Source organism: Aegilops tauschii, chromosome 3 (genome assembly GCF_002575655.3).
Source record: "Aegilops tauschii subsp. strangulata cultivar AL8/78 chromosome 3, Aet v6.0, whole genome shotgun sequence".
In the NCBI taxonomy this organism is placed as follows: Eukaryota; Viridiplantae; Streptophyta; class Magnoliopsida; order Poales; family Poaceae; genus Aegilops; species Aegilops tauschii.
In genome coordinates, this window is record NC_053037.3 from 45,869,025 (window position 1) to 45,940,097 (window position 71,073).

General features: G+C 43.2%; 5 protein-coding genes across 5 annotated transcripts; 1 reads left to right on the plus strand and 4 right to left on the minus strand.

Annotated features, from left to right (window-relative positions):
- Positions 1-14,671: 14,671 nt before the first annotated feature.
- LOC109773312 (glyoxysomal fatty acid beta-oxidation multifunctional protein MFP-a) lies at positions 14,672-21,681 on the plus strand. The gene is made up of 18 exons (XM_020332006.4): positions 14,672-15,033; positions 15,893-15,964; positions 16,139-16,204; positions 16,303-16,359; positions 16,453-16,520; positions 16,601-16,682; positions 18,127-18,182; positions 18,278-18,580; positions 18,684-18,770; positions 18,851-19,025; positions 19,136-19,257; positions 19,341-19,504; positions 19,580-19,834; positions 19,999-20,120; positions 20,217-20,338; positions 20,806-20,954; positions 21,071-21,209; positions 21,409-21,681. The coding sequence occupies exons 1-18, from the start codon at positions 14,937-14,939 to the stop codon at positions 21,445-21,447; spliced, it is 2,175 nt and encodes a 724-aa protein (XP_020187595.1). The 5' UTR covers positions 14,672-14,936; the 3' UTR covers positions 21,448-21,681.
- A 1,142-nt stretch (positions 21,682-22,823) lies between these two features.
- Positions 22,824-26,902, minus strand: LOC109773311 (uncharacterized). The gene is made up of 14 exons (XM_020332003.4): positions 26,713-26,902; positions 25,717-25,909; positions 25,467-25,627; positions 25,290-25,362; positions 25,087-25,161; positions 24,873-24,983; positions 24,725-24,764; positions 24,588-24,651; positions 24,138-24,240; positions 23,939-24,034; positions 23,820-23,849; positions 23,455-23,554; positions 23,282-23,366; positions 22,824-23,208 (listed from the first exon to the last, which is right to left on the minus strand). Exons 2-14 carry the CDS (start codon positions 25,888-25,890, stop codon positions 23,082-23,084), a joined length of 1,239 nt encoding a protein of 412 aa, XP_020187592.1. The 5' UTR covers positions 25,891-25,909; positions 26,713-26,902; the 3' UTR covers positions 22,824-23,081.
- Positions 26,903-32,633: 5,731 nt separating this feature from the next.
- Positions 32,634-35,873, minus strand: LOC109773310 (DNA-damage-repair/toleration protein 111). Its single transcript, XM_020332002.4, has 2 exons — positions 34,699-35,873; positions 32,634-33,089 (listed from the first exon to the last, which is right to left on the minus strand). Exons 1-2 carry the CDS (start codon positions 35,569-35,571, stop codon positions 32,793-32,795), a joined length of 1,170 nt encoding a protein of 389 aa, XP_020187591.1. The 5' UTR covers positions 35,572-35,873; the 3' UTR covers positions 32,634-32,792.
- Positions 35,874-37,878: 2,005 nt separating this feature from the next.
- On the minus strand, positions 37,879-44,656 carry LOC109773309 (rab GTPase-activating protein 22). The gene is made up of 11 exons (XM_020332001.4): positions 44,023-44,656; positions 43,599-43,697; positions 42,891-42,994; positions 40,402-41,201; positions 40,186-40,308; positions 40,021-40,109; positions 39,729-39,929; positions 39,016-39,423; positions 38,573-38,656; positions 38,307-38,471; positions 37,879-38,229 (listed from the first exon to the last, which is right to left on the minus strand). The coding sequence occupies exons 1-10, from the start codon at positions 44,188-44,190 to the stop codon at positions 38,448-38,450; spliced, it is 2,100 nt and encodes a 699-aa protein (XP_020187590.1). The 5' UTR covers positions 44,191-44,656; the 3' UTR covers positions 37,879-38,229; positions 38,307-38,447.
- Positions 44,657-45,001: 345 nt separating this feature from the next.
- On the minus strand, positions 45,002-48,768 carry LOC109773307 (cysteine synthase). Its single transcript, XM_073509977.1, has 10 exons — positions 48,293-48,768; positions 47,879-47,988; positions 47,716-47,773; positions 47,313-47,576; positions 47,073-47,210; positions 46,933-46,984; positions 46,737-46,816; positions 46,285-46,344; positions 45,490-45,570; positions 45,002-45,368 (listed from the first exon to the last, which is right to left on the minus strand). The coding sequence occupies exons 1-10, from the start codon at positions 48,533-48,535 to the stop codon at positions 45,276-45,278; spliced, it is 1,179 nt and encodes a 392-aa protein (XP_073366078.1). The 5' UTR covers positions 48,536-48,768; the 3' UTR covers positions 45,002-45,275.
- Positions 48,769-71,073: the final 22,305 nt, after the last annotated feature.

A 71,073-nucleotide genomic window follows, 5' to 3' on the forward strand; every position in this document is an offset into this window, starting at 1 on the left:
GATTCGCCCCCTGACTGCTGGGACCCACCAGCTACATCTTCGCAGGCAAGGAAGTGCCTGACAGTCGGGACCCACCTGGTCGAAGCGTACGTAGCGTTGTCATTCTGGTCGCGAACGTGTACGTACATACTGGTCGATGTAGAGGCGCGCACGTGTCGTAGTAGAGGCGCGCACGTAGCATGTACACGTACGTACAGCGGCCAGGGTGCAAGAAAGAAAATACGGCCACGTATGTGTACATACGGGCGGGGTCTCGAACGCCTACTCGCGCATACGTACGGCCAGGGCTCGTGTACATAGCTGGGTCGGAACGGAGTAATAGCGTCGTCGTCGTGTTAATGGTGAGGCAACGGAATGCGTCGTGTTCATGGGGAGGCAACGGAATGTGTCGTGTTCATGGGGAGGCAACGGAATGCGTCGTGTTCATCGGGAGGTAACGGAACACGTGGGAGCCAACCGGCTGGGTCGGAACAGAATGTGTGGTCGTGTTCATCGGGAGGGCTTGGACGGAATAGGCGATGGAAACGAGGCCTGGCGTACCACAAAACGGAGGAAACGGACCTCCTACGTTCGGAACGGGGTCCTGTTGATCGGGTTGTGGTGTACCGCAAAACGAAGGAAACGAACCTCCTACGGTCGAAACGGGGGTCCTGTTGATTGGGAGGGGTGTGGCGTACCGCAAAATGGACGAAACGGACCTCCTACGGTCGAAACGGGGGTCCTGTTGATCGGGAGGGGTGTGGCGTACCGCAAAACGGACGAAACGGACCTCCTACGGTCGAAACGGGGGTCCTGTTGATCGGGAGGGGTGTGGCGTACCGCAAAACAGACGAAACGGACCTCCTACGGTCGAAACAGGGGTCCTATTCATCGGGAGGGGTGTGGCGTACCGCAAAACGGGACTCCACGGGATACTGTTCATCTCCACCGTCGACCTCCTCCAGCCTCCACGGGCTACCATCGACCTCCTCCAGCCTCCACGGGCTCCTGTTCCTCCAGCCTCCACCGGCTACTGTTCAACCACCCATCCACGGGCACCCCTCCACCGTCTACTATTCATCCAGCCCTCCACACCACGGGGTCCTGTTCAACCACCCCTCCACGGGCACCCCTCCACCGTCTACTGTTCATCCAGCCCTCCACCACACCACGGGATCATGTTCATCCAGAGGCAACGCCACCGCTCACTGTTCATCCAACCCCCCCCCCCACAACGCTCACTGTTCATCCCAGATGCAGCATCGATCGGCTTCAGTTAGCAGCAGTAGCGAAGGAATCTCTTGATCGGGTTCAGTTAACAGCCATCGATCGATCGCTCGGGTTCAGTAACGCGTAGCCTGCAGTGCAATCGCTCGGGTTCAGTTAGAGCCCAACGCCTCGCTCGGGTTCAGTTAGAGCCAACGCCTCGCACACACGCGCGTACGTGTACGAGAGAAACGCGCATCGCTCGGCCCCCGACCTCCCACCGTAACCGGGAACTCCCCGAAATTTTCCTCCCCCTCGCTTCTACCACGGTTTTTTCCGTCATGGACGGCCCAAAGAATGTCATGCAGCTGCGTCTCCGGCCCGCCCAGGACGAAAAGCCCATTTTTTGTCATGATTTTTTGTCATAGAAGTAGGAGCCAACCACATCTATGATGATACCGGGTTTTGTCACAATTATCGTCATAGAAGTGTCATATGTATGACAGAAAAAAATTCGTTCGGCCCAAAATGCCACGGATGTGTCTTTTTTTTACTAGTGCTAGTGACACTCTGTTTGTCTATGTATTCACACATGTACTAAGTTTCCGGTTAATACAATTCTAGCATGAATAATAAACATTTATCATGATATAAGGAAATATAAATAACAACTTTATTATTGCCTCTAGGGCATATTTCCTTCAGTCTCCCACTTGCACTAGAGTCAATAATCTAGATTACACAGTAATGATTCTAACACCCATGGAGTCTTGGTGTTGATCATGTTTTGCTCGTGAGAGAGGCTTAGTCAACGGGTCTGCAACATTCAGATCCGTATGTATCTTGCAAATCTCTATGTCTCCCTCCTTGACTTGATCGCGGATGGAATTGAAGCGTCTCTTGATGTGCTTGGTTCTCTTGTGAAATCTTGATTCCTTTGCCAAGGCAATTGCACCAGTATTGTCACAAAAGATTTTCATTGGACCCGATGCGCTAGGTATGACACCTAGATTGGATATGAACTCCTTCATCCAGACTCCTTCATTTGCTGCTTCCGAAGCAGCTATGTACTCCGCTTCACACGTAGATCCCGCCACGACGCTTTGCTTAGAACTGCACCAACTGACAGCTCCACCGTTCAATATAAATACATATCCGGTTTGTGACTTAGAGTCATCCGGATCAGTGTCAAAACTTGCAACAACGTAACCATTTAGAACGAGCTCTTTGTCACCTCCATAAACGAGAAACATATCCTTAGTCCTTTTCAGGTATTTCAGGATGTTCTTGACCGCTGTCCAGTGATCCACTCCTGGATTACTTTGGTACCTCCCTGCTAAACTAATAGCAAGGCACACATCAGGTCTGGTACACAACATTGCATACATGATAGAGCCTATGGCTGAAGCATAGGGAACAACTTTCATTTTCTCTCTATCTTCTGCAGTGGTCGGGCATTGAGTCTGACTCAACTTCACACCTTGTAACACAGGCAAGAACCCTTTCTTTGCTTGATCCATTTTGAACTTCTTCAAAACTTTATCAAGGTATGTGCTTTGTGAAAGTCCAATTAAGCGTCTCGATCTATCTCTATAGATCTTGATGCCCAATATATAAGCAGCTTCACAGAGGTCTTTCATTGAAAAACTCTTGTTCAAGTATCCTTTTATGCTATCCAGAAATTCTATATCATTTCCAATCAACAATATGTCATCCACATATAATATTAGAAATGCTACAGAGCTCCCACTCACTTTCTTGTAAATACAGGCTTCTCCAAACGTCTGTATAAAACCATATGCTTTGATCACACTATCAAAACGTTTATTCCAACTCCGAGATGCTTGCACTAGTCCATAAATGGATCGCTGGAGCTTGCACACTTTGTTAGCATCCTTTGGATCGATAAAATCTTCGGGTTGCATCATATACAACTCTTCTTCCAGAAATCCATTCAGGAAAGCAGTCTTTACATCCATTTGCCAAATTTCATAATCATAAAATGCAGCAATTGCTAACATGATTCGGACGGACTTAAGCATCGCTACGGGTGAGAAGGTCTCATCATAGTCAACTCCTTGAACTTGTCGAAAACCTTTCGCAACAAGTCGAGCTTTGTAGACAGTAACATTACCATCAGCGTCATTCTTCTTCTTGAAGATCCATTTATTCTCGATGGCTTGCCGATCATCGGGCAAGTCAACCAAAGTCCACACTTTGTTCTCATACATGGATCCCATCTAATATTTCATGGCCTCAAGCCATTTCACGGAATCTGGGCTCATCATCGCTTCCTCATAGTTCGTAGGTTCGTCATGGTCAAGTAACATGACTTCCAGAATAGGATTACCGTACCACTCTGGTGTGGATCTTACTCTGGTTGACCTACAAGGTTCGGTAGTAACTTGATCTGAAGTTACATGATCATCATTATCTTCCTCACTAATTGGTGTAGGAGTCACAGGAACCGATTTCTGTGATGAACTACTTTCGAATAAGGGAGCAGGTATAGTTACCTCATCAAGTTCTACTTTCCTCCCACTCACTTCTTTCGAGAGAAACTCCTTCTCTAGAAAGGATCCATTCTTAGCAACGAATGTCTTGCCTTCGGATCTGTGATAGAAGGTGTACCCAACAGTCTCCTTTGGGTATCCTATGAAGACACATTTCTCCGATTTGGGTTCGAGCTTATCAGGTTGAAGCTTTTTCACATAAGCATCGCAGCCCCAAACTTTAAGAAACGACAACTTGGGTTTCTTGCCAAACCACAGTTCATAAGGTGTCATCTCAACGGATTTAGATGGTTCCCTATTTAACGTGAATGTAGCCGTCTCTAAAGCATAACCCCAAAACGATAGCGGTAAATCAGTAAGAGACATCATAGATCGCACCATATCCAGTAGAGTACGATTACGACGTTCGGACACACCATTACGTTGTGGTGTTCCGGGTGGCGTGAGTTGCAAAACTATTCCGCATTGTTTCAAATGAAGACCAAACTCGTAACTCAAATATTCTCCTCCACGATCAGATCGTAGAAACTTTATTTTTTTTGTTACGATGATTTTCCACTTCACTCTAAAATTCTTTGAACTTTTCAAATGTTTCAGACTTATGCTTCATCAAGTAGATATACCCATATCTTCTCAAATCATCTGTGAAGGTGAGAAAATAACGATACCCGCCACGAGCCTCAACATTCATCGAACCACATACATCAGTATGTATGATTTCCAACAAATCTGTTGCTCGCTCCATTGTTCCGGAGAACGGCGTTTTAGTCATTTTGCCCATGAGGCATGGTTCGCAAGTACCAAGTGATTCATAATCAAGTGATTCCAAAAGTCCATCAGAATGGAGTTTCTTCATGCGCTTTACACCAATATGACGTAAATGGCAGTGGCACAAATATGTTGCACTATCATTATCAACTCTGCATCTTTTGGCTTCAATATTATGAATATGTGTGTCACTACTATCGAGATTCAACAAAAATAGACCACTCTTCAAGGGTGCATGACCATAAAAGATATTACTCATATAAATAGAACAACCATTATTCTCTGATTTAAATGAATAATCGTCTCGCATCAAACAAGATCCAGATATAATGTTCATGCTTAATGCTGGCACCAAATAACAATTATTCAGGTCTAAAACTAATCCCGAAGGTAGATGTAGAGGTAGCGTGCCGACTGCGATCACATCAACTTTGGAACCATTTCCCACGCGCATCGTCACCTCGTCCTTAGCCAATCTTCGCTTAATCTGTAGTCCCTGTTTCGAGTTGCAAATATTAGCAACAGAACCAGTATCAAATACCCAGGCACTACTGCGAGCATTAGAAAGGTACACATCAATAACATGTATATCACATATACCTTTGTTCACCTTGCCATCCTTCTTATCCGCCAAATACTTGGGGCAGTTCCGCTTCCAGTGACCAGTCCCTTTGCAGTAGAAGCACTCAGTCTCAGGCTTAGGTCCAGACTTGGGCTTCTTCACTTGAGCAACAACTTGCTCGGCGTTCTTCTTGAAGTTCCCCTTCTTCCCTTTACCCTTTTTCTTGAAACTGGTGGTCTTGTTAACCATCAACACTTGATGCTCTTTCTTCATTTCTACCTCCACAGCCTTTAGCATTGCGAAGAGCTCGGGAATTGTCTTATCCATCCCTTGCATGTTATTCATCACGAAGCTCTTGTAGCTTGGTGGCAGTGATTGAAGAATTCTGTCAATGACACTATCATCAGGAAGATTAACTCCCAGTTGAATCAAGTGATTGTTATACCCAGACATTTTGAGTATATGTTCACTGATAGAACTATTCTCCTCCATTTTGCAGCTGTAGAACTTATTGGAGACTTCATATCTCTCAATCCGGGCAGTTGCTTGAAATATTAACTTCAACTCCTGTAACATCTCATATGCTCCATGACGTTCAAAACGTCGTTGAAGTCCCGGTTCTAAGCCGTAAAGCATGGCACACTGAACTATCGAGTAGTCATCAGCTTTGCTCTAACAGATGTTCATAACATCTGGCGTTGCTCCTGCAGCGGGTTTGGCACCTAGCGGTGCTTCCAGGATGTAATTCTTCTGTGCAGCAATGAGGATAATCCTCAAGTTACGGTCCCAGTCCGTCTAGTTGCTACCATCATCTTTCAACTTAGCTTTCTCTAGGAACGCATTAAAATTCAACGGAACAACAGCACGGGTCATCTATCTACAACAACATAGACATGCAAAATACTATCAGGTACTAAGTTCATGATAAATTAAAGTTCAATTAATCAAATTACTTAAGAACTCCCACTTAGATAGACATCCCTCTAATCATCTAAGTGATCACGTGATCCATATCAACTAAACCATGTCCGATCATCACGTGAGATGTAGTAGTTTTCAATGGTGAACATCACTATGTTGATCATATCTACTATATGATTCACGCTCGACCTTTCGGTCTCAGTGTTCCGAGGCTATATCTGCATATGCTAGGCTCGTCAAGTTTAACCCGAGTATTCTGCGTGTGCAAAACTGGCTTGCACCCGTTGTATGTGAACATAGAGCTTATCACACCCGATCATCACGTGGTGTCTCGGCACGACGAACTTTCGAAACAGTGCATACTCAGGGAGAACAATTGTACCTTGAAATTTAGTGAGAGATCATCTTATAATGCTACCGCCGAACTAAGCAAAATAAGATGCATAAAGGATAAACATCACATGCAATCAATATAAGTGATATGATATGGCCATCATCATCTTGTGCCTTTGATCTCCATCTCGAAAGCACCGTCATGATCACCATCGTCACCAGCGCGACACCTTGATCTCCATCATAGCATCGTTGTCGTCTCGCCAACTATTGCTTCTACAACTATCGCTACCACTTAGTGATAAAGTAAAGAAATTACATGGCGATTGCATTTCATACAATAAAGCGACAACCATATGGCTCCTGCCAGTTGCCGATAACTTTGTTACAAAACATGATCATCTCATACAATAAAATTTAGCATCATGTCTTGACCATATCACATCACAACATGCCCTGCAAAAACAAGTTAGACGTCCTCTACTTTGTTGTTGCAAGTTTTACGTGGCTGCTACGGGCTGAGCAAGAACCGTTCTTACCTATGCATCAAAACCACAACGATTTTTCGTCAAGCATGTGTTGTTTTAACCTTCAACAAGGACCAGGCATAGCCACACTTGATTCAACTAAAGTTGGAGAAACTGACACCCACCAGCCACCTGTGTGCGAAGCACGTCGGTAGAACCAGTCTCGCGTAAGCGTACATGTAATGTCGGTCCGGACCGCTTCATCCAACAATACTGCCAAATCAAAGTATGACATGCTGGTAAGCAGTATGACTATTATCGCCCACAACTCACTTGTGTTCTACTCGTGCATATAACATCTATGCATAAACCTGGCTCTGATGCCACTGTTGGGGAACGCAGTAATTTCAAAAAAAATCCTACGCACACGCAAGATCATGGTGATGCATAGCAACGAGAGGGGAGAGTATAGTCCACATACACTCGTAGACCGTAAGCGGAAGCGTTATGACAACGCGGTTGATGTAGTCGTACGTCTTCACGATCCGACCGATCCTAGTACCGAAAGTATGGCACCTCCGCGATCTGCACACGTTCGCCTCGGTGACGTCCCACGAACTCTCGATACAACTGAGTGTCGAGGGAGAGCTTCGTCAACACAACGACGTGATGACGATGATGATGAAGCTACCGGCGCAGGGCTTCGCCTAAGCACTGCAACGATATGACCGAGGTAGATTATGGTGGAGGGGGCACCGCACACGGCTAAGAGATCAATGTCTGTTGTCTGTTCTAGGGTGCCCCCTGCCCCCGTATATAAAGGAGCAAGGGGGAGGCCGGCCGGCCTAGGGCACGCCAAGGAGAGGGGGGAGTCCTCCTCCTAGTAGGAGTAGGACTCCCCCTTTCCTAGTCCAACTAGGAAGGGGAAGGGGGAGGAAGGAGAGGGAGAGAGGGAGGGAAAGAGGGGGCGCCGCCCCCTTCCTTGTCCAATTCGGACTCCCCAAGGGGGGGCGTGGCCAGCCCTAAGGCCCCCTCCTCTCTCTCTCACAAGGCCCATGTTGGCCCATTAGTTCCCCCGGGGGTTCCGATAACCCCCCGGCACTCCGATAATTATCCGGTGACCCACGGAACTCATTCGGTGCCCGAATATAGTCATCCAATATATCAATCTTTATGTCTCAACCATTTCGAGACTCTTCGTCATGTCCGTGATCTCATCCGGGACTCTGAACTATCTTCGGTACATCAAAACACATAAACTCATAATACCGATCGTCACCGAACGTTAAGTGTGCGGACCCTACGGGTTCGAGAACTATGTAGACATGACCGAGACTCATCTCCGGTCAATAACCAATAGCCTAACCTGGATGCTCATATTGGTTCCTACATATTCTACGAAGATCTTTATCGGTCAAACCGCATAACAACATACTTGTTCCCTTTGTCATCGGTATGTTACTTACCCGAGATTCAACCGTCGGTATCTCAATACCTAGTTCAATCTCGTTTACCGGCGAGTCTCTTTACTCGTTCCGTAATGCATCATCCCACAACTAACTCATTAGTCACATTGATTGCAAGGCTTATAGTGATGTGCATTACCGAGAGGGCCCAGAGATACCTCTCCGACAATCGGAGTGACAACTCCTAATCTCGATCTATGCCAACTCAACAAGTACCATCGGAGACACCTGTAGAGCACCTTTATAATCACCCAGTTACGTTGTGACATTTGGTAGCACACCAAGTGTTCCTCCGGTATTCGGGAGTTGCATAATCTCATAATCATTGGAACATGTATAAGTCATGAAGAAAGCAATAGCAACATACTAAACGATCAAGTGCTAGGCTAATGGAATGGGTCAAGTCAATCACATCATTCTCTAATGATGTGATCCCGTTAATCAAATGACAACTCATGTCTATGGCTAGGAAACTTAACCATCTTTGATTCAACGAGCTAGTCAAGTAGAGGCATACTAGTGACACTCTGTTTATCTATGTATTCACACATGTACTAAGTTTCCGGTTAATACAATTCTAGCATGAATAATAAACATTTATCATGATATAAGGAAATATAAATAACAACTTTATTATTGCCTCTAGGGCATATTTCCTTCAGCTTGCTTATGAGATTATTCGTTTCTTGGTTGGTCGCTTCTCAATTTTTTGCTAGCCTTCATTTTGCACTAAGTATGATCTCTACTTGTGCATCCAAAATCCTTTAAACCAGTTTTGCCACATGAATCCACTATATCTACCTATATGCGGTATTCTTTTGCCGTTCTAAGCAAATTTGCATGTGCCATCTCTAATTTTCAAAATAAACTTCTCTTTTGTGTGTTCGTTTCGCTCGCGGAGCGGTGAGGGGTGGCTAATATTTTCCATGCTGGATGTGTTATTCTCACAATGAGTGTTTATTCACTTGTCATTGCACGAGAGTAAGGCAAATGTTTTAGGGATGCCCATTCCCGAAATGAAAAAAATGAATTTACTTTATGTTGTTAAATAATAAATTCCTTGGAAAGTGTTGGTATGGAGGGCAACCATGGATACGACTAGCCATGGAAAGTGAAAGTATGGTGGAAAAAGGAATAAACTTTATTTTTTGTTTGGGAACCGCCTATGATATATCTAGCATGGAAAGTGTTGGGAACTCTAAGTCGTTTTCGTTGGTGGGATGGATGCACCTCCCAAAATGTTTTTATCTCTAAGTTTTTTCTTTGAGCTCTGGCACCTCTACAAATCCCTACTTTCCTCTGTGAAGGGCCTTTCTTTTACTTTATGCAATTTTTATTTTAAATTTGAGTCTCCATCTTCTCTTATAAAAGCACCAACTAGGAGGCAATATGATCGTACTTGAGTATTGGGTGTAGCTAATATGCGAGTGTGTTTCATGAATGGATCAATGGTTGAGCATGATGGGCTAGGGATAACTTATTTTAGCGTTGATATTTTGAAAGATACGGTTGCTTGTTGATATGCTTGAGTATCTAAATTATCATGTCAGAATTAGACTATTGCTTTGAATCACATAAAAGTCCAAATGTCCAAGCTATAAAGAAAAGAATATGATATGACAAGTTAGGCAGCATTCCACATCAAAAATTCTGTTTTTTATCACTTACCTACTCGAGGACGAGTAGGAGTTAAGCTTGAGGATGCTGATACGTCTCCAACGTATCTATAATTTTTGATTGTTCCATGCTGTTATATTATCAATCTTGGATGTTTTATAATCATTTTATATCATTTTTTGGTACTAACCTATTGACATAGTGCCAAGTGCTAGTTGTTGTTTTCTGCATGTTTTTTACATCGCAGGAAATCAATATCAGACGGAGTCCAAATGCAACGAAACTTCACTGAGATTTTTTTTGGACTAGAAGACACATAATGGGCCCTGGCTGCGCCTGGGGGGGTACTCCGAGGAGAGCACAACCCACCAGGGTGCGCCAGGAGGCCCAGGCGCGCCCTGGTGGGTTGTGCCCACCTCGGGTGCCCCCCGGACCGCCTCTTTGCTCTATAAATACCCCCAATATTCCCAAAACCCTAGGGGAGTCGACGAAATATTCATCCAGCCGCCGTAGAGTCCAGAACCACCAGATCCAATCTAGACACCATCTCGGATGGGGTTCACCACCTCCATTGGTGCCTCTCCGATGATGCATGCGTAGTTCTTTGTAGACCTTCTGATCCGTAGTTAGTAGCTAGATGGCTTCCTCTCTCTTGCTGAATTCTCAATACAATGGTCTCTTGCAGATCCATATGATGTAACTCTTTTGCGGTGTGTTTGTTGGGATCGATGAACTTTGAGTTTATGATCAGATCTATCTTTTTATATCCATGAAAGTTATTTGAGTTTCTTTGATCTCTTATATGCATGATTGCTTATAGCCTCGTATTTCTTCTCTGATATTTGGGTTTTGTTTGGCCAACTTGATCTATTTATCTTGCAATGGGAAGAGGTGCTTTGTAGTGGGTTCGATCTTACGGTGCTTGATCCCAGTGACAGAAGGGGAACCGGCACGTATGTATCATTGCTACTAAGGATAAAACGATGGGGTCTATCTCTACATAGATAGGTATTGTCTACATCATGTCATCGTTCTTATTGCATTAGTACATTTTTCCATGAACTTAATACACTAGATGCATGCTGGATAGCGGTCGATGTGTGGAGTAATAGTAGTAGATGCAGGCAGGAGTCGGTCTACTAATCTTGGACGTGATGCCTATATAATGATCATTGCCTGGATATCGTCATGATTATTTGAAGTTCTATCAATTGCCCAATAGTAATTTGTTCACCCACCGTTTGTTATTTATCTTTCTCATATATTTGTCTTTGCGATCTACTTTTCCTTTGCATTTATTTTCAGATCTATTAAACCAAAAAATACAAAAATACTTTGCTGCACTTTATTTTATTTGTGATCTATTTATTCAATCCATTACAACTTTCTCCTGCCCACGCACCGTTTCTGGCGCCGTTACCCGAAAGGGATTGACAGCCCCTTTAACACGTCGGGTTGCGAGTGGTTGTTATTTATGTGCAGGGGCTGTTTACGTTGTGTTGCTTGGTTCTCCTACTGATTAGATAACCTTGGTTTCATATCTGAGGGAAATACCTACCGCCGCTGTGCTGCATCATCCCTTCCTCTTTGGGGAAATACCGACGTAGCTTCAAGCGACATCAGCCGCCGACGAGGAAACGACCAATCATTTCATCATGGAGAACATCATCTTCGATGGTGGTGCGACGGTCGCTGCCTCCGCTGGTGGTGCCGCGGCGGCTGCGTACGATCCCGAGGAGACCCGAAGCCAGGACGACCGAACGCCATTCATGCTGGCGGCCTATGATCAAGCTACCATGCAGGACGCCTTCATGCAAGATCAGGTCGGCTTGGACCTGGACGGCTTCCCGCTCGACCATGAGTTTTTGGAGAACTACAGCCTCGAGGAAGAGGATGAGTTGGACATCGACGGGAAGCCTTTGTTCGAGGACGAGCTCGCCAACCCAGGGCGAAGCCGAAGCGCAAGAGCAAGTGGACGAAGGCATACACGATGGCCGAGGACAAGATCCTCTATGAGTGTTGGAGGGACATTGGGTAATACCCCAAGGTCGGCGCCAAACAAAAGGCATCAACCTTTTGGATTCGTGTCCACCGTGAATTCCATGAATGCAAGAAGTTTGCACCGTACCAAATGCATAGCACGCGTGGGTGGGTGTCCATTTCGAAGCGATGGAGGATGATCCAACAAGAGTGCAACAAGTTTTGTGCCACTCTTGAGAGCATCAAGGCACGCCCCATGAGCGGCATCGGCATGCAAGACATGGTATGCATGTGCCCTTCTTTGTTTTCATTCCGTTTATGCTTGCATGTCCATTTGCATATCCATTTGCCGATATGCTTGCATGCTATTCATTTGTAGGCATTCAAGGTCCAACATGAAGGCAATCAACGGGGAGGAGAAGTTCAAGGCGCAATATGCCGCCCTCATGGCGCGTGGGGGGGAGAAAGCCATGGAGGAGGTTGGGGAGGGCGAGAAGCCACGGCCGCGAGGGAAGACCAACTCCAAAAAGGAGGACAAGTGGGATGCAGCATCCATCACCTTGATCGCAACCGTGGAGGGCATGATGACCAAGAAGGACTCAAGGGAGAGAAGCGCCGGCAAGACAAGGAAGAGCAAATGAACGCGGAGATCCAGAGGAGGAGGCTTGAGATGGAGGCGGAGAAGCAAACAGGGATGCTTGAGATGGAGGCGAAGAAGCAAACCAAGATGCTAGAGACCGAGTCCGCCAATGCCAAGACCAAGGCGAAAGAAGTGGCTCTCGCTAGCATGATGACGGGGGTGGAGATCATGAAGGTGGACCTCAACACCATGTCGCCGAGGAAGAGGCCGTGGTTCGAGAAGATGCAGGCCGACATGCTCAAGTTCGACGAGAGTGATCTATGGCGGCATGCGCCATCCCTTTTTGTATGCCGGCAAGTGTGCTGGCATGACCACGGCCGAGATGGCGTGGTCGAACTCCCGCCCCTTTTTTATGTGCTGGCATATGTGCTGGCCGCTGGCAAGTGCGCTAGCAAGAACTGTGTGATGCTCTTTTTGGAGGCTGGCATTGTATGTCAGCCGCTGGCATAGTGCTGGCATGAACTTTGAGTATCCGCTGGCATGATCTATGGCCGCAGGCCTCTTAAAATTTGTACGTAGACATGAAATGGGTCGCTTGCGTTGGACGCACGGCCAACCCAAAAAGAAAATAGGGCGGACGCCGAGCGGACGGCCGACCCAAACGGACAAAAAGCGGACAAAATCGCCGTCCGTTTGGGTCAGCGCGTTGGAGTTGCTCTAAGTGAGATGAGATGGAGCGGATCGGCCTCCGCAACCGCACTCCAAAGCTTGCAAGGGAGGGAGGTTTGATGGCGCCAGCGCAGCTCAACAGCCTCTACAGTAGGCCGCTATAAATGAATTTTAGAGGATAGCAGATAAATCCTGCAACCGCAAGCTCCCAACTCCCCCAAGCAACCTCACTGAGACCTGCAAGAAACAAATACCGGGCGGCAGGCGGGATCAATCTTGGGAACCAGCGGTGTCGATGGCGGCCAAGGGGAGGACCAAGATGGAGGTGGGCGGCGACGGCGTCGCCGTCATCACCATCTGCAACCCGCCAGTCAACTCCCTCTCCATCGATGGTACCGTACCAGCAGCATCCATCCTCGTCCTGGACCCCATCCCAATGTGTTGCTCCGCCTATTTTATTTCTCTTTTCTGTTGAATTCTCTGTGCGGTTGATGGGGAGCAACTACAGTGTATAGCTCCATCACTAAAATAGGTTGGTTTGCTAAAGAAACTAAAATAGATTGGTTATAGCCTCACTATCTGGATCTTGTAGGCCTATTAGCTGGAATACAAGTTGTCACAATGGCATGGAAAGATTTCTTTTAATTGCTAGCTCAATGTATTATTAACCGTCAATGCATTCTATCAAATCCTGAGCAGTATTTCTTTTGGACAGATCACTCCTTTTAACCAAAATTGATCCCAAAAATCATGTCAAACATTTTTTTACTAAATTTAAAGAGGTTATATAGAGACGGAGAAGATTTGATACGAACTAATGAATTCTTTTCAAAAAGGGAAATTCTACTTTTAGCCATTTGTTGGCAAAGCAGCTAGGCCTAGAGCAATATAAATGCCCCTAATCGTCATGTGTTATCTCCTCCAGCAAATACAACTTGCACCTTACAGATACAAACTTCAATACTTAGCACCAAGGCGTCATCCCAAGCAAAAACCATGGGAAATAGCCTCCTATTTGCTGTTGCCACTGTAGCCATTTGCGCCATGGCGGTTCTTGGTGCGGGTCCACCAGTAGACATCAACAATCCACACATCCAATGGCTTGGCAGGTGGGCGGTGGAAGAGCACGTCAGGCTGGTACAGGACAGGATCAAATTCAACAAAGTGGTGAGAACCGAGAGTGACGATGAGTCGGAACTAGGCGTGCTCCTCCATCTCTTCATCGATGCAACCAACGGAGATGGCAAGGATGCCAAATACAAGGCGGTTGCGGACCAGATTCGCGGGATATATAAACCCGGTCTCTTGGAATTTAAGCCAGCTAACTGAGCAAAAAAAAGGCATGATGATCATGTTAATGCAATAATTAATTATTTGACGCAATAAGCAACGTCAAGGTGCATTTCGTATAGTACGCATGTTTATGGACTAGATTTTAAATCTTTGATGTTTCATGGTCATATAAAAAATCTCTCCACGGTCGTGTCTCTCTCTTCAAGATTACCTAATACTCCCTCGGTAAAGAAATATAAGAACTCATTTACTCATTAGCAATTCATCATGGAGAGGATCATGTCGCTCAAATCCAATGTCCCTAATCCAACGTCCCTGGCCAGATCGGACGTCACGTTTAAGTGAGATCGAACGGATCGGCCCCCGCACTCCAAAGCTTGCAAGGGAGGTTTGATGGCGCCAGCGCAGCGCAACAGCCTGCCTCTACACAGTAGCCGCTATAAATGAATTTCGGAGGATAGCAGATAAATCCTGCAACTGCAAGCTCCCAACTCCCCCAAGCAACCTGAGCGAGACCTGCAAGAAACAAACACCGGGCGGCAGGCGGGCGGGCGGGATCGATCTTGGGAACCGGCGGAGGCGATGGCGGCGAAGGGGAGGACCGAGATGGAGGTGGGCGGCGACGGCGTCGCCGTCATCACCATCTGCAACCCGCCAGTCAACTCCCTCTCCATCGATGGTACCGTACCAGCGGCATCCATCCTCGTCCTGGATCCCATCCCAATCTGTCGTCCTGGATCCCATCCCAATCTGCTGCTCCGCCTGTTTTGTTTCTCTTTTCTGTTGAATTCTCCGTGCGTTTGATGGGGAGAGGCGTGATTCGCGACCAAGAAGTGTGTTTTTTAGCTGCCGCTAGGCTTACTTAATTTTCACTCCTCGAGGGAGGTGCCTGGTTGCTGGTTCAACAGGATTGGGGGTCTGTGATATTGGGGCAACTCTCTGGTGGAGGTGCGCACACACAGCGGCAGCCACAGGTACTCAACTCCGGCCGGCGAGATTCCAGGTCGGAGACGCACACGTACACAGCCAAGACAAGGATTTGGTCCTTGAACATTGGGGATTTTTTCTCCCAGCTCACTCTGCTTTGCTGGGGCAGAGGGCCTTAGTAGTACAGTACTAGCGCTTTACAAAATCAGAAATTCAGTACTATCTCCTTTGCGTGTGTGTGTGCGTGCGCGCGTTGCTTTTAGCGTGATCTAACTGCCGCCTCTATAGCCAAAGCTGTTGCTGTCACCTGTTAGGCTGCTGTTACAACAACTATGCAATGAGTAACATTTAAACCCGACTGTTTTGCCAATTTTTTGTACCAAAATCACATGGCATTCTACAAAGTACTGCGTTTGTATCTGATGACCACAGGTTTATGCACCAAACAGTTGACCAACATAAGCGCAAGTTGTTCTCCTCCTAACATAAGCATGTGCAGGATAATCAGATGAATGTAATTAGAATCTGTTGCCTCTGAAGATTATGTAAAACATTATTGAAAAATCTTTTGGCGATAGTATATTTTTCACCATGACTTTTTTTTCTTTCAGTACTCCTAAGCTTAAAGGAAAGCTATGAAGAAGCTCTTCAGAGGACGGATGTCAAAGCTATTGTTGTTACAGGTATTTGCCTGTTCATTTTTTTAGCCAATATAAATGCCACGCCTGGGGCGCTGGCCCCACCCACCTTCTCCATGTCCGGGCTATCTAGCCGTCACCATGTTTGTGCATTTGAAGAACAAAACACTATTTGTTCCAGTGAGTAAACCGTTCCTTATTATTTCAAGCCTTTCACAGGGAAAGGAGGGAAATTTTCTGGAGGATTTGATATTAGTTCCTTTGGTGATCTTCACAGTGGAAAAAGTAGGTTATACTCATCTCATTGTGTTATTCTTGTTGTTTCATTACTGTTTGAATAATTCTATAAATCTCACCATTTCTTTTATATATGTTTCTAACAGTTGAGCAGCCAAAGGTTGGTTACATATCAATAGACATTCTCACTGAACTTCTGGAAGGTATATGATTAGTCCGCCTTGTCTCTTGGTTCATTACTGCCGTTATGTTAAAAAAAATTGTTGAATATTTCCTGTACATATTGTGTTAAATAGGAGCAACAAAGCCATCAGTGGCTGCAATTGATGGTCTTTGTCTTGGCGGAGGATTAGAAGTTTCCATGGTACTTTTCTTCTTTAGCCTTCCCTAGATCAGTTAAATCAAGAGGTTTTATCTTATATGATTTTTTTTGTGTTACATTAGGCATGCCATGCACGTATTTCAACTCCCACTGCTCAATTAGGTCTTCCAGAACTTCAACTTGGAATCATTCCAGGATTTGGAGGTAAAATTATATATTTAATATCTCATGTATGTTACGTTTTCTGTATGTTATAGCCTTATAGGTACCAGAGACAATTCATTATTTGGATCCTTTTATACATAAAGTAAAGTGGCTCTTAAACCGTGCAATTTCCTGTTAGTTTTGTAGCGCAGAAACTGCTTATTATTATGTTTGTGTTTTTTTAAACACCCAGAAATATATCAGGAGCTAACAAACATTCAAAATTGATAACAACGAATTATGTCACACAGGAGGATAATTCATAATTGTTATGCTTAATGTTTTTTAAACCATGCAATGTCGTACAACACTTTTCCTATTACAAAATTTATCAATAGCATTAGCAGCCCCATTAGCATCCCACTTACTCCTCACCAAGTTTACAACTTGAAGACACCACATAAGTCCAAGAGCCTCCTTCAAATCCGAAAAAGGTGATCTGTCCATTGTTGGCACAGAAAGGAGACGATGCACATGAAGGCAATCAGTTTCTAGGATTATCCTAAGGCGCAAAACAAGTGCGAACCAAAGACACCCCCCCCCCCCCCCCTCCACTTGCAGAATTGAGCGATACATCAGCATTTACCTTTGTCCAGCTCCAAGGTGGAGGATTCCATCTCTCCTTGACCAACGATCCCAGAGCCTTATGATTAGTGATTCCCTGTGTGAAACAAACAAAGGAGCCTTTGGTTTGGCGCCACTAGAATAGCCATCACTACTCTACAAACCGAAGAATGAAAGAAACATATCTTTTAAGAGAAAGAACCGATGCTGCATTTGAAGCCTTTCCTTTCCAGACATAGTTTTGAAGGTGCCAATCACTCTAGAAGAGGAAGCATAACTTACAGCCAGTTCATGTGTTTTCATTCATCTATACATGGAGGAATCAGTCTGGACCAGAATTAAAGAAAATTTCCTCACCTTGAAACTCCCATGCTGAACTGAGCCTGTATCTGAGCTCAGGAGACTTGTATAATTGATCAAAGGATGGAAACATCCTCATCTTCACTTCTTCAGTGCCACAGATGCTACATGTTGATTGTACAGCAAGGTGCCTCCTGCATCTATTAGATTGCACCGCAAGACTGTCTCTGGCCACTTTCCAAGCAACCATTTTAATCTTCCGTGAAACATTTGTCCCACTGTTTTCTATCTCCATTGGCTGTCCCACTGTTTTGCCCAGGGTCATCACTAGACAACTTGTTGTGCAAAACTAGCTTGTAGGCTCTATGAACAGTAAAACAACCAGGCCTCTCATAATACAAGACGGGTACTGAGCACTGCATCTGCATCATGAATGTTTTGTTTTTCGTCCCTAATTTATTTAAATATGAATGATATAAACTCCACTGTTTCTTTGTACCTTGTCATATGCTTAACCCCCAAAATGAACTGGATTATATTCAGCTTTTTTTCAATGTGTGACTCATATGCATATTTATAGGAACACAGCGACTCCCACGTCTTGTTGGGCTGACAAAGTCACTTGAAATGATATTGGTAAATACTGCTTTGGAGCATATGGTTTTCTTTTTTGCGATTTTACTGGTTTAGTTCAACTTCTTCAGTTAAACTAAACAACCCATTTGCATCAGCTATCCAAGCCAATTAAGGGCGAAGAGGCACACCAAGTGGGTCTTGTTGATTCCATAGTTTCTCCTAATGATTTGGTGAATACTGCTCGTCGTTGGGCTTTGGATATCTGTGAGCTCAGAAAGCCATGGATCAAAAGCCTTTACAAGACCGACAAACTGGAACCCCTTGGTGAGGCTAGGGAGATTCTCAAGTTTGCAAGGGCTCAAGCTCGAAAGCAGGCTGCAAATCTTGAACACCCACTTGTTTGTATTGATGTCATTGAAGAAGGTATAATTTCAGGCCCTCAAGCTGGGCTCTGGAAGGTACTTGATGCTACTCATGCTCTTACCGCCACTTTACTTGATTTTCCTGTTGTGAACAGATTCTACAGGATTTTCTGATTTCACTTCCTTAATGTAAATGCAGGAAGCAAACGCATTCCAGAGCCTTCTTTTCTCGGATACATGTAAAAGCTTACTTCATGTATTCTTCTCTCAGCGTGCAACATCAAAGGTATGAAGGACATTTTTTCTAATTGTTACTACTGAATTACACTGTGTTTTAATCGGTTAATCCTCTAAAATATGCGACAGGTTCCTGGTGCTACAGACTTGGGTTTGATGCCTAGGAAAATAACTAAAGTCGCCATTCTAGGTGGTGGGCTTATGGGTTCTGGAATTGCTACTGCAATGATACTGAGTAACTATCCTGTGCTACTGAAAGAAGTAAACGAGAAATTTCTGAATGCTGGAATTGACAGGATCAAAGGTACTACAGACAGGATTAAGCCTCGTCATATCTATTTTTTTCCAGGGAATCTCTTACGTTGCGTCTGTGCAATAAAAAGATAAAATTATCTCACTGGTTCGCTTCACCAGCCAATTTGCAGAGCCGTGTGAGGAAAGGAAAAATGACAGAGGAGAGATATGAGAAGGCTTTGTCTCTTGTCACTGGTGCCCTTGGCTATGAAAAGTTCAAAGAAGTGGACTTAGTTATCGAGGCAAGTCTTAAATCTTATTAATGACCCTGAATTAATTACAGTTAGCCAGTTATACTTAATTATGTTATTTCTCACAATTGCAGGCGGTTATTGAGAATGTGAAGTTGAAGCAGCAAATATTTGCGGACTTGGAGAAGTACTGCCCTTCCCATTGCATCCTTGCTACCAACACATCTACAATTGATCTTAATCTAATTGGAGAGAAAACAAAGTCGCAAGACCGTATTGTTGGCGCACACTTCTTTAGGTAATGCAGTGTATATTGATTGATGCACAGTAATTCTGGATGTACATCCATTAACTGATTGCACTACGTATGCAGTCCTGCGCATGTGATGCCACTCCTGGAAATAGTTCGTACCCAGCACACTTCAGCACAGGTTGTTGTTGACTTGCTGGATGTCGGGAAGAGGATCAAGAAGACACCAATAGTGGTTGGGAATTGTACTGGTTTTGCCGTCAACAGGATGTTCTTTCCTTACACCCAGTCAGCACTCCTGTTTGTTGATTATGGTATGGATGTTTACAAGATCGATCGTGCATGTACCAAATTTGGAATGCCCATGGGTCCATTCAGGTCAGATATATAATTATGTATTGTTTTCCTGAATATATATATAAGCTCCTGCGGCATTCTTAACGTTTCGTATGATAGTTTTCGTGCGATGCTAGATGGGCTCAGTCTAGTTGCTAACTATTTTATGTATATATATATATATATATATATATATATATATGCAGGCTTGCAGATCTTGTTGGTTTTGGTGTTGCTGTGGCTACTGGTATGCAGTACCTTGAAAATTTCCCAGAGAGAGTCTACAAGTCCATGCTAATTCCTATTATGATGGAGGACAAAAGGGCAGGTAAAATTTATCAAACTGCACTAGTATATCATGCATATTTGTTCTTTTGCAATTAATGTTTGTACCGGTTTCTGAAATTTGTTACCATTCATGTAGGCGAAGCCAGTCGGAAGGGATTTTACAAGTACGAGGATAAGAGGAAGGCAACTCCTGATCCTGAAATTATGACGTATATTCAGAAATCTAGGAGCATGGCAGGAGTCACTCCAGACGCTGAGGTTTGGTTTGGTTCATCCTTTGATTTTTGTCTAATCTCTATTGTATTTTCCTAGAGAAAGGTTTTCGGTGAAAGCATGTGCAGTAATAGAATGACTGTAGCTGTTCATTCTTGGCATATTTGTTTTTCTGATCTGCTCTTGTGATTCTAGCATTGAGAAGGGGGTTTTAATTAGGAATAATTTCTCAAAAAAACGTCGTTACATTTTGTTAATTATGTTGCTGTTTATGTTTGTATTATGGATGGCAATTGTTTTTTTGTGGAAGAAGCAAAGCAGAAGTAGATATTTATAGCATCTCCTGTACTAGATGAGCAGATATAGCTTGGTTTACATTGAATGGATGGTTATATATAGTGGTAGAAATATCCATTCTAAATCGACAATATCCTTGGTAGTGGTTAAAGTAGCATTTGTTGCAAAAGAAACAAGTTGCTCTAGTGCTGAAACTTTCTGCATAAACATGTCAGTTGATGAAGCTAAGTGACAAGGACATAGTTGAGATGGTGTTCTTCCCGGTCATAAACGAGGCATGCCGTGTCCTTGATGAGGGCATTGCAGTCAAGGCGTCGGATCTTGACATCGCCTCAATCTTTGGCATGGGCTTCCCACCTTACAGGTCCGTTTTTAAGATGCCTGGTCAAATTTGCCTCTTATTATGAAGCTTACAGGTCCTGTTGTAGAGATTTACTAGCAACTACTTACTCGCCTGTCAATTGTTGCAACATATTGTAGGGGAGGGGTCATGTTATGGGGAGATTCCATCGGCGCAAAATACATCCACGGCAAGTTGCAGGAGTGGGCGAAGCGGTACGGCAGCTTCTTCGAGCCTTGCTCCTACCTCGCCGAAAGAGCAGCAAAGGGGATTCCTCTGGTGAGCATGAGTGGCATTTCGTTTCAGCTGAAAACTTTAATGCCTAGCTATTTTCTTCACTACTAGAAGTACTTGTAGTTTCTATTTGTTTCAGCCAGAATGAAAGCCTGTACCTCAATATTAGATCACCAATTAATTCTTCAAGTTCTGATAGCGAAATGTGATACAGTATATGATACTACTTAATTTTCATGTGCAGAGTGCACCAGCAGCAAGTCAAGTCAAGTCCCGGCTATAGGTGATGGTAGGCCTGGTACTTCTGTCAGCTGAAGGAAATTATGTCACCGAGTAATAATGCGCGATGAAGGTGGTGAACTGGTGATTAGTGGAAGGGGCTGAATAAGGATAACAACACGTGAGCTGTATATTAGGAAGCAAAGGAAACCGTAACTAATTGCGGTTGGACCCTTGAAGGGATTTATGTAATATGTGCAATGATTCTTAAATAATATTTGCAAATATGCTCTGTCAATTCTTTTGTTACACACCGAATCTGCCCTGCAATAGCGTGAATGTCTAAACCTGAATTTCTGAAACAATGTGTGCTCAATGTGCTGGTGTGATGAACCTGAACTGCACAACCTAAACCTGAACTCCTTTTTTTTATCTTAGACAATCCTGCAAAGCTTTATTCATCCAGTCATGATGTTTACAGGAACTAACATAGGATCACAAGGATGGCCTAACCAGACATGGCGGCCAATACAAAGAGAGAGCTTTGCGACGACTCGTTGTGAGCTTCAAAAATTGAAGTTTCTAAGCTCATGAATAGAACTACACAAAAGGATACGCCGGAGAACATATCACTGCCCGTGAATTTGCCCCGCCAGGCCACGCCGAGAGGCCCGTCCTTTTGCAATGAGACCTAGCCCGTTTTCTGTTTGCGACCCTAGCCGACTAGGGTTTCTCTACCCGGTGGCTCTGAGGTTCGGATGACCGCCTAACAATCACTCATGGAAGGGAAAATGACAATTGACCGTGCCATGCGCTCCTTTCCTCTGGAAAATTTGCATTTCTCGAGCTCCCGTTTTGGATTTGGTGAGGGAGAGAAAAGCGGCGACACTGCACATCTATATTGGGAAAAGGAAAGTCTACAGTGCTTTCTTCCCACCGCCCACCGCCCACGGCCGATAAGACTATCTCTTGATCTGCCTAACCCTTTTGGCCTACAATGCTGTCTTTCCACCGCCCACGGCAGAATATACTCCCTGAAAACCCTTGTTTTTATTTATTACTCTGCATATTAGTTTGTTGTTGCTGTTGTATATAGCAAACAATATAAAACATTTACGGTAACAAATCTAATGGTACTGATTTAGTATTGCACTAGAAGTTAATAATTATTTCCTATAAAGTTGGTCAAAGTTTATAAAATTTGACTAAAGACAAAGCTAAATATAGAGTAAGTAAAAACGGAGGAAGTAATAATCCCCACAATGTTGTTATGTCAAAATTAGTTGCTTAGATAAGAAACATGCACCATCAGAGCTATATTTATTAATCTACAATTTTTTATGGTTAACATTACACAACTCAGATAAGAGGGGGTTATTGCTTTGCAGAATACAATGCTATGACCTTGCTTTCATACCCAAGCACACACAAAAAAAAGGCAAAAAAAAAAACTTGATTTCATAGTCCGCGGTTGAAGAATACAGCGACAACTCTCTTGCTAATTCTCTGTTATGTTTAACAGATGAGGAATTCGAAGGCATCTAACTAATCAGATCAGCAACTAATATTCATGACACTCGTCCTCATACATAGGCCAGGAATGTGCGGGTACAAGTTCTGTGGTATTACTTCAGTTTCACATATTACCACCCATCACGCGAAAACTAGCTTTAACAACATTTCAGACATCTCTTATTATCAGACCGCGGCTGACTTCTGCAGGTTGCCCATTCCAAACAAATTCTCAAACAGTTTCGAAGCCATTGGAGGAACCGTCATAGGCACCGGGGCCATGAAATTAGCAATCTTCTCGTGAACACTGTACCTGAAAACTCACATAAACAAGTTAATACACAATTGCCAGCGAGAAAAACCAACTGCACCAAAAGTAACTCTACCTTATCTTTCTGCTCTTTGAAGCGCGGCGATCCACGAGTTTCCTCTTCTTGTTCTGCTTCTTCCTCAGAGCATAAAATGCAGACTCTGAAACAATTGCAGCAGCATGGCTCATAAATGCATTCAGGGCAAAAAGAAACTAGTGCAGATGTGCAATTCTTGGATATGAACTAACCAGATGCTCCTGTATCACACGACTCGAGAAACTCCTTGAGAAGTTGATGATAAAATTCAGAATCATCAATAAGTTCAGGATCACCTTCCACATCCTTCCCCTGAGTTGAAACAAGGGGTCAACATATGAGACCAGCAAGTGCACTACACATACAATATCTAATTCGATTGGTGGTGGAAATATCCCCGAAATCAGTCTAATTTAATTAATCGGTTAGATCGATAACTGAGGCTACATGAATTTTTGCCTCAATGGAATAACAAGTCTAACTGGACTGCATAACACGAAATTTGAATAGAACAAAATGAGAAACAGGCAGGCAAGCTTGACGTTATTCCAAGTAAAGAATGAAGTGTTGCTCAAACCTCAACGGTAGTAGCAGGCTCCGCTGCACTCTGCAAAATGAATGAGAAGACACAGATTATTCACTATAATGAAGCAGAAACATGACTGGTGGCCCTCATAATAGATGCGTATAAAATACCTCCCCGAATACACCAACATCAGATTTCCTCAAGTACATCCGGTTAATCATCCTGCTTGGGTCTCTCATGTAACCAGCAACTTGGTCACTTATGTTCTGTTCCCATACAACATGGAAAGCAAGGGTCTTAGCTTTTTTAATCCAGGCCTGTTCCACAATAAAAAATTACTAGAAGTAGTTAAATAGGCATTCAACCAACCTGATTAAATGCGTGCAACTTTCCTTTCAGTGCAGCAGCTCCAGTTGTGACCTGTGTTTTCCTCTGCCATTTATCTATCTCGGTATTTCTGAAAGGGGTTATCCTGTACAAAAATCATGGTACGTAGCAAATTAGCAATCCAGAAAACAAAGGTCTTGTAAAGATGAAACCGATTTTTTTATTACTTATAACAGAGCCAAACAAACAATTCACTAACTCAAAGGCATTTAAGAGACTATTATAATAAAGGACCAGGGAAGAGTTTAGATCATTAGATGGTCTGTATTAAAGCACAAAACACATTCTACTAACATGATATGGTAAGCATACAAGGGCAGAACTGCATAGTGCTGACTAACAAAAGATCTTCTGCTACGCAAGACATTGTAACACATCGAAGAATATATCCTGCAGTACATCATCAGAGTTTCTATTGCTGCAAAAGATTACCTTGTATGCAATTTCTGTACTTGCAACCACTCGTCACTCTCTCCATTTGAGTCAGGCAATGTGTCTGTCATTAAGTCAGGATTAATGAATGTTTCAAGGCATCTTTCAGAATGAGAAAGACTGGATAGCAGTTTTACCATTTGCACCCTTTGCAGCCTGGTTCTGCTCCAGTAAAGCCTACAGGTAGTTTTGGAAAGCATATTGCGCACAGTAAGAAAACCTGGAACAACTACAGTATAGCGGTAGCATAGCACTGAAGCAAAAAACATGAGCAGGTAAGTGAACCTTCTGCAGCTCCAGCATGCAACCGAGAGTCTGTTTCGATGAGTCCAACAGATCAACATATGCTTGCTCTATCTCCTGATCATGACTGCAGAACCTTGACTTGGATGGATCCTGCAAGAACAGAATAAAATATATGTTTCTTCAGAAGTAAAACCAATGAAGACAAAGAAACAAAGGTGCATGTTCTGGCAGTCATATGAGAGAAACAACAGACCTTGGGAAGCTTGTTTGAAGTGGAGAATGCTTTCTGCAGCAAGAATCTCATTTCCAGGGTCTTATCCCATAGCGCCTTCAGTAAACAGCAATTGGATGTAGAGGTTAATAGTTTGAAAGCTTAAACACTGAATGTAAAGGATAGCTGTGCAAGAACATGATCATGGTGAGTAGATGTTATGCAAAGCACATACAAGAAAATACCTTTTGGTTTTTGACTGCCTGGCCTCTTGAGACATCGTCATCCCTGTGTTGTTTCAGGGTTTGAAGAATGCTTCTGCAAGGTAGAAGAGAAGAATATAAGTGAGATGATGAAGCAGATTCTATAGTAAACCGTGTGAAAGGGAGGCATGGCGAAGAAGGGCCGAAAGGAGACATTACTGTTGATTGGCCTGGAGGGTGCGATACTGCTGCTCGAGCTCTCCCATCTCACCATCATCATCCTCCTCATGGAGGCTCTCCTCATCATCATGGAGGCTCTCCTCATCGTCATCCTCCTCCTCATGGAGGCTCTCCTCATCGTCATCCTCCTCCTCGTCACTCTAACAAGAGAGAGAGATAGGCACAAAACAGCTAAGCAACCTATACCCCTCGGAGGAAAAGGAAAATGAGAGGGGAGGGCGGTACTTACGGTGGAGGAATCCTGGACGTCGACATCGGCAGCGCTCCTTGTGGAGAAGAAGCTGTCCTCTGGGTCGGAGTGGTCATCGAGGTGGAGTTCAGAGTCGCTGCCTGAATTGGGAGAAGCCTCCGAGGGGGAAGGGGAAGGTGACGCCTTGCGGTGCTTGCGTGCGAGTGGCGCCATCTTGTATCGTCAACTAGGCCTGAGTGTTCAGTATAAACCGGAATTTTGGTTAGTACATTTTGGTTTTGTTTTTTTGGACAGATTTGGTTATTGACTAAAGCTAACAAAAGATGTCAGTCAAAAACGCAAAGTCGGTATTTCGGTTAATCTAGAAAATCGGTTCAGTGGTCGGTCAATACCGAACTGTACAGGTTCCAGAATTTCAGGTTCAGCGCACCAGTACACTGAGCATACACTGTTACAGAAATTCAGGTTTAGACAATCACACTGTTTCGGGGCAGGTTCGGGGTTTAACAAAACAATTGACAGAGTACATTTGCAACATAATTTCAGGGGTTATTTACAACTTAACAATAGCCAACTTAATGCTATTGTGTTTTGCCAAGCATCGTACTCAGTGGCGCAAATAGTACGTCTCTCGAGTTTACTAAAGTCGACCTCCAATCCATCGACTTGTTTTGGGCGACAATTCGTCCTTCATGCTCAAAACCGGATGAATTTCGTCCAAAACCAGAGTAGAGGGGAAAACCGGCAACGAGTAGGTGGGTTTTCTCTCTCTCTCTCTCTCTCCTCACTTGCCACCACATCTTCTTCTTCCTTCTCATTCTCTCTGTGCAGTGGGCATTTTATCAAGCAGTTGGCGTGCTCGCCTGCAAGTGCCATCTATGTACCATCTACGCACGGAACCAGTGCAAGTGCTGCTGCTAGAGTCTCCACGGGAGGCATATGAGCAAGCATCCATGTATGACCTACATACGGAACTAGTGCAGGAGCAGCTGAACAAGGATTTGAGGTGGAGGATGAGAGGAGCTGCGGACTCACGTTGCCTGATTCCTGAATGCCTGCCGCGGTTGAAGACGTGGGGGAGAGGAACGCCGAGGTGTACCGCCGGTCGCCGGAGTGGAGAGCTGGGCTGCTGTCGTCGGCGGCGGGCAGCACGCTAGGTTTGCGGGGTGACGATGCTGAGGAAGGAGAGGGCACTTCCGGTTCCGCGTATAGAGTTCCAATCGGCCTTCCGCGCGTACATGGGCCGGCCCAATCAGCCTTCCTGTGTTGTTTTCTTGACGGTTCTTGGAAAGGTTTCGTTCCATTTTTCTTTTCCTTTTTTTCCTTTTCTCTATCTATCGGTTTTCTTTCGGATTTTTCATTTCGCCCCTTTTTCTCACTTTTTCGTATTTTTACTTTCTTCTTTTTATGTTTTATTAAAAAAATAAAAACACTCTCTTAATTCATAAAACATTTTTTCAAGTTCGAGACCATTTAAAAAAATTCATGCACCTATTTTAAAATAGCGATTTTTTAAAAAAATCGTGGATATATTTTTTTATTCGAGATTTTTTTAAAACTTTGTGAACATCTTAAATTAGTAAACTTCTATTAAATATGTAAACTTTATAAATTCATGAATATATTTTTAAATAATTGCATTTAAAAAAATGCAAGCTATAGCTTTGCATGTTTATGCCCTACAGGTGATAAAGCTGACACAATGGCAATGCGATAGCACTCTCGTAATAGGTGGTATGTGTCCTCGAGTTGACACAACGCCTCGTCGCGGCATTGAGTCCCCATCCGAGTTCAACCATATTTTTTGTTACCATGCGCGCGGAGCTTATAAGAGGCATATTGGTGCACCCTTGCAGCTGCAAGGATAAATCTATTCGAATAACAATGTCCGCTGTTATGGGCGACTTGGAGCTCGATGACTTCATCATAGCACAAGTTCAAGTTATAATCTCTAAAGCTTGCCGACCCTTAATATTGTTAGTAATAGAGTTTGCACAACTTTTAACTAATTAATAGAACTTTCCAACTAAACGCCTTGGGGATTCTTCTCCGTGGTGGTGCGAAGGAGAATGAAAGGCTTTGTTATGTTTGTGATAGGATAGATGCTCAGCGTGGACACAGCCATGGGGTTGCGTTGCACAACATTTAGCGTAGATTGTTCTCACACATTCTCTTTCTTTATCTCTGGTAACGTAAGTTGTAGCGTGTCTCTGTAGGTGCTAGTGCTTGCTGCCGCTAAACCCTTGCCCTCTTTTGATACATGATGCATAAATAGTGTGAGATTCTGACAAGTCTTGCAGAGTACGTCATGTACTCACCTTGCTATATATAGCAAACACTTGCATGTATGGTGATGGACATCGTTAGGCAGTTATCCCACACACAACGGTCTGGCAGGGATATGGATGCATTTGCTTTTGTTCCAGTCTTCTTAGCACAATTTGTATCCTTGCATGTCTAAGGTTTATTCGCTTTCGTCATACGAATTGTATCTTGATTGAAAGGTACCCACGTTTGCAGAATTGAGCAACTCGAGGTTTTCCACGTGGAGATGGTCAAAGGTATTGGATCACCCGCATCACGTACGTACGCCCTAACACCTCGCTTCGCTTGGTTTTGGCACGGGTGATTTGGGAGGGAAAAGAATTATATGAGACCAGGTCTCATATTTAGCAGGTGAGACCCCTCCTGATAGATGACACGTGGCATTCACAAATCACAAAGCATCTAATCTCCCCCCCTCCCCCTGATTTCAGGTGGGGGGTGGGGAAGGTCCTTAAAAGCCACGTGTCATACATCAGAATGGGTCTCACCTGCTAACTCGTGAGACCTGGTCTCATAGAATTATTTTCCATTTGGGAGGAGCCGCGCGCGCTGAATCAATTAGCGGGGGAAATCTTCCGGCGATGGCGATCGATTAGGAATGAGATCAGGGTGCCATGGCGGAATTGAGAGAAGCAAGTCAAGATCCCGTGATTTCGTGGCTCGGCCGAGGCATGTGATCGATAGCGAGACACAGTAGGTGATCCTGCCTATAGATTGGCATGCATGCGATGCGATCAAATCGGGGATAATTTCCATCTTCCTTGATAATCTGGCGCCAAAACCTTTTCTGTTTCCCGCCGTGCTCCATCCATCGTCTTTGATGTCGGCGTGCTATATATATGCCCGTATGCATGTCCAATTGTCAAGCGCCACGGCATAGTCTCCCTCCGGACAACTCAACTCATGGCGCCTCTTCTGCCTCGCTTCGTCTCTCCCGACGACATGCCCCTCCCCTCCGACTCCGACGACGATGAGAGCCGTGACTACGACGTGGTAGTCATCAGCAACTCCGACGACGACGACGACACGGCCGTCCACGACAGCGCCTCCTACGCCAAGGCCGTGTCCGGCGGCACCGACTCCAAGGACGCCCCCGACCGCGGCGGCGGCGACAATGACGACGGCGGTGCCGATTCCGACGAAGGTGACGGCGGGCATCTGGTGCGAGGCGCGGGACCGCGCACGACTGCTGGGCCCTCGAGGATGAGTGCCGGCTTGTGGTACCACCGTCGCCCTTTGATCCGCCGTGGCGAGTTCACCTCAGGGAACGCGCCCGCGCCGGTGCCCGAACTGACGATGAGCGGCAGACCACGCGCAGGCACAGGGCGCTTCAGTTTGATCCTGCTCGTTACTCTTTTTCTTTCGTCTTTACTACTCTTTTCGTTTTTGCGAGTTTTCATTTCTTGATTTCCTGATGTAATCGCCTTAAGCATAAATTTATCAGCAGTACTTTATGTTCCCAGTCGTCGATTGGATTATCAAACTACCTTCTGTGGTGGTATAAACTGCAACAGATTTGCTATTTCACATCTAAGTCCCTATCGTTGGATTATTGTCTTTAGAATTCGTGCACTGGTTGATATTTTTTTTTAGACATTCGTCCACTGGTTGATGTCACGGTTGTCCAGCGTCGCTTGCCAGCCGGCCCTTGTTTACTACTACACGGCAATTTGTTTTTCGGTGTGTAGTCTTGTCCCGCGTCAGGCTTGCTTTTCTGGCCTGCTTTTTACATGGGCTGCAGCATAGTGTGGATGGATCGTTGTCCACAAACTAAAGAGATCGCATGGGGTGGATGCAGCGAGTGGTATTGTCCATGTGATTTTTATTCCTTTTTTATCGCATCTAGTATTTCTTGATTGAGACAAAATCCTATATTTTCAAATCAGTGAGAACAGAGGCACGTTCTAGTCATGGTTCCGGTTGTGTTCTATGTAGACTATTTTGTGTGCGTTTCAATTGTGATATAGTAAATTTTGCATCATACAAATGAACTTATGTGGTTCAGTTATGACCCCCATTTTTTTTCATTTTCTGTTTTGAGTATTTTTTGTGTCTTTTATATATTTTTAGTGTGTTTTTGTATCTAAATACTATTAGCAGCATTTTAGTGTTTCTTTATTTTCTCAATTTTTTGTATCCGTTTTTTCTTTTTCTTTTTTCTTTTTGTGTCCGTTTTTATTTCTTTCTTTCTCTTTCATTTAGTTCATTATCATTATTCTTATTTTTAAATTTGTGAATTAGTTTTTAATATTTTTGTAAAATTTTGAAAATGTTTGTTAAGTTAGTGGACACCTTTTAAATTCGTGAATATTTTTTAAAGAAACTGGGCCTGACCTTTTTTTCCCTAGTTGATAGTCCAACCTCGACTCACAACCGGGGTCAACATTTTTTTGTCCAGTTGCAAGTCTATCGTCGACTCGCAACTGGGTTTGTCCCAGATGCAAGTCCATCCTTGACTCAAAACTAGGGCCGAACCTTTTTTTTTTGTTAGTTACAAGTCCAACCTCAACTCGCAACTCGGGCCCAACACTATTTTTTGTCCTAGCTTCAAGTCCATGCTCAACTCGCAACTGGGTGTGACCTTTTTTGTCCGAGTTACAAGTCCACCATTGACTTGCAACTGGGGCCTTGACCTTTTTTTTGTCCCAGTTGCAAGTCCACCATCGACTCGCAACTGGGACCTGATTTCCAGTTGCAAGTCCACACTCGATTCGCAACTGGGGTTCGACCTTTTTTGTCTCGGTTGCAATCCCACCCTAGACTCACAACTGGGGCACGTCCTTCTTTTTGTCCCGCTTGCAAGTTCATCCTCAACTCGCAACTAGGCCCGACTTTTTTTGTCCCAATTGCAAGTCCACCCTCGACTCGCAACTGGGATCCGACCTTTTTTGTCCCAGTTGCAATCCCACCCTCGACTCGCAACTGCGGCTCGACCTTTTTTGTCCCAATTGCAAGTCCATACTCATCTCGCAACTAGGCCCCTACTTGTCCTTGTCCTAGTTGCAAGTCCCGCCTTGACTCGCAACTGGTCCCCTATTTCTCATTGTACCAGTTGCAAGTCCCCCCTTGACTCGCAACTGGGCCCCTAGTAAGTGTTGTCCCACTTGCAAGTCCATCCCTCGACTTAGAACTGGGCCTATAGGTGTTGTTGTCTTCTCGGTTGCAAGCCCAACCCTCGACTCGCAACTTGGCATGTACTGCTTTCCAACCCCGTTGCAAGACCACCGACTCGCAAGTGGACCAAGAGATGTTGTCGTCTTGGTTGCAAGCACACCCCTCGAATATCCTATACACCACTCACTACGACAAAATGTTGCTGTTTCGCACAAGACGAGAAGCTAGTAAATTGCAGATGGTCGGCCCAAGTAGCTAGGATCCGTTTTGTTTGTTTTGTTTTTTCCTCCTGGTTTTTCCTTGTTTATTCCTTTTTTGCTTTTCCTTCATTAGCTTTCCTTTCCTTTTTACCTTTTTTTAATATTGTTTTCTATTTTTCATTTTTTGTTTCAAAAAAGTTTGGAATTTTCAAAATTCTTCGTTTTCCAAAAATTGTTTGGATTTTTCAAAAAATGTTGAAAAATAACAAATTAGGTTCATGTTTTTCAAAAAAAATATTGCAGGTTTAAAAATTGTTTGTGTTTTCTAAATAATACTTAAATGTTTGAAACAATTTTCCTTTCTAAAAAAATTGTTCACAAAAGCTAATCATCTCTAAGTAACTCTTAAGCTTTACATGTACTGGACTAGGGGTGACATTATCTTAGTTGAGCCCTCACAAAAATTGTTCGAAATTTTTAAAAGTATTTGTGTTTCCATAAATATCTGGAATTAAAAAAAACACAATTTGAGAAAATGTTTTCAATTTTTTTCATAAACGTCTTCTAATCTCAGACGCTCTACTATTTCTTAAATGTTTCACGCTTCTGTAGCATCACCAACATTGATGTGTTGTATTGGTAGGAGGTTGTGCTTAGCAGTATCTGCTCTGGAGTTCGATTCCTCACGGGCTAGTCTGCTGAGGTGGATAGTTAGATGTGAGATATTATCTTACATCTAGATGTGACATAATCGGACCCAAACTGCAAATCCAGACAAAAACTGCAAATTCAGACAAACAGAGAGAACCGATCGAGCCGTTTGTCTTCTCTGTTTCAGACTTTCAGGTCATTCGCACAATATGTCAGTTTTTGGTGGAGGATCGAGCAGTTTTCCTTTTCTGCGAATTTTCTTTTCTTGATTTCCTTGGATGTAAGCGCCTGAGGAATACATGTTATCAGTATATTTTCCCAGTCGTCGCTTGAATTATCAAACTACCCTCTCTGGTGGTATATTATTCAGAAAAACAGAGAGAACCGGCCGAACAGCTAATCGTCTCTGTTTCAGGTCATTCGACGTTTCGATCTTACCAAAGGTCAGTTTTTGGTGGAGACTGGAGATGACGAGCACAAGGTGCACCACGCTCTCCTGCCAGAGAGGTGGATGTTTGGGCTTGAGCGATCAATATTGCCAAATCCAATGGGTGCCAGAATTTCTTTTGTAAGAATTAACAAGAGTACCTGATGCACATTCAAAAAATGGAAAGGAAAATGGGGATGCAATGCAAGATGCCCACCTCTACACCCAGAAAAAGAATATAATAACAATAACTCTACAATAATAAAATGGCAGTAGGTCAACATTCACCAACATGCTGTAAACTGTCCTTAAAGAAAAGAAAAACACTGTTCATGCTCTAGATTAAGTTACACCCAAGACACCAACGTCCAGTTCTTCTTTAGTCTGATTATTAAGATTTAGTCGAACCCTGGTACTTCCCCGGGCATCGGAGCAAGCTCGTTCCTCTCAAACCTTCCCTCGTCGAAGAAGGTGGCATGCACTATGCGTCCGCCAAAGTAGCGGCCTTCCAGTTCGACCAACGCCTTGGTCGACTCTTCTGTCCTCTCGAACAGCACAAAGATCCTCACTGCTTCGTCCGCGGGGAAGTCTGCCTGGGTGATCTCGAATATCAGCACGCGCAACACAGCCCCAAACTTGGAGCATTCCGAGGCAATCTCATCTTCCAGCTCGTCGTCAACCTCGCCCGGACCAATCTGCATATATTTCATTCTGATGATTAAAAACATGTTGCACTAGACAAAACTATCGCCTTAACTATAAATAAATCATGCAAGTAAATCATCAAGCAATATTCAACATTATGGCATCATCCCTCTATTCCAGCATACAAAGGCACCGGCTTAAGCAACAATCAAAAACAAACATACAGTTCAACAACATAATAGATCGGTGGGAGCAAACCCTGATACCATAGAAGACAGCTCCTCATCATGTAAGATCAAATACCACTTGACAGATAAAACTAATGAGGCTTCATCAGACAATTCACAAAGCCAAATGCATTGTGTGATCAAATACCTAACCTGTTTGAACCTTTTTTTTTTTATCACAACCCACAGTTGACATCGTGTCAAAACTGGGTAACGCCATTGTAGTGCCCAAATTCGACAAATTCATCAGGTTCTATGCCCATCAGGTACTATTCAAGGTTACTAATAAAATAGAGCAGAGCTGTTTTCTAGAAGTACACATTCAAGTTTGATGATTGTGTGATCAAATACCCTAACATAATATTCAAGTTTAATGATTATATTGCAAAGCTCAAATCATGATCTGAACCCATTGGTACAGAATCCATCATACGCTGAACTTTATTTACATGAAATTGGACCTTAAGTTACACATTTTATATTGAACTAAAAAGCAACCAGCTTATATTGAATAAAGCCAACAGCAACCTGAAAGACTAAAATTCCCAGCTGCCTGTTAATCAAAATTAACATAAGCTGTCTATGCTATATAGTGGTTAGATTTGGAAGCTAATGCAGTCAGCAAACAGTAGTTGCTATTTTGCACTACCCTGTTTACCCCAAGTTCCCTAGTACTCCCTCTGTTTGTTTTTATAAGACGTTTCAGACAGCTTGCTTTGTGCTGTTTTCAACGGTGTCTGAATGTCTAAAACGTCTTATAAAAGTGAACAGAGGTAGTACAAAATAACCAACAGTAGATTTACAGTATCACAAATAGATTCTCAAACTCTATACATTGCTAATCACCCTTCATGATTTAAGTCCTTAGCGTTCATGTGTGTATCAGTATCATCTGAAAACAGATCAAACAATAGCCTGTGCACTTCAACCATAAAAGAAACAAAATAAAATCCAAATACATATGCCACCTGATACCTGTCTAAAGCACTGCAAATTATCACATACCAGTCAGCATCGACAAGGCAATTATGTCACATAGGTAACTACATTTTGCTAGTTGGTATCAGGCTACCAGCACACAAGTAGAGATAATACTAAAAACTATATGCTCAGAATGGATGGTGATATATTCTAGAATAGTTGTTGCCTATGTAAGAGAAACCAGTAACAATAATAAATCAACAAGAGCAGCAGACGTACATTTGCTAAGGTGATATCTAAATTAGACAACGACCTAACTTCAGCTTAGATATTCGCATAACAGCGTAATAGATGTCAGCATATAAACACACAAAGGATGCATTTTGCAACTCAGTGCCCAAGAGGGGAAATCAGGGATAACCCATGGACCACTACTTCATCCTTATTCATACAAACCTGAAAATGTTGCCGTGATACTCTTATTACGCAGAAGTCATGGGAAAGCATTTACCATGTTACGCAGCAACACTACTCTGGTGGGCTGGCCTTCAAAGTTGGCTGATCTGGGCCTCCTGGAACTGCTCTCATCGACAATAACCCCTGCCCTCCGATCGGTCTTCCTAGCGACCAGAGGCGCTGTGATTCCCTGCTCCTGCTTGCCGAGCCCCTGGCCTTCCTTCCACCCCATCTTGGCCATCATTCTCTGGGCAGCGGTCATCTGGCCGCCGGCGCCCAGGCCCAAGCCAGAGGAGGAGGAGCCTGGGATGGAGAAGCCACTGGCATCGCCGTGGGGCGGAGACGAGGCCCTCTGAGGAGTAGCGCCGCCGCCAGCGCCGCTCATGGCGGCCCTCCTCTTCCAGGCTTCCTCGCCGGATATGTTGAGGGAGGAGGCCCTGGACTGCTCCTCGCGCAGGCGTGCCTCGGCCTCCCTCAGCTCGCGCTCCCTCTCCCTCTCCTGGTCCTCGCGGCGCCTCCGGTCGAGCTCCTTCTTCATCTCGGCGTCCTTGGCCCGCTTGAGCTTCTCCTTGCGGTAGTCCTCGTAGTCGTTGGGCCTGGCGGGGTCGTACTCCTCGAGCACGGTGGACTGCACGGCGACGAGGGCGGGGTGGAAGGAGGCTGCGGTGGTGGTGGTGACGGCGGAGGCGAGGGGGAGGGGGTGCGGCGGCTGCTGCTGCTGCTGCACGGCGCTGGGCTTGGGAGCGGCGGCGGGGCGGGGGTGCTGGTTCCTAAGGAGGGACGTGGGAGGGGCGAAGGTCGCGGAGGGCTTGCGGAGGGTCGGCGGCGCCATCTTGGTGGCGCTCGACCAGACGGAGGCCGTCGGCTTGTCTTCGTCGCCGGCCGCGGAGGTGGGCGGCGGGAGGTCGCCGTATAATCCGCCCAGCATCTTCGACAAAGCAGAGGCCGCACCGGCGGGGGAAATTGTGTCGATAGATCGGGTGGTTGATTCTACCGGAATCCGAGAAACCAGGTAGGTGGATGTAGCAGCCCAGCTCACGATCAGTGAGGCAAACCCTAACCCTAATCGAATCTTCTCGAGCGGATCTCGGTCGGAGCAGGGAGGAAGAAGAAGACTCGCTCTATCCGAAGCCTCGGAGGAGACAGGGCACCCGGCCTCTCCCCGGGCCACCTCTTGTATGGGCCGCGGCTGCTCGATTGGTCCGTTCTCTTTTTTCAGTTGATTTGGGCTATTATCTAATGGGCCTTTGGGAGATGTTTCCTCTCTGAAGCCTTTCTTTTTGTCCCTAGTTAAGAAACAATACCCACTCCTCTACCTCTTTTAATTCGGTTTATTATACATGGTTTGATTTATGGGGAGTGCTACGCGTCGGCTGGTTGATCTTTTCAGAAGATCCGCCGCCTCGCGAGCCGTCCGATATAGGTTGCTAACCGTACGATTGCTCTTTACAACAAGAGCATTGACTATTGCAACAAGATCTTTGTTTCAGAAACACGTCGGTGACTATTGCAACAAGAGCTTTGTTTCAGAAACACGTTGATGACTATTGAAACAAGAGCTTTGTTTCGGAAACATATCGGTGACTACTGCAACAAGAGCTTTGTTTCAGAAACATTGATGACGTTGCAAATCTCTCCGTGCATGATCCCTCTTTGCAAACAAGAGCTTTGTTTTAAAAACATTGTTGACTATTGCAACAAGACCTATGTTTCGGAAACATTAATGGCTTTGCAAAAGCATCTACGAACGGTGCTTAACCCCCAAATGCCTCACCGCGGAAGGCGATAGCTTGCCGCCGGCTGGAAGGATCCATCAGCGAGGGTTCCCCCGACATCAACAGTGCCGACGAAGAGGCCGTGCGCTGCGTCGTACATTGGGAGAGCTCGCGCTCGAAGCTTCTGCGCCACCCAGTACGCTGCTGACCGGCGAGCCCTTTCTCCGGCGCTGCCTTCCTCCCTTTCTCTGCTCCAACTCGCCGTGCCTCTCCTCTCCCATGACCCACCTCTCTCTCTCACACACACCTCCTTCGCCTCCGGCTACTTTCCCGGCGAGCTCGGGCCAGATCCGGCGCCCAGGGCAGGAGAGACCTGAGGGGCGGGGCGACCGGCTGGCCGGTGTGAGCGGCAGCGGCACCCAGCTTCCAACACCCCGTCCACTCTGCACCATGAGAGAAGAGATGCGAGAGAATAGAGTGGGGAAGAACAGTTGGGCGTTGGTTCAGAAATCGGGGGAAGGTGGATACAGGCCCACATGGACACGTGTTACATAGCGAAGGAGGCGGACGCGAAGTTTCTTTTCAGCCGGTTGACGTTGAGCGTTTTCCTTGATTTATACGGTTTTTCAGTTTGGAAGATATATTTCGATAAATATGGTATAATATTAAAATACAGTCGGGTTTTGGTATATACAACCTATGTCCTGGTTTATTAATCCCTCTCATATTTTAGTCATATTTTGATCATGATTTAACTAATAAAATATAAGTTATGCGTAGCAAAAATAACATCATTACAAACTACAAATCAAACACTATATTTTTTGATGACATGCATTGATATTTTGCTAGTCAAATACTCTCTCATCCCCAAATAAGTGTCTCAACTTTGTATTAATTTTAGTGCAATGTTGTACTAAGGTTGAGACATTTATTTTGGGACAGAGGAAATATGTGGTAAAAGTTTGACCCAAAATATGTGGTAAAAGTTTGTATTAATTTTAGTGCAATGTTGTACTAAGGTTGAGACATTTATTTTGGGGCAGAGGAAATATGTGGTAAAAGTTTGACCCAAAATACAATAAGACTAATAAACCTAGATGGAGGTAGTACCAAATTATTTGGGTATGTATCATAATAGCCAAAGCAGAAAATTTAAAAATGACATAATAGTAATTTACAAATTTATGACTTAAAAGACATAATTTTATCATCCATCAGCAAAGCATAAGCTCAAAGCTAAACCCTTGGTGCAATCCTATCTTAATTGGAAAGTCATCGTTCTCTCTCTCCCTCCCCCCCTCCCTCTCTGTGTGTGTGTACTAATATGCCCTACCTTCTCTCTGTGTACTAATATGCCCTACCTTCATTCTTCAGGCACCGTGTTTAATCGAAAAATGAGGTTTAAACTTAGTCATACTATCACTTTGTCTCCAAAGGCTCTCGGCACCTGGGATACAATCAAGGCCATCACCTTTTCATCCTATAAAATATTTTTACTACCAGAACAACAAACCATCTTTTTAACATCTAGAAAAAGACATTTTTTATTACTTCCAGACAAACAAAACATTTTCTTTTCACTTCTAGAACTGCATGCGTGAAACCACGCTCTTTGTATTATTCTTCTATATTGAATCGATCGCAATTGATTACAGACTGATTTATACACATCATCCATTCCTCTCTTTTTTTGGACGCCATAACGGTTGCTCGAGAATTCATAAATAACTTAATCATCATGATTATGGTACAACAGGAACAATGGCAGCATCAAACATTGTGGGATACTTTTTCTTTATTTTCCCTTTCAAGCGTTGGTTCATCTACTACTGTTTTCAAGTATTACCATCCTCATATGTACAATTATCCTGAAAAACAAGGAATGCAAAATTCTGTCAATCATCTGCAGCCAACTCCAGAGGCAAGAGATATTTATATAGCTAACCTCGCAACAGAAAATCCTGGAGATGCTTAGGACTGCTGCTCCGACGCCGTCCTCCTTTGGAGATCAAATTTATGGTTGAATATAATTATGGAATTTTTTCTAAGGGGAAACATGAATTCTTCAATTTCCTTATTTTTTTCATCACTCTGAACCTCCTTTTAGTGACTGCAACACAAGAATAACACTCAAAATCCCAACCATGAAGTGCATGATGCTCATGTCCACAAGGAACTCAAATCTCCAATGTGAGTCATATCAGAACTTACCTTGTACTGGTACTTCTTCCTCAGCCTGACAGCCAGGCGTACACATCTTTTTACATTGATTTTCAGTATATTGTCGTTGAACATCTGAAGACAAATGGACCAGCTCAGTTCCAAGGAAAATGAAGAGTACATGTATACAGATGCAGTTGCAGTAGATATAAACTAGACAACATTGACATGCCATAATCCATCCAATTTCAGCTTGAGAGCAACTTATATATACACATATCATGCTATATATAGAATGACTAGCAGCTGTCCTAACTTGCAAATGTTAATCTATCAAAACTGAAACGTGCACTCCTAACCATAAACTGGAATGCACAAAAGTCTGCCGCAAATAAATAAATTTTAATAGTTATTTCATGGGCCCAAGGCTTAAAATAATATGAAAAAAAGCAGTGACTGGAGATTCGAAAAGAGAAAGTAGTGACCCAACTTGCCTTGATAGCATCATCTATTGAGTGAGTATCTCTAATAATCTTGTGTCGATTGATTATCAAGATTGCTGCTACACAGAATATAGGCAGTTCGTCGTCTCCATTCTTTGTCAAGACATTTGTACTCAAATGAGGTATATGTTGATGCCTTGCCCAGATAGTAGCCCCTGACAAGCCACACAGGGGATTTCTTGTACTAGATTTCACTCCAGGGTTGCAGGACACGCGGATTTCACCATTTCTACGATGGGATCTCCTGCTTTTGGATTTTCTTCTCGCGTACTTGTTCACCCGGGGCTCTTCTTTGACCTCACATGACAAATCATTCTTCACATCTAGTAGCAACGGTTCTAGGCAGTTCGCTTCCAAATTCCTGATTGCATCTTCGTCAAAATCAGCAGCCCACATCATCTGAAGACAGAAAGCACAATTAATTAACCGAACAAGACTATACTATGAAGAGCCTTTAAAATATAATTGTTGATTTATGTGGGTACTTCCCCATGGTTAGTGTAATGCCAAATAAAAAAAATAGTTCGTAGATTCTGCAATGCATGTACACTAACTTAACCATCTTGTCACAATCAACTATTTCAAAGATTTCTCATATAAATTTTGTGGAACACTAGCGACTAAATATCCAAGAAAAAAAATCTCTATACGAACTAGGAACCGTCCAAACTAAATCACAAATATCTTTGAAGTGCCTGACAGACCTCCCACATGCTCAGCGACTCCTCAAAAGATAGCTCTCGACGAAAAAGCACTAGCAGCATCCGGAAAGCAAAATGGAGGCTTTCAGCACCAATTGCTGATAAATGCTCAAATAATTCCGTATCGGTCAATTCCATGATCTTCCACAATGCTTCCAACTGCTTCATAACTCCTGTCGGTCCCTCGAGCTGGAAATTTTCACGCTGAGATGCAACAAAATTTATATCACGCATTAAGTCACGCAAAATACCAACCTAACATATGCCAGTATAGTTTGACATAGATGCAAATTACCATCCTTCTCAATAGCATCTCAAAACACCAAAAGGCATCTGCATCATCCTCGTATAGAACAACAAAAGGGGAAAGCAGATCGCTCATACCTACAATCAACTTATACCATTTAGGCAGTTTAAATAATTGAAGCAAAATGATGTAATGCTCCATTGACAAGCAAACCTTGACAGTATCCAGTGGAAGGATCAACCCATGCATAAACTGCAAGTATATCTGACATTCTCGCCATATTTCTTGATTCTCCATAGAAATCAAGATGGCTATCTGTTCTGACAACATCGACCACTGCATAAGCCATTTTTAGCAATTAGAACACAATATGACAATAATAAGAGGCCTTTGTAATTGTGTGGTGTGAGGGGGGAAGAATAAGCATACCAATTCTATGCAGTGTCCATAGCCACTCGGCGACTCTGTCTTTGTTTGCGACTGGACTGTCGGATTTGGTTCCGTCAACAAAATCTGCTTCTGGCGCATCAGATATCTTCAAAGAATCTACTATTTCCCTGTTGTAGCCAATGTCATCTAACCATCTATCCTGTTTGAACGCATCAGAGTGAAAGATGGCTGAGTCGCTGTTGCTAGCCCGAAACAGATCACTGGAATTGGACTCCATAATGAGATCTATGTTATTATTGATTTGGAAGCTGTGCATGCGTTCGTCACGTTGTCTTAACCTATCTTCAGGAACTGAGAAACTACAAAGACTTTCGTCAACCCCATTGACATCCCCACCATCATTTGCGAACAAGTTTGTACCAGGCAGGGAGGGATACTCCATGAATGTCTCACTGTCATATCTTGGTTCACCCATGTCATTGTAATCCCCAGAATCTGACAAGCAACTATTCACCACTGTGGAGGACACCATAAATTTGGATGAATTATATACAGAGCTATCATTATGTGCGTTGAAACCAGCTACTTCAGCTGATTTGCTACAGCTTTGTGACTGTGGTGCTCCACCAGAGTCATAATTTAAGTTGGAGTTTTCTACTGTACTGCCAGGTGCATTTTCTGAGGCTCGTTGACTTGTGCTGACTTCTTCTCTACTGTCATTTTCTTTTGGCATAGTCCTGACATCCATCAGCTTTGAGCCAACAGCATACGCAAGCTCACCTGTACCAATGCTTGGGTGCATACTCTTGCATTGCCTAACTAAACATTGATATTTCTCCCTTCATATAAATAAAAAAATTCACTAGGTTAGATGCTTCTGAAAATGCTCTACAGCTCACATGTGTAAAATTATAAGAGGGAAAACATCACGGTAAATTGCAAAAGTAGGAATTTGGTCACCCTGCTTGCAACATAGGAATACATAACAAATGCAAAACACAAAATGTAAAACATTCCGGTCTCCTAGGTATGAAGAAATATTACTATATGACCGATCAGGGTATAATGTTTGAATGAAAAATCATATGTAGAGATACCATATAGATTGAAACTAGGATCCTTGTAGCACTACTAGGAATAGATAACCATTGGTCAGTAATGGTTCAGACCTTCAGTTGTTATACATTGGTGGCTCGATAACTGTACGTTCAGTTGTCACATACTAGTGGCCAGCAAGAAAATTAGCTATATTCACCCAAGCTACCTACGAATCATGTTACTTAGATTCTCTGTATTTCATTTACCTACTCTCTAGTATAAGTGCAAAATATCTCGAGTCATCAAGGGAATGAAGGGGCCTAATGGAAGTGCAGAATACAAGGTTAAACCACAAAACTGCAGGTGAGGTGGACTACCAAAGTAAATCCAGTTATCGAGCCAATTATGTTTGTCTCAGTGCTGCGTAGGCGCAAAAGCAGTCACGGTAGATAACCAGAGGCGTGGACACCATGACTGGGTGGTGTTCGTCGCTTGGGGATTTAAGTGTCTGTCTGTCAGTGTCTGTCTGTCTGTCAGTGTGTGTGTGTGTGTGTGTGCGTGTGCGTGTGCGTGTGCGTGTGCGCGCGTGTGCGCGTGTGGGCGTGTGTGTGTGTGTGTGTGTGCGTGTGTGCGTGTGTGCGTGTGTGCGTGTGTGTGTGTGAGGGAGAGGGAGCGATGGAGAGAGAGAGAGAGAGTATGCTCCCGCCAACGGGCTTCCGCCCACTCCCTTCCTGGGCGGCTGTCTCTACTTCTGCAGCATTGCCTTGCTCCGCCTGTGTTCCACTTCTGTTCCACTTTTCCCCCTTCTCAGTTATCCGTTTCTCCCTCCGTCCCTTCTGTTATCTGCTCTTCACCATTCTTTTGTTTTCCCCCACCGCCTCTGCCTGTGATCCACTGCTATGATCTCCCCAGCCTCTGCTATGCCTATGCTCTACTGCTATGATCTCCCCAACCTCCTCTGCGAATGCTCCACTGCCATTATCTCCTCAACCTTCTATAGCTTTATTCTACTGCTAGGATCTCCCCACTTGCTTATCTGCTTTTCTCTACTATAGAAGTGTAGAAGTAGAACTACTTCTCTCCCTTATTGGTGTTGACCTCTCTAATTTATTGTTCAAGACAGCTATTTATGGTCACCTTATGCCACCCAAGGAACAGTCAGGTAACATGATTGCCTAGTCCGCCATGAAAGCCATGGAGCCAATTACATCAAATGTATCAGACGTTGTCTCCCATGTTCTTCAACACACAGATACAAACATAAGGACAACTGTAGCCTGCGGCAGTGGTTTTAATGCTTCATATATAGAAGACAACAACGAAAGGATGTGGAGATTTAGCTACAAAGGTTCCAATTTCAGTATAATGCATAGATGACCGAATCGAAGCCTGCTACAGCCTATTATTCAAGATAATAAAATGGAAAACAATCACGTTTCTAAATATAAGGTAGCATTGTATGAAAAACAGAAAAAAAGAAGGGATCAAACCTTCGAGCGGCTCTTAGTTTCCTCCTATACTCTGTTGTGCTACTTAAGGCATAGCACCCAAGAAGAAACTCCCAAACTTCTGCTCGAATAGAGGGATCCATGCCCTGCACATCAATAATGGAGGTAAATAGTTGCTTTAAGAGCAGAAACCAGTGTGTTCTGTGCTTAAATTATTGACAGTTGTAGGCAGTCCATTTGGTTATTTATGAAAAAAAAAATCCTACTATACAAAGATCAATAGCAGTGCATCACAGGAGTTGCTTTGAAGGAACATGATTCTTTTTCCCCATTGTTTACATCAAAGGACAGCACTAATCAAGAAAGTAATCTGATTCATTCATCTCACGGTGCAAAATTAACAATCAGCTAGAGTAATCAGATCGGCATTTAAGGGAAAATTACTACAATGAGCGTAGCTAATCTAAATTTCCAATAAGGAGATGGATGGTGCATCTAATGCCAAATGAACTGTCTAAGGTTCGGTCAATGTATGAAGTAACTGATATTTCCTGGGTTCTGATACAGAATATATACAGCTTAAATATAATTTTCCTGGGGCATAATAAGGCAATGCAATACGATTCCCATCATGCTTTGAAGGTGATGCCTGAAGGCTGGAAAGAAGAATAGCAGACATGTCTACAAACATAGATACAAGGAGATGAACACCAAGTCTTTGAAGCACGAAAGGGATACCAGTCCACTCACCCCTAAGACAATGAATTTGAGGGCCTTACGGAAGCCGATGACCTTCCCATCGGCATCGAAACACGTGTTCCATTTCTCTCGCCTGAGCATTTTGCCCCCCTGTAGAACCGCAGATAGAGTTAGAAAGAAAGAAAGAAAATGTGAGTAGTGCAGGCAAGAGAGGTGAACATGAATCAAGCTGCGCACAGCTAAATATTCCATGCCATAGAGACTCTGGTTCTGGTGCGGTGTCGACACAGAGTCTATGCTGTGTGCTAAATATAAACACTGCGCCGACTGCCAAGAAGAGTGCCTAAGCTATATTTAGAGGAGTGACGATGCTGAGGTGTTTCATAGCATTGGCAGTGGGGATTGGTTATCCTGATGGCATTGGCGTACAGAGAGATGTATGTATAGTTGAAGAAAGAAGGAAGCGGAAGGGGACCTTGAGGTAGTAGGGGTCCGGGTTGAGGCCGCAGGGCTCGCGGACGAGGGAGCCGAAGCCGCGCTGCAGGTTGCCGCACATGATCCATGACTTGATGTAGTCCCCTCCCGCGCCCGCGCCGGAGACCGCGCCGCCGTTCCCGGTGCTGCGCCTGTGGGGCTGGGACATGGATCCTCCCCTCCCGTCCCCGGTACGGCGGCGCGGCGGGTGCGAGGGGAGTCCGGATCTCCGGCGCGCGCGAATCGCAAGAACCGTCGGCGGGGCGGGGATCCGAATCGCGCGAGGGGCCTTGCTGGCTGCCCGAGCGGAGTCGAGCCGGCGGCTCCTCTCCCCCCCTGCTGCTCTGGCGGCGAGCTCTTGGTCCTGGAGGGAGTGGGTAGGGTTCTCTGTGTCCCGTCGGCGGGTCGGGGATCCGCCGCCTATGGCTTGCTGGCTTGGTCTCCGTCCGTCGGTCTGGGCGCCGTGTTTGCTTCGCTTGGCTCGAGGAGTCGTGGGTGGGAGAGGGGGGAGGGGGGGTGGAAGCAACGAACCAACCTAACTGCAACTGCTCATCATTCGTTTCGTCTCCTCTTCTTCTCACTTGCTTCTTCGCTTTCCTACCTTCTCTACGTGCCAACGACCCAAGAAAACGAGTACCACCAAGAACAAAATTGCTCTCTCATAATAGTGCTAGTTCATTTCACTTATTTTTTATATAAAATTTTCTTATTACTAATTTATTTTATTAATTATTACTCCCTCCGTTTGTCTTTATAAGACGTTTCAGACAGCTTGCTTTGTACTGTTTTGAACAGTGTTTGAATGTCTAAAATGTCTTATAAAAACGAACAGAGGTAGTAGTATTTTATTTTATTTATTACATATTACACTGTAAATTGAAAAAAGGTTATGCTATTATTTCCTTATTATTATGTCATCGATCTACCAACAAAACAATGAAATTACAAACACCATCAAACCTCGAGATAACCCCAGCTCAGAAAAAACACCAAACACAAGCATTTCAAATTTCAGTGTATACAGGCTGCCTGATTTCTGCTTTGAGCGAGTGAGTGAGCGTTGCTCATCCAAAAAAGTGACGTAATTGTTTCCTTACAACCATGCGTATCATCATCATATCAATCAATACCAACAAAATGTGAGCGACGGGCGTAGGTCAAGCGTTCGTTTCCATGTATGCCGCCTTATTCTTATTCGGTTTGACAAAGAAGACGGAGCAGAAAAAGCTTCTTCGCCAGGCGTGGAAATGGTCCTCACGCCTCGGCCTCCATCTTCTCGCACTCTTCTCTGATGGACTGGAACAGCACCGACGACAGGTACCTCTCGCCGAAGCTCGGGAACACCACCTGTTTGTCACGCACACAAAACAGACAACAATGTCAGTGTCGATCGTCCGTGGATGTTTTCAAGACAAGAGTTCTATGAGCTAGAGATATGACACGTTGTTGTAAGATTAGCGGTATTTACCACTATCAGCTTCCCCGCGTTCTCGGGTCTCTGGGCGACCTTTATGGCAGCGGCCGCGGCTGCCCCAGACGAGATCCCGACCTGCACAACATACATTCATATATAGGTTCAGGATTTCTGATCTCTGATTCATAGACGACTGACTGACATGAGAAACAAAAAATGCAGGCTTCCTACTAATTAACCACTGCATATGAGGAACAGAACAGCCATACATATATGAACAAATGGTTCATGATTTTCGCAACAATGAGATTATGTGGTGGTCTCCTACACCCTGGTCCCACATGAGATTATGTGGATACGATGCAACAACAACAACTGTCCTTCTGAGGTACCACCTGCCCACCAAGGCTAACTCCTCCTCGTGCCTAGTAGTACTGAAACCGCACCTCATGTACTCAGTTTTAGTTCTACTGAGCCTAAAACCTTTCGATTCCAAAGTCTGTCTCCACAACTCTAACTGGCACTATGATGCACCATAGAAAATTTGTACTGGGATGCATCATACATTTAACAACACTATGATGGGAGAAATGAACAGATAAACTGGCTCAAACACGCTGCCTATCAAAAACCCACTATTTCTAGTCTAGATCTACAGAGAAGACCGCCAGGTGCTTACACTTAAATAGCAAGCCAAGGGAAAAAACAGACTAGCATGATGTGAGTCATGATTCCCCTGCTTTTTTTAAGCATATAAACGTTTGCAACTAAAGGACGATATCTCAAAAAGAACGCCGCATAAATGTATGGAACACACAAAAAATGCATCAACATGTGAAATTACAATACCAGCAATCCTTCCTGAAGAGCCAACTGCTTTGCTGTCTCAACAGCCTCATCGCTTGATATCTAGAACATAAGCAGAACGTGGTTAGATATAACTATAAGAAAAGAAAACCCTGCAGTAATAGTCCTAAGAAAGTAGTACCACACAACCCTAACATTTGCATTATACCAAGCAGAGCAAAAGGAGGGATGATCCACTCATGCAAGGACGACATCCACATGACTGAAGACGTAACAACAATAGAACTAGCATATGCAATTGTACTTGTATAACTACGTAGAACTAGCATAAATGCATAATAGACCTATCAGCCTATGCTGAGACGTTAAGAAAATACAGTGAAATGGAATAACTGGCACAGTTCAGCTGAATTCAAGAAAGAAACTACAACCTTCATGTCTTGCTTTTATTCTAAAAAAGGTGAAATATACTGACGGATAGAAAAAACTCTGACCTCAATTACTTCATTGAGAACATCACTGTCCAAATTCCTAGGAACAAATCCTGCTCCAATGCCTTGAATCTTATGTGGGCCTACACAAGCGGATAAGAGTTTTAAGGCAAAGAACATAAGTTTGACAAGCTCAAAGGAAGTATGTCTTTTTTTAAAGGAAAACTCAATGGAAGTCTTTCTCTGATAGCAAACATACCAGGTTTACCACCAGAGAGTATGTTACTTTCAGTAGGTTCAACACCAATAACCTAGAAAAGGATAACAGTATGAGCACTATAGAGTAGTTTTTTTAGAATATAACAGAGTACATTTTATTTGGGTGGAATTTGAAGAAACCTTGACATCGGGATTTTTCTCCTTCAGGAAACGACCAGCACCAGATATTGTTCCGCCTGTTCCAATTCCACCAATGAATATATCTACCTTCCCTTTTGAATCCTCCCAGATTTCTGGCCCAGTAGTCTCATAATGTACCTGATTGAATATCAGTAAAGATAAACATCAGCCTCAAGTAGGTTAGAAGTAATAGCGCACACTTACGTAGAGTAGAGACACATAGTTACTTCTCCTTGTTACCTTTGGGTTGGCAGGGTTGTCAAACTGCTCAAGCATGTATGAATTGGGTGTCTTATTTAATATCTCTGTAGCTTTATCTAGGGCCCCTTTCATCCCTTTTGCGGCATCCGTGAGCACAAGTTCAGCGCCAAAAGCCTTGAGTAGAACTCTCCTCTCCATGCTCATTGATGTGGGCATTGTCAGTATCAACTTATATCCCCTGGAAGCAGCAATGAAAGCAAGACCAATTCCTGTATTTCCACTTGTTGCTTCCACCAAAACACTCTGAGGGCAGAGAACATAAGTTAATATATGCACATATTGTTAACCAATACCCTTCCCTTGTTGATAATTGTTAGGAATGGGATAGAACATGATAAAGAAGCCAGCGAGTGCATATGCACACAAACAGAAGATGCCTCACCTTTCCTGGTGTTATCAAACCCTTCTCTTCAGCGTCGGAAATCATACTGATACCTATCCTGAAGCATAAATCGGTTGGGAGTTGCTTAGTTGGTCGGTCCATCATGGGAAGAAAACGACCTCAACATTGAAATGAGGAGGACAATAAGAATTTGTAATGTAACCTGTCCTTGACACTGCAACAGGGCTCCATAATCTCAAGCTTGGCGGCAACGTTGGCCACGCAGCCCTTGACGATCTTGTTGAGATACACCATGGGCGTCTTGCCGATGAGCTGCGATCAAATTCAACAACAACAACAACAACAACAAAAATCCTGAGACGGGTGCTTAGATTATGAGACTGATGATGATGTTTTGTTTTCTTGCTAAAGAATTTGCCCATGTGAAACTAGGATGATTTGAGATATGATGAACGAAGGATGTCGCAGGGTCAAACTAGATCTTTACTAGTTTAGGCTTTGCGGCATCAGTAAGCTCTAGGTACTAGCAATCCTACCAACCCCACTACTCCTAACTGGGCAGAGAGTGGAAATGGAGCGATTGAACTGGAGGCAGTGGATAGACGGTGGTGGTTACCTGGGTGACGTCGTCGGCGATGTTGAGGCCCTCGACCTCGGTGGCGAGGGCATGGCGCCTCCACGAGGGGGAGGGGGCGGGGGCGTTGACGGCGAGGAGGGATGAGCCGGGGAACCTGCGGGCGAGAGGCGACAGGACGACGGCCTGCTGCGCCTGCGCCGGGCGGCCGGCCGAGAAGCCGAATTGGGCCTGCGAGGCGGCGGCGGCGGTGGCGGCGACGGGCGATGGTGTCCACGGCGCCATCCTTCCTGCCTTTCCCTCGGATTCTTGCTTCGCTGGGTGTGATGGTGCCGTCTGCCCTCTGGGATTCCCAGGGGATGGATGGATATATGGGCCTCTTTTCGTTGCGATGGAGGGTTGGATGGATGTATTCGGACCTGGAAATGGTGTTAGTACATTCGTTCATCGGCCATCACACACCAGATATCTCTTCTCCACTAACTCCAAAAACACACACTTTTTTTGGCTTACATTTTAAGCACAAAAAAGTATGGTCCGAGGATGATCAGCCACGCTGGGACTGAGACACGGCCCTGCTCTGGTTTTAAGTGTGGGCATTCATATTCAACGCTACTAGAATTCATAAAACCGTTTATATTGAGACCTAACCTGGTTTTGAATGGCGGTTTTGCCTCTCTTTTTTGCAAGTTCTAAAGATATGCGCGGGCATTTGGAGATTTAGGGTATGTTTGGAGTTTATAACATGCAAAATTTCATCACAAGAGTACGGGGTATTCGTTTCATGTGCAACAATGGAAAATTGGTAAATATTCTTGTACCGAAGATACACTTAGGGTTTGGAGATCAATTCTCCTTGTTCTTATACCAAAAATAAATTATAATATTTTCTTGAGGAATGTGTATGGTTCTCAATTAATAGGATCCATGTGTTTGTGTTTTTTCTATTTATTTTCAAAATTTTGAAGTTGTAGTTTCCCTATATGACTGGGTTTTTTGTTCCTTTATTTCAAACAATGAAATAGTTTACATGTGTCGAGATTGTTGGTGCAATCACGTGTGCTCCATAAATAACGCAAAAGATAAGAGAACTCTGTTGTTGCTTTTTAAACGTGGTATAAATGGTCATATGTGGGAATGAACTATGGGTTACATTTCATCAAGTTTGCTAAAGTTTTAAAATTTTATAAATTTCTTGAAACATAAAAATCACTTTTTGAAAATGGTTAGGGTTTTAATTTATATGATTTTATAAACTTTTGGTTTGATTTAGAGAGCTACATTGTTCAAGGCTCAAGCCGCACCAAGCACTACAGTTCGAGATTTAAGAACTCTTGTTTTTAAGCCACTAGCGTTTTTTTATGGTCAAAGGTTGAGTTGGTTACCTCATCAATTACTACCAAAATGACAATATATCCAACTATTACATAGAGAGTAGGAAAATATATAACAAAATATATCTCTCTAATAAAGTAAGGTTGTTAATATATCAATATATTTTTGAGCATGAAAAGGCACGCAAAGGGGCCCAAATGCATTCATCTCAAATAGTAGTACAAGGTGAAGTATAAGGCCATGTTTAAAGAGACAAGAGTTGAGAGCAAGAGCAGTGCCTAACATCATGTGATCAAGAAAGCCACCGGAAGCAGGAATCTAAAAAAAATCCTGATGAACATCTAGGCAACAAAAAATGCTAGAGAAGAATTAGAAGAAATAGTTGCAACTAGGAAGGAGTACATTAGATCGCGTAAGTCAAATTCATGTGAGCATCCTGATCGCTGCAAATACATGATTCTTTGACCTGCAAATTTATCAAAATGCTGAAATTATCTCCCAGTAGACTGTCCTTTCAACATAGTTCAAATCGCAGCGGTGAAGGGAACCTTAGAGTGTTTGCATAAAGAGAACGAAAGTCGCAAAAACTTCAAAGCACATGGAATCTAGAAGCTTAAGGAAGAGAGGTCAGCATCTGCATTACCAACATATAACCATATAGGCTAAATATCCATCGAGATTGGCGTTTTGCAAAGCATGAATATAACCACAAGGCATGTGAGAGTGTTGTGAGTTGGAACAAGTAAAAAAGCAGATGGAGCTGGTGAGAGCCTCGTGAGCACAAATGTGGACATCTTCATTTAGAGAACGTGGGATACGAAAGATGGAGCAATCATTATGGTTGAAGATACTTAAAAAAATCAACAAGATTTGGTCTGATCTCCCAGCGAACAGCGTTCGAATTGATGTTCCTGCTTGCAACTACTCTAGCCAAAGTAAGGTTATATGTCATATAAGTTACTTGGTTAAGCTGGAGAACTGCTGCAACCTTGGCTCCAAATCATAGGGCTAAAGCTTCAACTTGTAGGGGGAAAGAGTGAACTGAGCCGTTGTCTGAGTTATAATTCTATTGAAACCAACAACATAGGAGCAATGAATTGAAACACCAATTTGAGTGCTCATAGAGCCTGCAATCCAAGATTTGTGTGTTTCTAAAAGCAGCATCACTGTTTTTTTGATCCTACAATTGTTAGATGGGAGTTGAGTGGTTCCGCTTAAGCAGTGAATGTGCTCCTTTCCAGCTTCATTGGATCCCATGTGTCCCGAGAATTGATAGTGGAACCAACATTATTCTATGAGGCCACTCGACTATCATTGCAATCTGCAATGGCAACAACATGGTGTACCTAAGGAGGGGAAGATTTTTTTCCTAGCAAATAGATAATCATTTCTTGATTTCCAAATGCACTACAAGAAGTTGAAAATATTAGAGATAGATGCATGAGGGTGGTTCATTTAAGCAAAACATGAATAACAATTTGCATAGATTGATGATTTCCCGAGAGAAGATCAGATCTAAGGTACATATGGAAATAGGAGGTGCATGTCATCCTCATCTTGAGTACATCGACAACACTCTTTTGATATGTGAATAGAGAAGTAGTTGGCTTGCAAACCTTTAGGAAGGGCTTTTCGAAGTAATCTTCATGTGAAGGTTTGGACCCTTGGAGCCATATGCTTTTGCTTCCAGACTTGTTTAAGAAGGTCATTCACAAGGATAGAAACCTATGTGGGTTGATTTCTTGGCTGATTTTGACTGTCGTGTAAACACAATTTGCAAGTACTTTTGAAGGTGCACTTACCGTTAGCAAAATGTGAAGGCGGTAATGACATTATATTTTAGTTGCACTGCACAAAAATTTCTGGAGAGAACATGAAGAGTGAGGATGTTGGGGAACGTAGTAATAATTCAAAAAAATTCCTACGTGTGATAATCCACAAGTATAGGGCATCGCAACAGTTTTTGAGGGTAGAGTATTCAACCCAAATTTATAGATTCGACATAAGGGGAGCCAAAGAATATTTGTAAGTATTAGCAGCTGAATTGTCAATTCAGCCACACGTGGAGATTAATTATCTGCAGCAAAGTGATCAGTAGCAAAGTAATATGATAGTTTTGATAATGGTAGTAGTAGCAATAGCAACGGTAACAGTGATAGCAGTATTTTTGTAGCAAGTGCAACAACAACGATAGCAGTAGTAACTTAGCAAGAACAATATAGGATAAATTCGTAGGCATTGGATCAGTGACTTGTTGGATGATATTCATCATGAGACAGTTATAACCTAGGGCGATACGGCACTAGCTCCAGTTCGTCAATATAATGTAGGCATGTATTCCGTAAATAGTCATACGTGCTTATGGAAAGAACTTGCATGACATCTTTTGTCCTACCCTCCTGTGGCAGTGGGGTCCATATTGGAAACTAAGGGATATTAAGGCCTCCTTTTAATAGAGAACCGGAACAAAGCATTAACACATAGTGAATACATGAACTCCTCAAACTACGGTCATCACCGGGAGTGGTCCCGACTATTGTCACTCCGGGGTTGCCGGATCATAACACGTAGTAGGTGACTATAACTTGCAAGATCGGATCTAGAACATGGACATAATGGTGATAACATAAACGATTCAGGTCTGAAATCATGGCAGCCGGGCCCAAAGTGACAAGCATTAAGCATAGCAAAGTCATAGCAACATCAATCTTAGAACATAGTGGATACTAGGGATCAAGCCCTAACAAAACTAACTCGATTACATGATGAATCTCATCCAACTTCTCATCGACCAGCGAGCCTACGAAGGAATTACTCATTCCCGATGGGGAGCATCATGGAATTTGCGATGGAGAGGGATTGGTGATGACGAAGAACGAAGATCCCCCTCTCTGGAGCCCCAAACAGACTCCAGATCTGGCCTCCCGATGAAGAACAGGAAGTGACGGCGGCTCTGTCTCGTGGAACGCGATAATTCTTTCTCCCTGATTTTTTCTGGAAAAATAGGATTTTATAGCGTCGATTTCAGGGCCTGCAGGGCCACCAGGTGGGGACAACCCACCTGGGCGCGCCTGGTGAGGGGGGCGCCCCCTGGTGGGTCGTGCCCACCCAGGTGCCCCCCTCCGGTAGGTCTTGACTCCAGAAATTCTCTTATTTGATATAAAAATTCCTCGCAAAGTTTCGTTCCATTCCGAGAACTTTTATTTCTGCACAAAAACAACACCATGGTAGTTCTGCTGAAAACAGCGTCAGTCCGGGGTTACTTTCATTCAAATCATGCAAATTAGAGTCCAAAACAAGAGGAAAAGCGTTAGGAAAAGTAGATACGTTGGAGACGTATCAACTCCCCCAAGCTTAAACCTTTGCTTGTCCTCAAGCAATTCAGTTGATAAACTGAAAGTGAAAAAGAAAAACTTCTACGAACTCTTTTGCTCTTGTTTGCATAAATAAGATTAAACAACACCCAGGTTTTCAGCCAATCATTATAACTAACCATGCTGACAATAACTCTTAAAGATTATATTAACTCATATCAATGACATAATCAGCTAGCGAGCAATAATAAGACATCTCAAGCAGCAACACGTTGTCAAAACAACCATGATATAATATGACAATAGTGGTATCTTGCTAGCCCTTTCTAAGACCACAAAACATAAATGCAGAGCACCTCCAAAGTTCAAGCAGAGACTAGACATTGTAATTCATGGCAGAAAAGATCCAATCATGATGCACCCAACATTAGCTACACACAATGCATAGCATGAAAACAGTGCTCTCAGGTTCTGGCGCTTATTTTAGAAGGTGATGCACCATAAAAGTAAATAGATAGTCCCTTCGCAGAGGGAAGCAGTGATTTGCAGAGGTGCCAGAGCTCAAGTTTTTAAAACAGAGGTAAATGATATTTTAAGACATGCACCCTTCTCATTTACTTCACGCCCATCAGTTATCAATATCTTCCATGCTAAACACGCTAGTGGCGGTTCCCAAGCGATAAAGTAAAGATTTTGACTCCATTGGGAGTTTTTGTTTGATTATTTGTAAGCTCTTTTCTTTTTGCAGTTTGGGACTAGGCATCCCTATTACCGCCCTTTTCTCATGCGATAGCGAGTGAATAAACACTCGACCTGAGAATAACTCGCTTAGCATGAAAGATACCGACCACCTCCTGCCGTTCCATGAACGATCCAGGCACACAAAAAGGATATTTATTTGAAGTTTTTAGAGGTGGAACATGCAAATTTACTTAGGACGGTAGGGTAATACTGCATATAGGTAGGTATGGTGGACTCATCTGGAATAACTTGGGTTCAAGGTTTTTGATGTACAAGCAGAATTCCCACTTAGTACAGGCGAAGGCTAGCAATTAGGTTGAGAAGCGGCCAGCTAGAGAGCAACAACAGTCATGAACATGCATTATGCATAAGTAACATTGGACACTAGCATGAGTAGGATATGAACACCATGAACATAAATATCATAGAGGCTATGTTGGTTTTGATTCAACTACATGCATGAACATGTGCCAAGTCAAGCCACTCGAACATTCAGAGGAGGATACCATATCATCATACTACATCGCAATCATTTTAACGCAATATTGATATCCAAGATAAATCATTATCCACTCCCAGCTACTTATGCATGGCATGAGAAACTATAATCTCTAATTGTCATTGCAAACATGTTTAATCATAATGGGTTGAATCATGGATACTAGGTTAAACATATTTACACAAACAGAACAAGTTGAGTTCATACCATTTTCTCTCTGCCACGGCCAGTACATCGAATGTCTTCATTATTGCCTTTCACTTGCATGACCGAATGATGTGAAAATAATAATATTTCCTGGCACGACCGAACACTGTGGACTAAGCTGGAATCTGCAAACATTTTATTAAACAAGGTGAAATGGGTTCTTTATTAGATCAACAGTTATTCATATGAGAGCCACTCAACATTTTCATCATGGTCTTCTCCTCGGTATGACTCAAATAAAAAGAAAAGAAATTCAGAGAAATACACTAAAATATTTTTGGAGTTTTTGGTTTTCTTGAATAAGCAGATTAAAGGGAAAAGAAAAAACGAGAAAAAATATTTACATGGGAAAACTCCCAACAAGCAAAAGAAGAACAAAGAAATCTTTTTGGGTTTTTGATAACCCACAAGTATAGGGGATCGTTTGTAGCTTTCTTCGATAAATAAGACTGTCGAACCCAACGAGGAGCTAAAGGTAGAACAAATATTCCCTCAAGTTCTATCGACCACCAATACAACTCTATGCACACTTGACGTTTGCTTTACCTAAAACAAGTATAAAACTATTTTGCAAGAATAAAACTACGAGTACTTTGCGAGAATAAAACTATGAATAAATTGCAAGGTAGTAAAAGTGGATAGCTTTTGTCAATAAGAAAGTCATTTGTCCCTAGGCAATCGATAACAAGTACCGGTAATCATTCTTGTAATTTTATATGAGGGAGAGGCATGAGCTAACATACTTTCTCTACTTGGATCATATGCACTTATGATTGGAACTCTAGAAAGCATCCGCAACTACTAAAGATCATTAAGGTCATGAAACCCAACCATAGCATTAAGTATCAAGTCCTCTTTACTCCCATACGCCATAACCCACCTACTCGGGTTTAAGCTTCTGTCACTCTCACAACCCACCATAAGCGAACCATGAACATATTGCAACAGCCTACAGCGGGGGCCCCTCACGTTTGCGCGAGAACGGAGGGCACCATAGGACAGCACCATAAATAAAATATACAATCATACCAACCAAGATCACGATTAACCCACAGGACAAAGCAGATCTACTCAAACATCATAGGATAACCATAGATCATTGGGAAATAATATATGGAGTTGAGCACCATGTTTAAGTAGAGATTACAGAGGGAAGAAGAGGTGTTACACCGCTGCATAGAGGGGGAGAAAGTTGGTGATGACGGTAGCAAAATTGTTGATGTAGATCGCCGTCACGATCCTTGCCCCGGCGGCACTCCGGCGCCACCGGGAGAGAGGGGGAGAGAGCCCCCCTCCTTCTTCTTCTTCCTTGGCCTCCCCCCTAGATGGGAGGAGAGTTCCTCCTCTGGTCCATGGTCTCCATGGCGGAGGAGGGGCGGGAGCCCCTCCAAGATTGGATCTCCCTTTCTATTCTCTTCTGTTTCGCGCTCCCCTGATCTGGCCGAAACCGTTTCTTATATTCTGGGAGATCCGTAACTCCAATTGCGCTGAGATTTTAACATGATTTTTTTCCCGGATATAAGCTTCCTTGCGCCCGAAGTAGAGCTCCAACCGACGTTCGAGCATGGCACAACCCACCACCACGCACCAGGGGCCTCTAGCGCGCCCTGGTGTCTTGTGGGCTGTGTGGGACTCCATTTGCGGTGATTCCGACTCCCAAAAATCACATATATTCCAAAATAATTCTCCGTGAAATTTTATTGCATTTGGACTCCGTTTGATATGGATTTTCTGCGATACAAAAAACATGCAAAAAACAGGAACTGTCACTGGGCACTGGATCAATAGGTTAGTCCAATAAATCATATAAAAAGTTGCCAAAAATATGTGAAAGTGATATAATATTGGCATGAAACAATCAAAAATTATAGATATGACGGAGACGTATCAGCATCCCCAAGCTTAATTCCTGCTCGTCCTCGAGCAGGTAAATGATAAAAAAGATAATTTTTAATGTGGAATGCCACCTAGCATAACTTGATCATATATCTAATCATGGCATGAATATTAAGGCATAAGTGATTCAAAGCAATAGTCTATAATTTGACATAAAGACATCAATACCCAGGCATCCCAACAAACAATCATGTCTTTCAAAATATCAACGCTAAAGAAAGCTATCCCTACAAAATCATATAGTCTTGTCATGCTCTGTCTTCTTAACACAAAGTATTTATCATGCATAACCCCGATGACAAGCCGAGAAATTGGTTCATACTTTTTGACGCGCTTCAGCTTTTTCAACCCTCACGCAATACATGAGCACAAGCCATGGATATAGCACTACGGGTGGAATAGAATATGATGATAGGGGTAAATATAAAGAAGACAAAAAGTAAGAAAGTCTCACACCGACGCGGCTAACCAACGGGCTATGGAGATGCCCGTCAATTGATATCAACGTGAGTAGGGATTGCCATGCAACGAATGCACTAAGAGCTATAAGTGTATGAAAGCTCAATATGAAAACTAAGTGGGTGTGCATCTAATCCTATAATGAAAAATTCCCACTAGTATATGAAAGTGACAACATAGGAGACTCTCCATATGAAAAACATGGTGCTACTTTGAAGCACAAGTGTGGTAAAGGATACTAACAATGCCCCTTCTCTCTTTGTTTTATTTTGTTTTCTTTTTTTTCCTTTTTCTTTTTTTCTTTTTTTTCTTTTCCTTTTTTTTTCTCTCATTGTGCGGAGTCTCATCCCGACTTGTGGGGGAATCATAGTCTCCATCATCCTTTCCTTACTGGGGCACTGCTCTAAAAATGAATAATGATGATCATCACACTTCTATTTACTTATAACTCAAAAGAAATAAAAATTACAACTCGATACCTATGACAAAGTATGACTCTATATGAATGCCTCTGGCATGTACCAGGATGTGCAATGATCTAGCATAACATGTATGAAAAATGATGAATGGTGGCTGAGCCACAACTACTATGTCAGCTATATGATCATGCAAAGCAATATGACAATGAATTCTCAAGTCATCAAACGGAAGCGGTGGAAGTTGCATGGCAATATATCTCGAAATGGCCATGGAAAAGCCATAATAGGTAGGTATGGTGGCTGTTTTGAGGAAGATATAATAAGGCTTATGTGTGATAGAGCGTATCATATCAAAGGGTTTGGATGCACCTGCGAAGTTTGCACCACGTCTCGAGGTGAGAAAGGGCAATACACGGTACCGTAGAGGCTAGCAAATTGCGGAAAGGTAAGAGTGCGTATAATCCATGGACTCACATTATTCATAAAGAACTCACATACTTATTGCAAAAGTTTATTAGCCCTCGAAGCAAAGTAATACTATGCATGCTCCTAGGGGGATAGATTGGTAGGAAAAGACCATCGCTCGTCCCCGACCGCCACTCATAAGGAAGACAATCAATAATAAATCATGCTCCAACTTTCATAGCATAACGAAAGACTATACGTGCATGCTTCGGGAATCACAAACCTTAACACCAATATTCTTACTAAACACAACCGTTTACTAGTACCTCCCACATATTATCATCTCTATATCGCAAAACTATTGCAAGGAATCAAACATATCATATTCAGTGATCCATAAGTTTTATGTAGGATTTTATGACTAACCATGCAATTGACCAATTCCTTTTGACTCTCTAAATAGATATAAGTGAAGCATGAGAGTTTAATTCTTTCTATAAAAGACCATGCTCTAATAAATATAAGTGAAGCAAAAGAGCATTCTTCAAATAACGGTTTTCTATGTGAAGAGAAACAGGCAATCCAAACTTCAAATGATATAAGTGAAGCACATGAAGCATTCTATAAAGCCATACTCAAAAGATTTAAGTGAAGTGCAATGAGCATTCTATAAATCAACCATGGACTATCTCATACCAGCATGGTGCATAAAAGAAAAATGAAAACTAAAAGCAAAAGACGCTCCAAGGTTTGCACATATCACGAGAACGAAAACATACCGATACTTGTTGAAGAAAGATGGGATGCCTTCCGGGGCATCCCCAAGCTTAGACGCTTGAGTCTCCTTGAATATTTACTTGGGGTGCCTTGGGCATCCCCAAGCTTGAGCCCTTTCCTCTCCTCCTTCTCCTCATATCGAGACCTCCTCGATCTTTGATCACTTCATCCACACAAAACTCAACAGAAAGCTCGGTAAGATCCGTTAGTATAATAAAGCAAATCACTACTCTAAGTACTGTTGCAAACCAACTCATATTTTGTTTTTGCATTGTAGCTACTGTAATAAAACTTCTTCATGGCTTAATCCACTGATAGAATCGATAGTTTCATCAAAACAAGCAAAACAATGCATCAAAAACAGAATCTGTCTTAAATAGGACAGTCTGTAGTAATCTAAACATTCACCATAGTTCTGGTACTCCAAAAATTATGAAAAAATTAGGAAAAATAAAAAAATTGTATATAAAGACAGTGCAAAAAGTTTCAGAACCGTTTGACGTTCTAGTAAAAAAAATGTAAAATCGCGCACTACAGCCAAAGTTTCTGTTTTGCACCGCACAAACCAACAAGCAATCTAAACATCCTAAAGGCAAACCTTGGCACATTATTTTTATAATACAATGGAATTGTACAAGGGGATAATTATTTTTGTGTGAATCTTCATGAAAAATTCTACATTGTTTCCATGAGCATGAACACAAGTGTTCAAGGTCGACCCTCACTTCTCCAATGCATAATTTCCAATCGCTTCTCTTTTGTGAAAAGTTTTAAGTTCCCCTCTATATTTTTTTAAACTATATAAAAGCACTCAACAAAAATAAATGACTCTCTAAAACTTCGGGGTTGTCTCCCTGGTAGCGCTTTCTTTAAAGCCATTAAGCTAGGCATAAAGTGCTCAAGTAATGAATCCACCCGGATCCCAAGGTATATCAAAGCCAATTTGAATCAACAATGATTTAGCATTTAGTAGTGAGCACAAAGCAACATAAATCAAGCAATGACGGAGTCTAACTCTCTTCCTATGCATTGGCATGTCATACAAGAACAATTCATGCACATCAAGTAAAGGCCAATACATAGCATAAGTAGTTTCTTGCAATTTTATCATGTTGGAAACATAGAGAGGCGGAGATGTAGTTCCTCTCTCATAATAATTGCAAGTAGGAGAAGCAAGCACATGCATATTATTCATCAAAATCATCATGTGCAATGGTAAAACGCAACCCATCAATGTAATCCTTAATAAGAGCAAACTTCTCCGATATAGTGTAGTTGGGAGAATGCAAAAAGATAATAGGACTATCATGTGTGGGTGCAATAACAACAATGTCATTCTTGACATAAGGAACTATAGCAAGTTCATCTCCGTAAGCATAATTAATATTGGCATCATGGCCACTAGCATAGCAAGCATCATCAAAAAGGGATATTTCAAACAAATCAACGGGATCATAACAATTATCATGGCATTCATCCTTCGGTAAGAACGAAGAGAAATTAAACAATGTATGAGTTGAAGAGTTACTCTCATTAGAAAGTGGGCACGGGTAGCTAATCCGCTCCTCCTCCTTTTGTTCTTCACTCTCCTCATCATCTTTTTCATCCAATGAGCTCACAGTTTCATCAATTCCTTCTTCCATAGACTCCTGCAAAATATTAGTCTCTTCTTGGACATCGGAGACTTTCTCAATAAATGCATCAATATCGGAATTGAATTTATAATTATCATAGCAATATTTAAGGATGGAAAAAATTTCAGGTCTATAAACATCATCATCAAAAGCTTCATATTTTTCAAACAAAGATTCAATTTCATAAGCACCCTTAAAAGCAACAAATTCTTCTATTCTTTCCACATCATAATAATCATGTATACCATTAGCATAAGAAGCTAAGGTTTCATTATCATTAAATTCACATGAAAAGGGAAGATGTGGAGCATTCATCCTAGAGCAACAAGTAAAATCATATCTCAAGCATAAATCCCGAGCATACCAATGAAACATATAAATTTGATCCCATAAAAGTTTCCCTTTTTGTGTCAACCGATAATCCCTAAAGTATTCACGTGTTGGGGAACGTAGTAATTTCAAAAAATTTCCTACGCACACGCAAGATCATGGTGATGCATAGCAACGAGAGAGGGGAGAGTGTTGTCCACATACCCTCGTAGACCGACAGCGGAAGCGTTATCACAACGCGGTTGATGTAGTCGTACGTCTTCACGATCCGACCGATCAAGTACCGATCGCACGGCACCTCCGAGTTCTACACACGTTCAGCTCGATGACGTCCCTCGAACTCCGATCCAGCCGAGTGTTGAGGGAGAGTTTCGTCAGCACGACGGCGTGGTGACGATGATGATGTTCCACCGACGCAGGGCTTCGCCTAAGCTCCGCAACGATATTATCGAGGTGTAATTTGGTGGAGGGGGGCACCGCACACGGCTAAAAGATCTCAAGGATCAATTGTTGTTTTTCTCGGGTGCCCCGCTGCCCCCGTATATAAAGGAGCAAGGGGGAGGCAGCCGGCCAAGGGGAGAGGCGCGCCATAGGGGGGAGTCCTACTCCCACCGGGAGTAGGACTCCTCCTTTCCTTGTGGGAGTAGGAGAAGGGAAGGGGGAAGGAGAAAGAAGGAAGGGTGCGCCCCCCTTCCCTAGTCCAATTCGGACCAGACCATGGGGAGGGGTGCGGCCACCTTTTGAGGCATTTCTCTCCTTTCCCGTATGGCCCATTAAGGCCCAATACGAATTCCCGTAACTCTCCGGTACTCCGAAAAATACCCGAATCACTCGGAACCTTTCCGAAGTCCGAATATAGTCGTCCAATATATCGATCTTTACGTCTCGACCATTTCGAGACTCCTCGTCATGTCCCCGATCTCATCCGGGACTCCGAACTCCTTCGGTACATCAACATACATAAACTCATAATAAAACTGTCATCGTAACTTTAAGCGTGCGGACCCTACGGGTTCGAGAACTATGTAGACATGATCGAGACACGTCTCCGGTCAATAACCAATAGCGGGACCTGGATGCCCATATTGGCTCCCACATATTCTACGAAGATCTTTATCGGTCAGACCGCATAACAACATACGTTGTTCCCTTTGTCATCGGTATGTTACTTGCCCGAGATTCGATCGTCGGTATCTCGATACCTAGTTCAATCTCGTTACCGGCAAGTCTCTTTACTCGTTCCCTAACACATCATCCCGCAACTAACTTATTAGTCACAATGCTTGCAAGGCTTATAGTGATGTGCATTACCGAGTGGGCCCAGAGATACCTCTCCGACAATCGGAGTGACAAATCCTAATCTCGAAATACGCCAACCCAACAAGTACCTTTGGAGACACCTGTAGAGCACCTTTATAATCACCCATTTACGTTGTGACGTTTGGTAGCACACAAAGTGTTCCTCCGGTAAACGGGAGTTGCATAATCTCGTAGTCATAGGAACATGTATAAGTCATGAAGAAAGCAATAGCAACATACTAAACGATCGAGTGCTAAGCTAACGGAATGGGTCAAGTCAATCACGTCATTCTCCTAATGAGGTGATCTCGTTAATCAAATGACAACTTATGTCTATGGCTAGGAAACATAACCATCTTTGATTAATGAGCTAGTCAAGTAGAGGCATACTAGTGACACTCTGTTTGTCTATGTATTCACACATGTATTATGTTTCCTGGTTAATACAATTCTAGCATGAATAATAAACATTTATCATGATATAAGGAAATATATAATACTTTATTATTGCCTCTAGGGCATATTTCATTCAGTCTCCCACTTGCACTAGAGTCAATAATCTAGTTCACATCGCCATGTGATTTAACATCAATAATTCACATCACCATGTGATTAACACCCATAGTTCACATCTCTATGTGACCAACACTCAAAGGGTTTACTAGAGTCAATCATCTAGTTCACATCGCTATGTGATTATCACCCAAAGAGTACTAAGGTGTGATCATGTTTTGATTGTGAGATAATTTTAGTCAACGGGTCTGTCACATTCAGATCCGTAAGTATATTTGCAAATTTCTATGTCTGCAATGCTCTGCACGGAGCTACTCTAGCTAATTGCTCCCACTTTCAATATGTATCTAGACCGAGACTTAGAGTCATCTAGATTTAGTGTCAAAACTTGCATCGACGTAACCCTTTACGACGAACCTTTTGTCACTTCCATAATCGAGAAACATTTCCTTATTCCACTAAGGATGATTTGACCGCTGTCCAGTGATCTACTCCTAGATCACTATTGTATTCCCTTGCCAAAATCACTGTAGGGTATACAATAGATCTGGTACACAGCATGGCATACTTTATAGAACCTATGGCCAAGGCATAGGGAATGACTTTCATTCTCTTTCTATCTTCTGCCGTGGTCGGGCTTTGAGTCTTTACTCAATTTCACACCTTGTAACACAGGCAAGAACTCTTTCTTTGACTGTTCTATTTTGAACTACTTCAAAATCTTGTTAAGGTATGTACTCATTGAAAAACTTATCAAGCGTCTTCATCTATCTCTATAGATCTTGATGCTCAATATGTAAGTAGCTTCACCGAGGTCTTTCTTTGAAAAACTCCTTTAAAACACTCCTTTATGCTTTGCAGAATAATCCTACATTATTTCCGATCAACAATATGTCATTCACATATACTTATCAGAAATGATGTAGTGCTCCCACTCACTTTCTTGTAAATACAGGCTTCACCGCAAGTCTGTATAAAACTATATCCTTTGATCAACTTATCAAAGCGTATATTCCAACTCCGAGATGCTTGCACCAGTCCACAGATGGATTGCTGGAGCTTGCATATTTTGTTAGCACCTTTAGGATTGACAAAACCTTCTGGTTGCATCATATACAACTCTTCTTTAATAAATCCATTAAGGAATGTAGTTTTGTTTATCCATTTGCCAGATTTCATAAAATGCGGCAATTGCTAACATAATTCAGACAGACTTAAGCATAGATACGAGTGAGAAACTCTCATCGTAGTCAACACCTTGAACTTGTCGAAAAACCTTTTTGCGACAATTCTAGCTTTGTAGATAGTAACACTACTATCAGCGTCCGTCTTCCTCTTGACGATCCATTTATTCTCAATTGCTTGCCGATCATCGGGCAAGTCAACCAAAGTCCATACTTTGTTCTTCATACATGGATCTCATCTCAGATTTCATGGCCTCAAGCCATTTTGCGGAATCTGGGCTCACCATCGCTTCTTCATAGTTCGTAGGTTCGTCATGGTCTAGTAACATAATCTCCAGAACAGGATTACCATACCACTCTGGTGCGGATGTTACTCTGGTTTACCTACGAGGTTTGGTAGTAACTTGATCTGAAGTTACATGATCATCATCATTAACTTCCTCACTAATTGGTGTAGAAGTCACAGGAACTGATTTCTGTGATCCAATAAGGGAGCAGGTACAGTTACCTCATCAAGTTCTACTCTCCTCCCACTCATATCTTTCGAGAGAAACTCCTTCTCTAGAAAGGATCCATACTTAGCAACGAATGTCTTGCCTTCGGATCTGTGATAGAAGGTGTACCCAACTGTCTCCTTTGGGTATCCTATGAAGACACATTTCTCCGATTTGGGTTTGAGCTTATCAGGATGAACCTTTTTCACATAAGCATCGCAACCCCAAAATTTTAAGAAACGGCAACTTTGGTTTCTTGCCAAACCACAGTTCATAAGGCGTCGTCTCAACGGATTTTGATGGTGCCCTATTTAACGTGAATGCAGCTGTCTCTAATGCATAACCCCCAAAACGATTAGTGGTAAATTGGTAAGAGACATCATAGATTGCACTATATTCTATAAAGTACGGTTATGACGCTCGGACACACCATTATGCTGTGGTGTTCCAGGTGGCATGAATTTGTGAAACTATTCCACATTGTTTTAACTGAAGGCCAAACTCGTAACTTAAATACTCTTCTCCACGATCAGATCGTAGAAACTTTATTTTCTTGTTACGATGATTTTCTGCTTCACTCTGAAATTATATGAACTTTTCAAATGTTTCAGACTCTTGTTTCATTAAGTAGATATACCCATATCTGCTCAAATCATCTGTGAAGGTCAGAAAATAATGATACCTGCTACGAGCCTCAATATTCATCGGACCACATACATCTGTATGTATGATTTCCAACAAATCTGTTGCTCTCTCCATAGTTCCGGAGAACGGCGTTTTAGTCATCTTGCCCATGAGGCACGGTTTGCAAGCATCAAGTGATTCATAATCAAGTGATTCCAAAATCCCATCAGTATGGAGTTTCTTCATGCGCTTTACACCAATATGACCTAAACGGCAGTGCCACAAATAAGTTGCACTATCATTATTAACTTTGCATCTTTTGGCTTCAATATCACTACGATCGAGATCCAACAAACCATTTTCGTTGGTGTGTATGACCATAGAAGGTTTTATTCATGTAAACAGAACAACAATTGTTCTCTAATTTAAATGAATAACCGTATTGCAATAAACATGATCAAATCATATTCATGCTCAACGCAAACACCAAATAACACTTATTTAGTTTCAACACTAATCCCGAAAGTACAGGGAGTGTGCGATGATGATCATATCAATCTTGGAACTACTTCCAACACACATCGTCACCTCGCCTTTTACTAGTCTGTGTTTATTCTGCAACTCCCGTTTCGAATTACTACTCTTAGCAACTGAACCAGTATCAATTACCGAGGGGTTGCTATAAACATTAGTAAAGTACACATCAATAATCTGTATATCAAATATACCTTTGTTCACTTTTACTAGTCTCTGTTTATTCTGCAACTCCCGTTTTGAGTTACTACTCTTAGCAACTGAACCAGTATCAATTACCGAGGGGTTGCTATAAACACTAGTAAAGTACACATCAATAATCTGTATATCAAATATACCTTTGTTCACTTTGCCATCCTTCTTATCCACCAAATAGTTGGGGTAGTTCCGCTTCCAGTGACCAGTCCCTTTGCAGTAGAAGCACTTAGTCTCAGGCTTAGGACCAGACTTAGGCTTCTTCACTTGAGCAGCAACTTGCTTGCCGTTCTTCTTGAAGTTCCCCTTCTTCCCTTTGCCCTTTTCTTGAAACTAGTGGTCTCGTCAACCATCAACACTTGATGTTTTTCTTGATTTCTACCTTCGTCAATTTCAGCATCACGAAGAGCTCGGGAATTACTTTCGTCATCCCTTGCATACTATAGTTCATCACGAAGTTCTACTAACTTGGTGATGGTAACTAGAGAATTCTGTCAATCACTATTTTATCTGGAAGATTAACTCCCACTTGATTCAAGCGATTGTAGTACCCAGACAATCTGAGCACATGCTCACTGCTTGAGCTATTCTCCTCCATCTTTTAGCTATAGAACTTGTTGGAGACTTCATATCTCTCAACTCGGGTATTTGCTTGAAATATTAACTTCAACTCCTGGAACATCTCATATGGTCCATGACGTTCAAAACGTCTTTGATGTCCCGATTCTAAGCCGTTAAGCATGGTGCACTAAACTATCAAGTAGTCATCATATTGAGCTAGCCAAACGTTCATAACGTCTGCATCTGCTCCTGCAATAGGTCTGTCACCTAGCGGTGCATCAAGGACATAATTTTTCTATGCAGCAATGAGGATAATCCTCAGATCACGGATCCAATCCGCATCTTTGCTACTAACATCTTTCAACATAATTTTTCTCTAGGAACATATCAAAAATAAACACAGAGAAGCAACAACGCGAGCTATTGATCAATCACATAATTTGCAAAATACTATCAGGACTAAGTTCATGTTAAATTTAAGTTCAATTAATCATATTACTTAAGAACTCCCACTTAGATAGACATCCATCTAATCCTCTAAGTGATCACGTGATCCATATCAACTAAACCATGTCCGATCATCACGTGAGATGGAGTAGTTTCAATGGTGAACATCACCATGTTGATCATATCTACTATATGATTCACGCTCGACCTTTCGGTCTCCGTGTTCCGAGGCCATATCTGTTATATGCTAGGCTCGTCAAGTTTAACCTGAGTATTCCGCGTGTGCAACTGTTTTGCACCCGTTGTATTTGAACGTAGAGCCTATCACACCCGATCATCACGTGGTGTCTCAGCACGAAGAACTTTCGCAACGGTGCATACTCAGGGAGAACACTTATACTTTGATAATTTAGTGAAGGATCATCTTATAATGCTACCGTCAAACAAAGCAAGATAAGATGCATAAAGGATTAACATCACATGCAATCAATATAAGTGATATGATATGGCCATCATCATCTTGTGCTTGTGATCTCCATCTCCGAAGCTCCGTGCTTGTGATCTCCATCTCCGAAGCACCGTCATGATCACCATCGTCACCGGCGCGACACCTTGATCTCCATCGTAGCATCGTTGTCGTCTCGCCAACTTATTGCTTTTACGACTATCGCTACCGCTTAGTGATAAAGTAAAACTATTACATGGCGATTGCATCTCGTACAATAAAGCGACAACCATATGGCTCCTGCCAGTTGCCGATAACTCGGTTACAAAACATGATCATCTCATACAACACATTATATCACATCATGTCTTGACCATATCACATCACAACATGCCCTGCAAAAACAAGTTAGACGTCCTCTACTTTGTTGTTGCATATTTTATGTGGCTGCTACGGGCTTAGCAAGAACCGTTCTTACCTACGCATCAAAACCACAACGATAGTTTGTCAAGTTGGTGCTGTTTTAACCTTCGCAAGGACCGGGCGTAGCCACACTCGGTTCAACTAAAGTGAGAGAGACAGACACCCGCCGGTCACCTTTAAGCAACGAGTGCTCGCAACGGTGAAACCAGTCTTGCGTAAGCGTACGCGTAATGTCGGTCCGGGCCGCTTCATCTCACAATACCGCTGAACCAAAGTATGACATGCTGGTAAGCAGTATGACTTATATCGCCCACAACTCACTTGTGTTCTACTCGTGCATAGCATCAACGCATAAAACCAGGCTCGGATACCACTGTTGGGGAACGTAGTAATTTCAAAAATTTTCCTACGCACACGCAAGATCATGGTGATGCATAACAACGAGAGAGGGGAGAGTGTTGTCCACATACCCTCGTAGACCGACAGCGGAAGCGTTATCACAACGCGGTTGATGTAGTCGTACGTCTTCACGATCCGACCGATCAAGTACCGATCGCACGGCACCTCCGAGTTCTACACACGTTCAGCTCGATGACGTCCCTCGAACTCCGATCCAGCCGAGTGTTGAGGGAGAGTTTCGTCAGCACGACGGCGTGGTGACGATGATGATGTTCCACCGACGCAGGGCTTCGCCTAAGCTCCGCAACGATATTATCGAGGTGTAATTTGGTGGAGGGGGGCACCGCACACGGCTAAAAGATCTCAAGGATCAATTGTTGTTTTTCTCGGGTGCCCCGCTGCCCCCGTATATAAAGGAGCAAGGGGGAGGCAGCCGGCCAAGGGGAGAGGCGCGCCATAGGGGGGAGTCCTACTCCCACCGGGAGTAGGACTCCTCCTTTCCTTGTGGGAGTAGGAGAAGGGAAGGGGGAAGGAGAAAGAAGGAAGGGTGCGCCCCCCTTCCCTAGTCCAATTCGGACCAGACCATGGGGAGGGGTGCGGCCACCTTTTGAGCCCTTTCTCTCCTTTCCCGTATGGCCCATTAAGGCCCAATACGAATTCCCGTAACTCTCCGGTACTCCGAAAAATACCCGAATCACTCGGAACCTTTCCGAAGTCCGAATGTAGTCGTCCAATATATCGATCTTTACATCTCGACCATTTCGAGACTCCTCGTCATATCCCCGATCTCATCCGGGACTTCGAACTCCTTCGGTACATCAAAACTCAATAAAACTGTCATCGTAACATTAAGCATGCGGACCCTACGGGTTCGAGAACTATGTAGACATGACCGAGACACGTCTCCGGTCAATAGCCAATAGCGGGACCTGGATGCCCATATTGGCTCCCACATATTCTACGAAGATCTTTATCGGTCAGACCGCATAACAACATACGTTGTTCCCTTTGTCACCGGTATGTTACTTGTCCGAGATTTGATTGTCGGTATCTCGATACCTAGTTCAATCTCGTTACCGGCAAGTCTCTTTACTCGTTCCGTAACACATCATCCCGCAACTAACTCATTAGTCACAATGCTTGCAAGGCTTATAGTGATGTGCATTACCGAGTGGGCCCAGAGATACCTCTCCGACAATCGGAGTGACAAATCCTAATCTCGAAATACGCCAACCCAACAAGTACCTTTGGAGACACCTGTAGAGCACCTTTATAATCACCCATTTACGTTGTGACGTTTGGTAGCACACAAAGTGTTCCTCTGGTAAACGGGAGTTGCATAATCTCATAGTCATAGGAACATGTATAAGTCATGAAGAAAGCAATAGCAACATACTAAACGATCGAGTGCTAAGCTAACGGAATGGGTCAAGTCAATCACGTCATTCTCCTAATGAGGTGATCTCGTTAATCAAATGACAACTTATGTCTATGGCTAGGAAACATAACCATCTTTGATTAACGAGCTAGTCAAGTAGAGGCATACTAGTGACACTCTGTTTGTCTATGTATTCACAGATACTAAGTTTCCGGTTAATACAATTCTAGCATGAATAATAAACATTTATCATGATATATGGAAATATATAATACTTTATTATTGCCTCTAGGGCATATTTCCTTCACATACGTTGTTCCCTTTGTCATCGGTATGTTACTTGCCCGAGATTCGATCGTCGGTATCTCGATACGTAGTTCAATCTCGTTACCGGCAAGTCTCTTTACTCGTTCCATAACACATCATCCCGCAACTAACTTATTAGTCACAATGCTTGCAAGTCTTATAGTGATGTGCATTACCGAGTGGGCCCAGAGATACCTCTCCGACAATCGGAGTGACAAATCCTAATCTCGAAATACGCCAACCCAACAAGTACCTTTGGAGACACCTGTAGAGCACCTTTATAATCACCCATTTACGTTGTGACGTTTGGTAGCACACAAAGTGTTCCTCCGGTAAACGGGAGTTGCATAATCTCATAGTCATAGGAACATGTATAAGTCATGAAGAAAGCAATAGCAACATACTAAACGATCGAGTGCTAAGCTAACGGAATGGGTCAGGTCAATCACGTCATTCTCCTAATGAGGTGATCTCGTTAATCAAATGACAACTTATGTCTATGGCTAGGAAACATAACCATCTTTGATTAACGAGCTAGTCAAGTAGAGGCATACTAGTGACACTCTGTTTGTCTATGTATTCACACATGTATTATGTTTCCTGGTTAATACAATTCTAGCATGAATAATAAAAATTTATCATGATATAAGGAAATATATAATACTTTATTATTGCCTCTAGGGCATATTTCCTTCATCACGTTGATCCAACGTTACTCCCATTGTCAAGTTGAATGGGGTTTTCTCAGGATTATCAAAGTAATGCATAATATCTTTCACATAACGAGCATCGAGGGTTTTAGGAGGTTCCCCATCTCCATGAGTAGCAAGTACCACTAATTTTTTTGGTGTTTCGTGTTCCATATCCATAACTAAAGATAGAGAACAACTTAGAGCAGAAAACAAAAACTACTTAGTGATAAAGCAAACAAGCACACACGAGAATATTCACCCCACGCTATTGCTCCCCGACATTGGTGCCAGAAAAAGGTCTTGATAACCCACAAGTATAGGGGATCATTTGTAGCCTTCTTCGATAAATAAGAGTGTCAAACCCAACGAGGAGCTAAAGGTAGAACAAATATCCCCTCAAGTTCTATCGACCATCGATACAACTCTACGCACACTTGACGTTTGCTTTACCTAAAACAATTATAAAACTATTTTGCAATAATAAAACTATGAGTACTTTGCGAGAATAAAACTATGAATAAATTGCAAGGTAGTAAAAGTGGATAGCTTTTTTCAATAAGAAAGTCATTTGTCCCTAGGCAATCGATAACAAGTACCAGTAATCATTCTTGTAATTTTATATGAGGGAGAGGCATGAGCTAACATACTTTCTCTACTTGGATCATATGCACTTATGATTGGAAATCTAGCAAGCATCCTCAACTACTAAAGATCATTAAGGCCGTGAAACCCAACCATAGCATTAAGTATCAAGTCCTCTTTACTCCCATACGCCATAGCCCACCTACTCGGGTTTAAGCTTCTGTCACTCTCGCAACCCACCATAAGCGAACCATGAACATATTGCAACACCCTACAACGGGGCCCCCTCACGTTTGCGCGAGAACGGAGGGCACCGTAGGACAGCACCATAATAAAATATACAATCATACCAACCAAGATCACGATTAACCCACAGGACAAAGCGGATCTACTCAAACATCATAGGATAACCATAGATCATTGGGAAATAATATATGGAGTTGAGCACCATGTTTAAGTAGAGATTACAGCGGGAAGAAGAGGTGTTACACCGCTGCATAGAGGGGGAGAAAGTTGGTGATGACGGTAGCAAGATTGTTGATGTAGATCGTCGTCACGATCCTTGCCCCGGCGGCACTCCGGCGCCATCGGGAGAGAGGGGGAGAGAGCCCCCCTCCTTCTTCTTCTTCTTCTTCTTCCTTGGCCTCCCCCCTAGATGGGAGGAGAGTTTCCCCTCTGGTCCATGGTCTCCATGGCAGTGGAGGGGCGGGAGCCCCTCCGAGATTGGATCT

Bases quoted from the DNA above. Each gene is read 5' to 3' on its own strand.
- LOC109773312 (XM_020332006.4), top strand. From the start codon at position 14,937: ATGGCGGCGAAGGGGAGGACCGAGATGGAGGTGGGCGGCGACGGCGTC. The intron at 15,965-16,138 runs GTATTTGCCTGT...AGCCTTTCACAG, and splicing joins CAAAGCTATTGTTGTTACAG to GGAAAGGAGGGAAATTTTCT. The intron at 16,683-18,126 runs GTAAAATTATAT...GCATATTTATAG, and splicing joins AATCATTCCAGGATTTGGAG to GAACACAGCGACTCCCACGT.
- LOC109773311 (XM_020332003.4), bottom strand. From the start codon at position 25,890: ATGGCGCCACTCGCACGCAAGCACCGCAAGGCGTCACCTTCCCCTTCC. The intron at 24,984-25,086 runs GTCTGTTGTTTC...CTGTTCTTGCAG, and splicing joins CTTCAAACAAGCTTCCCAAG to GATCCATCCAAGTCAAGGTT. The intron at 24,035-24,137 runs GTTGGTTGAATG...GTATGGGAACAG, and splicing joins AGTTGCACGCATTTAATCAG to AACATAAGTGACCAAGTTGC.
- LOC109773310 (XM_020332002.4), bottom strand. From the start codon at position 35,571: ATGCTGGGCGGATTATACGGCGACCTCCCGCCGCCCACCTCCGCGGCC. The intron at 33,090-34,698 runs GTAAATGCTTTC...AAATATATGCAG, and splicing joins TAGTGTTGCTGCGTAACATG to ATTGGTCCGGGCGAGGTTGA.
- LOC109773309 (XM_020332001.4), bottom strand. From the start codon at position 44,190: ATGTCCCAGCCCCACAGGCGCAGCACCGGGAACGGCGGCGCGGTCTCC. The intron at 39,930-40,020 runs GTAATTTGCATC...GTTGCATCTCAG, and splicing joins AGATGCTATTGAGAAGGATG to CGTGAAAATTTCCAGCTCGA. The intron at 38,657-39,015 runs GCAAGTTGGGTC...ATTTGTCTTCAG, and splicing joins CAATAGATGATGCTATCAAG to ATGTTCAACGACAATATACT.
- LOC109773307 (XM_073509977.1), bottom strand. From the start codon at position 48,535: ATGGCGCCGTGGACACCATCGCCCGTCGCCGCCACCGCCGCCGCCGCC. The intron at 47,989-48,292 runs GTAACCACCACC...ATTTGATCGCAG, and splicing joins TCGCCGACGACGTCACCCAG to CTCATCGGCAAGACGCCCAT. The intron at 45,571-46,284 runs GTATTGTAATTT...TATGTTGTGCAG, and splicing joins CTCTTCAGGAAGGATTGCTG to GTCGGGATCTCGTCTGGGGC.